Genomic DNA, 72,089 nt, shown 5'->3' on the forward strand with positions numbered 1-72,089 from the left:
TTGGTGCATTTAATTCACTTGAGATATCAGATTTTCATCTACTCGTTCCAATCCAGGTCTCTCTTCAACCGGCTTCTCACCATGACGCAGCCAAATAGTATATCCAAGGAAAAATGGTCGTAACAACAGATGGTCGTATACATCCTCTCTTGTTTGCATAAGTTGAAACCGACATTTAGGAAATAGACACTTTATCATGCCATCGGAGGATGCATTTGCAAACGCAAAGTCTAAAAAATTGTTCAGTCCTTGCCTATATTCCACACTATTCCGTGATTTTGAAATCCAAGTTTTATCAATATCTAGTATAGTATCAAAATATATCGAACTAATTAATAGTGACATAAGAAATATGAGAAAACAAGCTTGAAAAATTTTTTCTCCATCATAATTATCACGATTTAGTTTTAGCTAGCAACTTAGGTTTAGTGAATTACAGTTGATATGAAATTTAGTGAGGTTTGCACAATATAAAAAATATCTTTCCTTCACTTATTGTAATTTGCATAAGAAAAAGTGTGACGAATAATAATTAAATAAAATACAACCACATATAGTTTTATTAGCACTTTCTATAGTTTTGGCATTGTTATTATTAAAAACCTTTGTCAATGTACTTTAAAGTGAAGAATGTGTAATTAATGTCTTTATTAAATATTTTATTACTTCAACTTGTTTTAACTAAATTATTGTTTAGGTGTCATGCAACTTGGTCGAACGTGTTTTCATTTTACGTTAACTAATATTGAAAAAATTAAATATTAAAATTCAATAATGATTCTATTGTTATTTTAAAAAGATTATAAATTCAAATCAATAAATTATATTTTATTGTTCGCTACTTTCGAATTTAGAATAAAAGATCTCCTACGGTTCCAATTTGGATTTCTCAATTATTAGTTGATTATCTGACATTATATAATTTTTTATTATATACCATTTTTAAATATACTTCAACAATTTAAGCAATTTTGGTATTTAGTTTTTTTATTTTGGTAAGATCTTTTGCATGGGTAAATTATATGGTTGGTAAAATTTTCAAATTTCTTTTTTCACATGTTTATTTAAGCACTTCTCATGTATACGTAATTACGACTGCTTGTACTGGACTTGAGTGTCATACTTTATCAATTTAAATAAGCCTGTAATGGTTGTGGCATTGCTTCAAATTATCAGTCTTATGTTTGTTAGTTGGTCTTGGTTAATGACAATATCAACTAATTGCAGCGGGTCTTTCACTATGAGGATGATGCTGGATGATGCTGGAAGAAAAATAAAGCGCGCAATTATGAAGAGGATAGGAAAGAACTAGAAGGATACAAGGCACAACTTGTATCATAAGTGTTACAAAGAAATAAGGACTTATGAGAAAAATCTTGAGCATCACCCAAAAGGAATAGAAGAAAATGAATGGATAAAGTTCCTTGACTATTGCCAGTCGGAAGAGACAAAGGTAAGCCTTGGTATTTTTTATTATTTCTACGAAAACATACATGTGTATACACATATTACACCCTTTATATTTTATATTCAACATCTCTTTCTCATTTACTATTGTTCTATTATTTGTTCATAGAAAAAGTATAAATAGAACACTTTAAATTGGAGCAAGCAACTTTACACACATACTGGGGGCTCCAAAACATTGGCAAAAAAAAAAGACAAAGTGGTAATAAGTAATTATTTGCATTAAGATTTTTATTAATATTCCTGAATATGTTGTTGTTGTTTACATAATTGTGTCGATATCAATGATATAGGAAAAAGAGCAAGGAAGGCCCGTTGGTAGAAGAGAGTTGTTTATCATGACTCATAAGAAAAAAAATGGCTCGTATATCCATCCCGATGCGTGTGTTGTTAGTGTAAGTCATGTCTAAAAAATTCAAGCAACTTAGATTACTGTATATATCGTGCTACTTTTTACTCATGCCTTTCCAATATGTTGTATATTTGTAGGAAGCAATTGCGAATGTTGAGAGGCAGGATGAATCCTCTAAATACCTTTCACAAAATGATTTGCTAGCACAAGTTCTCAGAAAGGAGCACCCAGGACGAGTTCGTGCCCTAGGTGCTGGACCATGTCCCACCCAAGTCTTTGGTAATGCTGCTGGACAACCGTCGGGTTCTGTAGAGCCCAATGAAGAGTACAAGAGGAGGATTGCAGAATTGATGGCTAAGCTAGAAGAAGATCAGGCGAAGAGACAGTCAATACATAAGGTCTAGGGATATCTAGTCCAACAGCAAGGAGGCAATTTGCCAGCTGAGGTTGCTGCAGAGCTGACTTTTTTAGACAGTACACCGGACTCGTCACGCGTAGGACCATCTTTATTTGGCAATCACGACCTGCAACAAAAATTTTGAATTTCAATCAATATTCTTAGATACTTTTGCATTTAAGTTAGTTTAGTACTTTACGGTTATTTTCTTCAAGTTAGGCATTCTTACTTTATTTTGGATGTTGTTATGACAATCTTATTATATATGTTATGTTTGCATATATTTAGTTTGGTTTGTTAGGTTATTTAACTATTTTACTTGGTTGCAATCTTTTAAAATTAATTGAAAAAAAATTAAAATTTAATAAACAGACATTTTCAAAAGAGGCAAAATAATAAAAAACCTAAAATTTTAATGAAAATTTTAAATTTGGCGGCGGTTAAAAACCGCCGCAAAATAGTCATATTGTCCATTTTTGGTATTTAGCGGCGGTTATCACCCGCCATATAACGGCTTCGTTTTATATCACTGAAATTTGGCGGCGGTTCCAAATCGCCGCAAAATTGGAAATATCATTTTTCACCCTCATACTGTGGTAGGTAATAACCGCCGTGAAACCAATTCACATTTTGCAGCGGTTATTCCAGCGGTTGAAAAAAATCACCGCTAACCGTTTGCCCGCGCTCCATCTTTCGGCGTTTAATTTACCGTCGCGAAATATTTTGCAGCGGTTCAAAACCGCCGCTATATGCCAGGTTTGTTGTAGTGAATGGAGTTATCAAATTAAAAAAGAGGGATCAATATTAGAATTTAGAGTTTAGGTTCAACTGAAAAAATAATGCAAAACATATTTGTTATGTTATACAAAAATAGTATACATTATCTCATCCATTTTAAGAATTTTAATTTAGATTAGGCCCTAATTATTTTATATTTGTTATTAGTATAAAAAATTATTTAAAATCTAAAATATACATTAAAATAAATTAAACTACATACATATTGAATCAACTTTCATCAGCTCAACATAATAAAAATACATGAGAATCAATTTCAAATTCAACACTTAGAATAAACATTTTTTCTGTTAATTTTGTTTTACCATATTTTTTCTCTTTTGTTCTAGAATGTGGTAACTCATCTTATCTTTTCTGTTAGGATAAAATTCTTCTTTTATATTTATTAGTTGTTATAATAATTTCATGGGCAGTGTAATTTTCTTTCTATGTATTTTCAATCTTTCTAATCATTGATCAATAATAAGAATACATTATACATTTAAAGTTACTCTTATACTTCTTCATTGGTATAATACCTTCTCCTCTTTTTGATGATCTGTTCTTCTTAGCATGGGAATGCTGCAATAACTTAATACTTTTTTGGCTCTTTTATTCTCTTTTACCGTCCACTACTTACAGTGTGATATACCTCGATATTGTTGCCTCTATTTCGGTTGATCTTCGTGAGAGATTTTCTCAGTCAGACCTCTTAGAAATTTATAGTCTAAAATAGGGTACTCTTGTCATCACTTACTTCTACACTTCTCTAAAGACCCTCTGGGAGGAATTTGAAAATTCTATGCCGCTTCCCAACTACATCTATCTAGCCAAAAATAATCGAACTCAGGACCTCATCATTAGGTTTTTGAAAGGCTTGAATGAAAGGTTCTTTGTAGTTGGTTCTCAGCTACTTCTAATAAGCCATTTGTGTCTCTTGTGAATAAGGAAAATCAGGCCCAAATTCAACACTCAAAATAAGCATTTTTCTTTTCTATTAATTTCATTTTACTCATGCTTTTCCTCTTTTATTCTAGAATGTGATGACTTATTTTTTTGTTAGAATAAGATTTTTTCTTAGATTTGTTAGTTGTTATACATATTTGATGAGTTGTGTGATTTTCTTTCTGTATATATTCAACCTTTGTAATCATTGATCAATAATAAAAATATAATATACATTTTCATTTACTCTTACACTTTTCTATCCAATTCTTGTTATTACACATGTAAAAATACATAAATATATAATAATTAATTTAGTGACTAATTTTTTTATGTATACATAACATTTTTGATATATTAACACCTCAAAATTAACTCGTCTCTAAATATTTTGACTTTATAATAAATGATAAAAAAATTATTTTCATTGACTTTAATCCAATCTTTGATGAGGTTTTCATTATTGATTTTACTTCTAATCTTTGTTGTAAATTATTTAATTTTGGACCAATTTTATGATATTTATTATTTAGTATTTAATTTTTTATTAATTTATTTTTTATACTAAATCTTAAATATTTAAAAATTATTTATTTTTATATTTTTAAATTAAATATTAATTTTTTATTTTTTTAACAAATTAAACATCATTAGAATCAGCTTAATTTTGAGCTTGCAATTAAATATGAGATCATGTTATACCCTTATTAATATTTCCTTTGGGTTGAAGGTGCGAATCTAAATGTAGAATTGGAAGACCTTGTGGGGCAATAAAGTCATGTTAAGTGGATCCTCTGAGTTTGTATTAATGTTAGCCTAAAGGGTGAAAAGATAGAAAATCAAGATGCTTTTACAGTTTGGCAAGTATAATAAGATTGATTATTCATGTATCTATTTGCATATTTTGATTCCATTATCGTTGTTTCTAGTAATTTGTTGTCACTTTAGCTTAATCCAGTTGAAGTTTAGGTTGTTGATATATATATATATATATATATATATATATATATATATATATTAAAAAAAAAGTGGCGATAGATTTTTGCCACGTTTTTTGAACTATCAACATGTTTTTAAAAGGGTCACATCCGCAAATATGCCGATTGCTCTATTACCATGTTTTTGTCTATCTATTGGCACGCTTTATATTTTGCCACGTTTTTATTGATTGCCATGCTTAAAACCGTGGTCATATATAACTATATAGCCACGCTTTTAAACTGTGCCAAAAAATGGATATACAACTACGCTTTTAAAATGTGCCTGTTGAGTTGGTTTTGGCTACGCTTCAAAAGTGTGTCAATAGGAAAAGATATGGCTACGCTTTCTTAAACATACCTAGATGTGAACCTATTGCCACGCTTTTAAAGCGTGGTTATATCTTTATTAAATTTAAAAAAATTCCTAGTATGTACTTTTACATGTACTCTAATGCACTCCAAAAACAATAAAAAATATTGATAAAAATATGTGAATATCATTTAAAGAAATTAATCAATAAAAATTAGTATTACATTAGTATATTCAAACCAAATTGGCCATATCAATCTCTTATAGCCAAAGTAGTTATAAGCTTGTAAAATTAATAAATTCCTCAAACATGTCTCGCTTATAAAGTGGTAAAAAAAAAGTTGAGTTATACATATTTTCCTTAACCATAATCCATAAATCTCTTCATTTCCTCATCCACTTCAAATCTCACAAATGTCACGTGAGGAACTACCATTGTTGTCTTTCAAGTCTGTGTCTACATTATGCTTCACTAAATACTCAGCTATTACTTCCTGCTCACAGTCAACAGCATAACACAGTGGTGTTTGTCCATTATTATCCTTATAAAAGTACAAAACACACGACAATATAAACAAAATTTCAAATTCAGCATTCAAAAAATATTTAAAAATGCATAGAACGGTCTTCTACTACACATGCTGAACTGAGAGTTAGAGTTAGGCAACTATTGTAATAAGGAATAACAACTTAATTTAACATTCAAGCTAACTTCCATCATGTTTTCATTCCAAAAAAACAGTGGCAATACCTTTAAAATTCTAAAGCATACATATTAGCTCAAATATCTTAAGTACTTAAATTGGAATGTTTTGAATTGCAATATATATGAAATATCTTGGCATTAATATTAGCATTCCTGCTAATAAGCAACTCTGTGACATTAAGGTGGCCATGATCCACGACCCAATGTAATGGTGTCCGACTTTCACTGTCTGCAACCACTTTCATTAATCAAATATTGAGAAAGGAGAAGCATAATAGAAAACTAAATATTTGATATAGTGTTATAGCATAGAAAAAAGATCCAAAAGATCTTTTATGATTGTAGGAAATTGATGGTTAAATCATTGTGGACTTAGCTTCAAGAGTGGAACGGGAAGTTTGTCTTCACCAGGTTGAGGATGCCACTCAAGAAGCACTTGCTTCTCGTTAACTGCATCATGAATATACATATACATATTCATTGTAGTTATTGAATGGAAATCTCTGCGGAATTCAAAGGCTTCCAACATGCTCTTACAGTTAGCAAGATGTGCAAGATTCTTAAGTTCCAACTAAAAAAAGAAAGAAAGAGAGACCTACATTAGCTGAATGAATTTTCTTCTTGTTTGTTGAATTATAATGAGAACGTAAACTACTAACCTGACCGTAATCAGCAACTATGAGAGAATTCCAAGGAGCAGCTATAAATGCTTGACAAATTTTGTAACAGTCCTTTTCCAGAGTTGGTTGATTCTGATTACGAATTATATGTGAGTTGGATTAAACATAAATTCAAATAAGCTCATTAAAATATTGCTGCAGCACAAATGCAGCAAGCAATAAAATTTTTGCTGCACTAATCAGATTCATAATCTTCTTCATCTATTAGTTAGGGAGTTGGATCAAGTTTTACAACAACAAAAAATACAATAAGAAATTTAAATACTGCAAAAGGAAGAAAAAATAAAACAAATAGAAGATTAATAAAAAAATTAAACACAGCAAAACTAATTTAATAACAGAATCAGAACAAATAAAAGATTAACAGAGAGAAGAGAAATCTAGAATATTTAAAAAATAGAGTAGTTAAAAGGAGAATATCACAAACCCAAGAATAAGGAAGAACGACAGCGGCGTTCACGGGACAGGGAGGACAGCAACAATCACAGGACGGGAGAGTAGGACGTAGGCATTCACGGGACAGAGACGACATGACGAGGAGGACGCGCCTTGGACCGAGACCGCGAGACGTGCGAGTTTGGAATGGTGCGTGCGAAGGTGATTTTGTGCGACAGCGTGCGAGCCCGTGAGCGACGGCGTTCTGGCGTTTGTGAAGGAGAGAAGAGAGTGACAGAAGAAAAAACTAAAAGGGAGATAAGAGAGCGAGAGAGAAGACTTAGGGAGTTAGGGTTCCACTGAGGGGAGAGGATGATTTTAGGTTAAGAGTTTCTCACTATGTGCGGCGCTGTAGGATGAGAAATAAAGGTTTTGTTAAAAGTAGTAGAAAATTTAAATTTTTTAGTGAAAACTTTGTGACCACGTTTTTTTGGGGTGCTGAAAGAGTTAGAGAAAACTGGTATGCTTTAAAAACGTAACGATAACAAAAATATTTCGTCATGCTTTAAAGCGTGCCTATTTTTCTCTATGACGACGCTTTTGAAACGTGGCAAAAAACGTAGCCAAATCACTAATCACTTGCCACCCTCATAAAAGCGTGCCTCTCTTTATTGCTACACTTTTGAAGTGTGACAAAAAACGTGGCCAAATCACTAAACAGTCGTCACCGTCATAAAAGTGTGGCCATTGACCACTTTTGGCCACACTTCTAAAGCATGGCAAGAAAAAAATGTGCCAATAGGCCTTTTTTCTTGTAGATATATATATATATATATATATATATATATATATATATATATATATATATATATATATATATATATGACATGAAAAATAAGAATGTTAATACAAGTATCTAATGTAAATAATTTTCTGAATCGATAAAACTGTGACTTAGATATTTATGTTAGAGTCATAGGATTGTTACATTTTACACTATTTGAATTTATTTTGTGGTATTATTATTGCAGATCCATTTGTTATCATAGACGATGAGTTCGCCATCATAATGAAATTTAATTCTAAAGGATTATAAGTACGACAATCAAAGATTATATTATTTATAGATGTATTGATTATTAGGTGTATGAGTCTAAACTAATGATATTTTATGCTAAATATATAAATATATAACAATATGTTGTGATTGGCTTATCAAGATTAACATGATCTAAAAAAAGTATTATTGGAAGATAAGATGATACAATTTACATCTGCACCAAAACAATTTCTTAGGATCATTCTAAACTAGATTCAGACACGATTGCAAAAGGAATTAAGTAGTTTGTAGAAGCTGACTCATCTATGAAGGGACGTTATGTGATTGTAGACGTTTACTCAAAGTTTAATTATATGATAAGTTACCGCAAAGTATGTATGACTAAATAGAAGTCGGTTGATAAATTTTTCGATAGTTGAAAAGCCTCTTATGAAGCGTTGCCGATATAAATTGAAACAACGTACAAAAAAGAGCTATCAACAACTGTGATATTTGAAATGATATCTACCTACCATGGAATGAGTTGGCTCTAGATATCTAGATATTATATCGAGTTTTTTTGGAGTTTTTACCATTACGTTATAGCATTCAGATACAACAAATTGATTGTACCGATAAATGACAATGAAAAATATATTAGAACTCTATTGGTTGTAGTTTTACACGATAACAACTACAATATTATGTCTATTGCCTTTGCCATTGTCGAGGGTAAGACTTCTGATACATGATACTTTTTTTTGTCATTTGCATATACATTTGGTGACGAGGGATGACATGGGTCTTATATCTTATCGACATGACTCTATTAGGTCTATCATAACTCGTAGTAACGGGGCATGAGAACCTCCGAGAACTATCTATATATTTTGCATCAGACATATAACATTCAACTTCTTGATGAGGTTGAAGACACCGTTCTTGCAATAGTTTGTGATCAACATAGGTAAATAATATGAGTAATGTAAAATTGTAAGCACTATGTGATGATAGTGAACAACTCTATATAATATATAATTGCGTTCTACTTTTTTTTTTGCAAAGTTATTCCACGACAATGCGTAAATACAACATTAATTACCAACGATTATGTGATCGAGGGCGAGGTTTATACTCAGTTGCTGGATGAGATCCCCTACTCACAACATGCTTTTGCCATACAATGGTGGATATCTATCGGGCCATATAATCACAAACTTAGTTAAGTGCATCTTTTCGGCGTTGAAAGGAGCACATAATCTCCTATGATAATACTTGTTAAAGAAATTTTTTATAGATTAAATGATTTATTCACCAAGAACAAGTTTGATATTAGGCTCGAATTAGTACATGATATGTATTTTCTGGATCAATGACCCAAAGATCTTAAGCAAATCAGCACATTGCAGAAATGTCATTGTCACTTATTTTGATAAGTAAAATGACATATTTAAGATGCGTGAGATGTCTAATGTTGTGGAATATATTAAGGATTTATCCTTAATCAATGAGTTGCTGCATGTACAAAACAAAATTTAAACACTCGACACTTGCTTAAACGGACAAGTCAACTGATCACTCGATCAATCCAATTTGCTTAAATATTGAGTAAACTATCATTTTTACCCATGAAAATTCAAAACGCTGACAAATCTACCCACGAATAAACAAAATTATCATTTATATTCATAAAAGATGGACTTTTGCTAACAAAATTATTCGAACCCTAAAAAATTATTTAAAATTTCCAAAATACCATCTAATATAACCTATCTCTAACTTCTCTTTTTACTCCACACCACCACTCTTCCAATACCAAACCTCACTACCACCCAAATCCTGCCTCACCACCACCCAAATCACTTTTTACTCCACACCACCCGTCGTTCGCTTTGCCACCTATGTCGCCTCCTCCCCTGGTGGCCTCCTCTCTACGAGCGCCTCGTTTGCTGCGTCGCCGCCAAAGCCTCCAAGAACCTCGACTGCGCTCTCCCCCTCGTCCGCAAGTGCAAGCGTCGCTCCATCCTCCATCGCGTTGTCACCATCGTTTTTGCCGCAGATTTCCGCAAGGTCCTCTCCTACCTCGAAGCCTCCATTGGTGACATGTGCCGGCTCCTCTCCATCCTTGACGTTGACAGCTCTGCTGCGACTGTTGGTGGTGGTGGCAACATTGTTTTCTCGCTTTCTCTGATCGCTAGCAACAACCCATTCTGTCTTGGGTATGATCTTTCATTGCTAGTGTTCAAATGGGTCAATTGAATGATAGGGTAGAAGCTACTAATGAATTTGCTTCGCTTGCAAATAATAACGATAGGAATAAGAATATTATTTTTGAGGAAGGTTGAGTCCCACTTTTGTTGAAGTTTTTGAAAGAGAGTGGTGGTGATGGAGTTTGAGATTGAGAGAGTGATGTTGTTGAGTAAAAAAGAGAAATTTGAATTATGTTATATATAGTGAATCTAGAAGTGCTTTTACCTCTAAACGTACGTTTATGTGAAGCTTGAAATTTTTGCTTCTGTATTCACATTGGAAAAGGTTGATTACCATTAAAATATATTTTTTTTGTTTGACATTGTAAAATGTATAGTATTTCTTTTAGTATTTTATGTATTAAAATATATTTTGTCAATTTTGATATGTTACTTTAATTTAGTAATTAAATATTAATTTTATTATAAAATAAATTGATAAAATTTATTTAAATATCTAAAATAAAATGATAGGATAATATAAAAAATTATTTAAAAAGATATTAATTTATTTAAATTAATGTCTTTTTTAATAATTTTTTATTTAAAAATAATTTTAAATAATATAATCTAAATAATATTTATTTTATTATAATATATTTTAATATAAAAATTGACAAATATAAAATACATTAATACAAATTTATTTTTTATCAGAATTAAATTTACGAAATTCTTTTTATGCAAACTATATAGTAATTTATTTTTAAATATTTATGGTAGTACTTTGCTAAAGCTAAACAGTGCTTAATTAAGATATTCTAACCAGGCCATTCAGGCCAACACAACTCAACTTTTTGAAACTCTGCAGAAAAGAAAACGCAATGCAGTGGAATGATTGAAACACAGCGCGTGCTCTCACTCACTCACTCTCTCTCTCTCTCTCTCTGTCTGAATCAACACATTCACATTCAAACTCTCTCTTTCTCTTCTTCCTTCCCCATACAACAATAACAACAGCAACAACAACCTTTGTCTTTGTCATTTTCCTCTCCTGCTTCCAAAACTCACATCTCGCTTCTCCCTTCTCTTCTTCTTCTTCTTCCCTCGTCTCCTTTTTCTCTCTCTGAAGAAAGTTCTGCTTTTTACAAGCATTGGATCACTGAATCACCGCCCCATTTTGTTCTAAGGCCTCAAAGGCTCAAACCCAGTTGCATTCTCCATTTTCATGCAGAGATTCCATCTGGGTCTCTCTCAAAATCGAACCTTGATGATGGATTCAAGTGCCCCAAACACACCCTCCTTTCAGAATACCCCAGACTCTAACATCACCACCAACACTCTCTCTCCAAAGCCTTACAAGAAGAGCTTCGTCACCACTCTCATGGAGGCAGCAACACTCCGCACTCCTTCCTTCAAAGAAGACAACTACTTCGTCTCTCTCCTCAGACCCTCAGAGAGAAAGGCACTTCAAGAACTCAAGGAAAAGCTCAAAGCTTCTATTGACAGTAAGAATGGTGAAAATGATGGTGCTGTTATGTGGGGGATTCCACTCCTTGGTGGTGATGATCGTGCTGACGTCATACTCTTGAAGTTCCTTAGAGCAAGGGATTTTAGGGTTGCTGATGCACTCACCATGCTCCTTAAGTGCTTGCAATGGAGGAAGGACTTTGGTGCTGAAACCATTGTTGATGAGGATTTGGGATTCAAGGAGCTTGAAGGTCTTATAAATAAACATTTCAAATTTGTCATCCTTTTTACTCTTAAAAACTTTATTTAAAGATCTAAAAGTAGAAATTCATGCATTGAATTAAGTGTTACTAGAATATTAGGTTTGTTACTTTGGATATTTAAAAAAAATCCCTCATTACCAATTTATTTATAAAATTGTCACACTTATTATTGTATTTGGTGTTTGTGCAAAAAAATAGGTGTGATAGCATATATGCAAGGGTATGACAAAGAAGGGCATCCAGTGTGTTACAATGCATATGGTGTTTTTAGGGATAAGGAAATGTATGAGAGGATCTTTGGTGATGAAGAGAAGCTGAAGAAGTTCCTTAGATGGAGGGTTCAGGTCCTTGAGAGGGGCATCAAGCTCCTACATTTCAAGGCTGGTGGGGTCAATTCCCTTATTCAGGTCACTGACCTTAAGGACATGCCCAAAAGGGAGCTTAGGGTTGCTTCTAACCACATCCTCTCCCTCTTCCAAGACAATTACCCAGAGATGGTGGCTCGCAAGGTACAATCTTTTCCAATAATTATTTCAAAAAAAAAAAGGAATCATTTTGATGGGTCTAGTTAGGGATTTAGATTGTTTGTTTTATTAGGGGGAAAAGAGGGAACTTTTCTTGAGTTGGTTTGTTTTCTAGTTGAGTTCTCTCAATGTACTCATATCTTACATGTGACAAATTTTTTAACCTTTTTTTTTCTTGTGGGGTGATTCAGATTTTCATCAATGTGCCATGGTACTTCAGCATGTTGTATTCAATGTTCAGCCCGTTTCTGACTCAAAGAACCAAGAGCAAGTTTGTGATCTCTAAGGAAGGAAATGCTGCTGAGACGCTCTACAAGTGAGTTCTAATTTGGTTTTATTAATGTGCAGATTCACATATCCATTGTTCTAGAATATTTTTTATTTTTATTTTCCCTTTTTCCTCTCTTTTTTTTTAATTAGAATAATTCAAAAAATCACGGATTCCTAGTCATTGATTTTGGATTTTATTAATTAATTTAATTTCAATATATTGTCACATCACTAAAAAAAATATTTTTTAGTTGCCTTAATTAAACTCTTAATTAACTAATTAATGCCTTCTATTGTTTGAGTTGTCTGCCCTCTATATGGATGTAATGTCCATTTTGACCCTGGAATTTTGTTTTAGTCAATTTGGTCCTTGACTTTTTAAAATGACAAATAAGTTAATTGTTATCCGTAATAGTTAATTGTTGTGAACGCTCTTTAATTATTAATATGTTAATTTTAGATTTTTGTTAGATATATAGGGCATACTGAATATATTAAACAAAAAATATTATAGTTTTAATTTCATATATTTTTTAAAAAATATTTTTAACCTCTTTTCTAATTATATAAACATCTTGTATAATTTTCAGATATTAATAATTAATAGTACATACTATTTTTAAATTTAATTTAAGAATAATGTCACAGACATGCTCATACATGATTGTATTTTAATGAATTTAAGAGACCAAAATGGGTTATTTCATTTTTTTTTACCTCTTTTTTTTTATTTTGTCTTGGCTAGTCCTATAATAGAAATTAAAATTCCCACTTTCCTATCTATATATCCATTTTGGGTTTGGTTTCTGAAAGGAGTTTGTTTTTTATGGTCAGATTCATAAGGCCCGAGGATATTCCTGTTCAGTATGGAGGGCTGAATAGGCCCAGTGATTTGCAGAATGGTCCCCCAAAACCTGCTTCAGACTTCACTGTTAAAGGTGGAGAGAAAGTGAACATACAAATAGAAGGAATTGAGGTGACAATAATAACCCTCTTCTTTTTTTTTTCACTAAAAAACTCTTCCCTATGCATATTGTGATGATGATTGATTGCTACTTTTGTCATGCAAGTGGTTTCTTTTTCCACATAAAATATATGTTTTTTTTCAATTGATTGTTGTCATGTGCTCCAAAATTTTCAAATCAAAAGTTCTCCTAATTCAAAATTTTACACAATGTTCAAGACAATTTTGGTAGATGTAAAGTGAAATTTTGTAGCAAGAATCTTTTTAAACATCACATATAAATGAGGAATCATCAGCCTTTGTTTTCAATTTAAAGCTTGAACCAAGCATTAAGCATAATAATAATAAGCTTTATGTTTTGGGACAATGCTAAAGGTGTAAGATTTATTTTGGCTTCTTATGGTATCCTCTAGTTTAGGAGGCTAAGGACTAATTTGTCAATGGTTGTGTCGTTGACTAATGGGTTGCTGCATACACAACGTATAAGATTCAAATAATGATAGATGCTACTCTCATGATTTAAATCTACATTAATGGATCTTCCTAAAGCATGATACACTAAGTTCAATTCGGTCCGTCACAAAATATATCTAAAGTTTTTTGCTAACACAATTTTATGTGTTGTCTCTCTTGGTTGCATCTTGTCCTGTTTTTTATGTTGTGATAATGATGTTTTCTTTGTTTTTTTTTATATATGTTGCTGGATTTTGAATAGGCTGGTGCAACCATCACATGGGACATAGTGGTTGGAGGTTGGGACTTAGAATATAGTGCTGAGTTCGTACCAAATGCTGAAGGAAGCTACACCATAGCTGTTGAGAAGCCAAGAAAAGTTATGGCCTCAGAGGAAGCAATTCACAACTCATACACATCAAAGGAACCAGGCAAAATGGTACTCTCTGTTGACAACACTTCCTCGAGGAGGAAAAAGGTTGCGGCGTATCGCTACGTCGTCCGGAAATCCAGTAGTACCGTGTAATAATAACAACCTCAATTTAGATTTTAGGACTTTCTATGATGTTTTTCGTCTTTTCTTGGTTTTTTGGATGGTCTAATTTTATGCTTATGAACTCGTTAAAAAAGCCCTATTTAGAAGTATTAATGGTAATGTACTAATGCAATGTAAAAAAGGATGGGGGAAAATGGTTAGTGTATTATTATTGCTTGGTATAGAAGAAAAGCAATTAAGGTTGCTTATATAACATACCATGTTACTGTTTTTGTTTGTCCTTATGTTTGTGACGTTTTGTTTGTGGGATTTACTAATATGTCCTTTTGTGGGGGGAGGAGCACATGGGGGAATTTTGAATTGGAATTGGTTAATGGTGTGAATCCAAGATAGAGAAGAAAAATTAGCAATACTTTTTGTTGCTTTTGGCCATTGTGTATTATGCAATCTAATAGAAGAAATGGTTGGTGAATGAACAATCTATATTTTTATGATTCGAAGTAATGTTTGTGTGTTGGCTTGATTGGTTAAAGGAACATCACTTGAGATGTGTTACCATAAATGAAAAGGAAAAATGGAAAATTAGATGGATATTCATTTTGATTGTACCTAGTTGATGCAAGCTTTTGGTTTTTATTATTTGGCCAACACAAATTAATCACTTTATTGTTGAGACTTGAGATGCCAGCAGCGGTTTACACTCACACACTCCCACATATAAACCGCGGCAGGTAGTAACACACACTCCCACACATAAACCGCGGCAGGTAGCAGCGGTTTATGCACACTTATAAACTCCTACTGCCAGTAGTGGTTTACATAAAATAGTGAAACAATGCATTTGCGTATTGAATTTGGAAATAATGTATTTGCGTAATATTGGGGCTCAAACAATTTAGATGCGTAAATTGCCCAAAAAATACCATAAACACTGTAGTAAAACTAAAATTTCTGAAGCAACTTTGTTTAGCTCATGTTTTTAGTAGAGATATTTACATGATAGTTGATATATATGATATCCTATGTTTAAATTTTATTGTTCACATTTAAAAAAAATAAAAAAAAGAAAATAAGTATGATAAATTTATGTTCATTCAAGAATTCATCATAAGATTAATGTAAAATAATGCATATAAAATGAGTCTTTTATATATCAGTCAAATTTCAAAATAGCCCTTGGCTATGCATACTAAAATAATTCTTAAAATTTCAACTGCACGAATATGATTTCAGATATTAATAAAAATGCATCTCGTTAATTTTTCAATCGTTTTTGTGGAATAATTTGCTGATAGGAGTTAACACAGTACACTTTTATCAATTTTAAGAATATAATTAATATAATTAAGATTTCAAAAACTATTTTAATAGATATAATCAATCTCAAAAAATTGCTTTAAGACTTAACTATCTAGAAATAGAAGATAAAAATTAGTATAAATATATTAGATTTTTTATTTAAATTAAATAAATATATTAATTACAGAAATAGATAAAATGTGAGATATTTACAAAAATACGTATTCTTACACATTTCGGATATTGAGGAGTAAGTTAAAAATTGAACATATCTCGACATATAAGACTCCGTGCTATGACTGGGTGACGTCAAGACATATTTTGAGTACACCTAGGATATGTGTTGTTACGGATATCAGGGACTGAGCACCCAAGATATGTGGCAACTGAAAAAAGGATCTCAATATCCGAGATATGTACAATTTGCCTAATTTAAGTCTCAGCATCCGAGATATGCTTGGACGCATTTATAAGGTCATAGCAGCCAAAATTGTTATGCATTTGAATAGTTTTTAAGAATTTTGTTAATTTATAAACGCTTAAGTTTGATTTCCTTAAGTAAATATGGCCCTCGAGAATATGTCCATGATAGAGACATCAAGAGACTGAATGCTACTTGGCACGTGGCTAGAGCTCTAGATTTTGAGGTTAGTAGTTTTTTTTTTGTTTGTTTTATTTTTAGTAAATAATTAGTTTAGATGTTTAGACTTTAGTAACTTAGTTAATGTGGTATGACTTAGTGATTAGACAAAGTTAGACAATTTATATATATTTAATCAGGTATATTATAGTTTTATATTTTATATAATTGATTGTAACTAACTGTAACCTAAGTTAAATAAATAAAATAGGTAACTATTAATTGGTGAAATTAATAGGTAATTAATTGAAGTCGTGTCCAAATGTGACAGTCAGATTAGAATAATGCAACATGAATCATTTTATTTTTTATATATTTCTTGATAGTCTTGTCTTTAGTAAGTGCTATGAATATTAGCAGTACAAATTATATTCGTACTATATCTGTTGCATTTATTATCGATGTTTGTCTACTTGATTTAGAATTTTTAGTAATGGTTAAACACAATTAATGGTTTAGACGAAATTAATATGCAAGTGTAAATGTTATGGATATTCCAGAGACCATGGTTATTGTTGTCACGCCGTGTGTGACCCTGCGTTTCCCCCGCTGGACATCCTATTGCCTTATATTAGGGAGGCAAAATTTGGGCATGTAGTAGAGTTGAGAGATTTCATTTTTGACAATTTTTTTATCTCTGCATTTGTCGAGTGGTGGAGGCCCGAACCTACACGTTCCACCTTCCATGTAGTGAGGTCAATATTACGCCCCAAGATGTTGCCTACCACATTGGTCTGCGCACTAATGGAGAGCCGATTGGAGGTTGTACCAGAGACTTCTAGCAATGGCATGAACACTCCATGTGGGAGTGGGTTGAGGATTTACTTGGCGCTAGGTCGCCACCACAGTCAGAGGGAGGAAAGCAGGTTTTCGAGGTGAGAATGATGTAACACTCTAACTATCAAAATTTTCCGCTTCCGCCTGCGCTACTCTGATAGCTCGGGTATTACGACAACTTCATGTATTTAATAATAAAATATGAGCTTTTGACTCGAAACCGTGTCGCTATTTTATTTGAAAAACTGGAAAAATACTTTTACAATAAAACAAACAAGCATATACATAAACAAAACTCTTTACCCAAGTAACTTATGCATATTATATACATACAAATCATACAACTCCTATCCATCTTACAAAATTGTAATATTAATAGCGAGAGAAAAATAATAATAACTCAACTAATTCCAATATAAAAAATCATCTTCAAAACTCAATTCAGGACCAACAATTCAAACCAATTTCCAATGTTAAAATCATTTCCAATAAATCAACAAAGTCCATTCCTAATATCCCAAATCGTTTCAAATGCCGATTCATTTTCAATATCCAAGTCACCCCAAACCATGAAAATCATTTTACATAGTATCTAATTAAACCAACTTTCTAACTCAATAATTAGAAACAGTCACAATTCAATCATCATAATAACCTTAAACCAAGTACATAACCCAACTAAGCATCTTCAATCAATCAATAAATCATTCAAACTAGCATTTATATTCATTCCAGACAACTCAGTTCAATTCATAAAACTTGCGAAATCATAAAAATATATTTTTCTTATTAATATCAATTTAAAACAATTCTTAATAGTAAATTAAGTTTAAGAAATTGCCCCTACCTCGTTTGCAACTTAATCACGCGACAAAACCCTCTTTTTTCTTGTGGCCCACAAAAACCACAGCTCCGGACCATTTTCGAGAAAACAATTGCGACTTCAAACACGACATGCAAGCATCGATATTCAACCCTATGACATCCATAACTTAAAATCCTCAACAACTGATTACCAGAACAATAACAACGCGAGATTCGAAGTGAGAGCAACTTACATTCATGAATAAGAATGACGAAATGGACATGCATCTCCGAAGCAACCTCCGGCAACCTTCGACACCGACAACACTGTTACTCGGTAGCCAAAGGCTCGGCAACTGCGTCCCCAACAACAGCGGCGGAGCGCGCAAACAACGGCGACGCATGCAGCGGCAGTGACAAGTTCTTCTATATCTCTTCGCACTCGTCTCTCTCTCTCTCTCTCTCTCTCTCTTTGCAGGTCTGTCTCTTAGCGGCGGCTCAATGGCGGATTGACGGCGATGATGTGCGGCTCGTGATGATGATGGCGATGGCTCCACGGTGCCGGAACAGCGACGGGAATGGGTGACTCGACGGTAGTAAGTAGGCATGGCGGCTAGGTGACAACGCTGCCTCCTATTCTCCCTTGAATCTCTATCTCTCTTTCGGCCTTCCTTTCTCCCGCATGGCTCCTCTGTGAAGGCGACGGTGATGGTGCGACAGCAGTTCCCCTCCTCCTTCCTCTTCTTCTCCCTCGGTTCCCTCTTCTTTCCTTCCCTTTCTTTCTCTCTTTAGCGTCTCTGTGTGTGTGTTTGTCATCTTTGTGTGTGTGTGGGGGTGGTGTTACGCGCACGTGTGTATTTGGGAAAAAGGGGGAATGTGGCAGTGGGTGAGGCAGTGAGTGTGAGTGGCGGTGAGGGGGTTAGGGTTAGTGGGTTCAATTTGAAAATTTTTGGGTAGTTTAGATAATTTTTATAAAATTAGGGGTATTTGAGTAATTGAAAACTAATTTTAATCCAACACTAATATTTTTAAAAATACTAATTATCAAATTACGATTTATTTCCAAAAAATACTCTGATTTAATAATTAGAGATAATCAAATTAATTTCTTTTAAAATCATAAAATAAAGCTCAAAATATGAATATTCTAAATTAAACAAATAAAATATTCATTATTATTCAAACACCAAAGCCTTAAGTCAATAATAAAAATTATCTAATTAATATAAAAATCTTTTAAAAAATATAATCTTGAATAAATAGAATAAATTGTAAAATAACTTACTTATTAAATTTTTGAAAATCTGGGGTCTTACAAATGACCTGGCCGAGGAACAGAGTTTTACACATTCTAGCTGAGATAGCTCCCAATACACTCCGTCAGTATGTTCGATGCTACTTAATGATTCTTATTGGGGGGTTTTTGTTCACGGACAAGTTTGCTACACGTATCCCTTTGAGATGGCTATCGCTACTGGAGGATTTCCATTATTGCAGCTAGTTGTCATAGGGGGTCTGCACTGTTCTATCATACATACAACTCACTACGCACCGCAGCAGGGCGTGATGTGAGCGACATTGTGGGATGCATACCGCTTCTTGTCTCCTGGATCTACGATATATTTTCGTGTTTTAGTCTGATAGGATATAACGTCGTCAGGGTCCACTTGTAGCTATGTATGTACATATTGTAAATGTTGATAGCAGGACTAGGTATGTACATATGCGTAGATTGGCAGGACTAAGACAACAAAGTAGAGATCGTCATGATGGCAGGATCCAAACTCTACATCGTCGCATCGATGGCCTCACATTTGACCAGGTACGATTTTTTTGTTTCTATATTATTTCATGCATTGGTATGTCATTCCTAATTATGGTACTTTAACACTGTGAATAGTTTTGATGTACACCATACGAGAATCTCCAACTACGCTAGATTGCACTTGATTGTCTTATGAGTGACGCGGAGATTTATAGATGGAGGGCCGTTGTCCCTCTCGTCTGCTTTCACTTTGTAGAGTTTCATCAAATTGACAGAGTGAAGAGGCAGCTCGGGAGCATCAGCACAGGCCAGCGGATCTAGTGAACGTCGAAGAATATCTTTTCAAGATGACAAGGGGAGATGAATCCTAGTGGCCTGACGTGCATTGTGAGTGGAACGATTTATTCAGGGGTCGTTACTAGCTAACGCACTTGGTTACGATTGATGGCCATCCTGACCTTCGTCCGACATAGAAGTTCCTCACCTGGTGGCAGTAGGCATGTAGAGTTAAATTTCTATCAGGAGAGGAGGTTCTTGCCAAACCCAGAGCAGCAGCACCACCGGCTGATATCCTTCCTGCGGCTCTTGAGTCAGAGAGATGACTTACAGTTACCACAGGATGTCCTAGATCGGAGACGACGAGTGAGGAGGCATGCTCGAGATGAGCAATTGTTAGACGAGGATGCTGAGTATGCACGGAAGGAGAATATACTAGAGGATCACACGGCCGCTGTACATGCAGAGATTCCCTCCTATATTGTCCCTGTTGACCTTTATCACGGGTAGCTCCAGCATTGGTCACCACCCAGATGATGACACCGCCTAGGACTAGACCCAGTTCGAAATTGGCTCTGATGTTGAAATAAACTTCAATGACACGTTCCATATTGTCACTGCGACTGGAGATGCGATGGATGAGTTCGCAGGTCGCTATCGGCAGCGGAGAGACCATACTAACATACCAGGCTCATCGAGCGGAATAGCTGTTCAGCATGGATCAACACCATCATCTTATTACTAGACTCTACCACCACCCCACCATCAGTATGGATCCGCACCATCATTGTATTATCAGACTCCACCACCACCACCATACCCACCTCTGTCGGGATCGGTCTGGCTACCGCCTCCTCCGCTGCCACCTATACATGGAGCAGTTCCTCCACCACCACTACCATAGCGGACACCCCCCACTGCGAGCCATCTAGGTTTTCGTCTTCGGCCAGCCCATCCTCCAAGGGTGACTCATCCTCGTGGATGTGGGTCTGGACACCATTTGGTCCCTGCAGGCAGACGGCGTTAGTATGTAGTTTAGATAGATGTTCTTATGTTCTATACATTATCTGACTTTTTATATTGTACCATTATATGTTAGGTAATCGGATATTTCGTGTGTGGCTATATATTATGCAGTATTACAACCATGAGTTATGTTTTTAATGTTAATGCTTTAACTTGATATGAAAGCAACATGACTAAAGAAAAACATATACAGTAACAGATGTATGTTCCACCGAACCTATGCACCTCCTTACAAATTACTCGTGGATGTCAACATTCAGTATAACACAAAATTAACGTAATAGACTTTAATTCATCCAAAATAAATTGTAAATATACCAGTAGTTCAAGTTATGGCGTAGTGCCACACGAAGACTTCATGGATAATTGTTGGTGAATTACTTGCAACGTCAATGGTATTTAAGTCTATCTGACTCTAAAATTTTGTACTTTGCATTCCGTCGAATACTGCATTTCTTCACTGCCATTAGAACTGCATCACAGTTCCTGAACCTATGGCCAACTCGAAATTCCACCCTGGTGTATTGTAATCCTCCCCCTTCAAAGTGTGATCATGACTAAGAACTTCTAACAATTGAGTAATGACCAAAGGGGGAGGCAAGAGAAACCGACCCACATCGCCGGTGGAAGTCTCTGGCATATACTCATCAGTAGAAGCAGTATCGCTAGACGACATGGACCCGACAACATGAGTTGAATCGCCCTCACTGTGGTACTCGTCGTTACTATCATGAGGCTAGGAGTAGCGAATTGGTGTGGCCTCCAGCGGGACAACTTTAGGAATTGAAGGAGACGGTCTACCACTAACAACCACATCACGGATCGCAGCATGCAACTCCATCACATGTTATGGCATTAGCCATGCATGTACGTCAAACATTACCCTCACATGCTAATCCCAGTCAATCCAAAATAACCTGTTGGTAAATCCACCATTCGGAAGCGTGTGTAAAAATTTATATGCAACCCGTCCAACCTCTTTGGTACCTATTCCACCCATATTGGTCAGCATGATCGTCTTTAGCGCATGTAGGATATCAACCCGGTTGGAGTGCAACATGGCAATTTTATCAGACTCGAAAATCACTCATTCATTTCTGTGTTTTACTATCCCATTGGAATAAACCACAACAAAAAAGAATTGATTATTCTCCATCAGAACAAAATGAAAAAAAGAGAAAGAAAATATTGATTTCTAAATTGTGAGGAGATGGTTGAGGGGTGAACTCTATAAATTAGAGTTATTTTTCAATATATCTTGGGTACAAAGACACCTAAACCATAATACACATATCCTAGGTGTTGAGACCCAAATTACACCCTTAACTATATCTCGGATGCTGAGACCCCATAAGAAGGATTGTATATATCTCAAGTACTGAGATCCCTATCTCAATTGCCACATATCTCAGGTATTCAGTCTCCGATCTCCATAATAACACATATCCCGGGTGTACCTAGGATATGTTTCAGTGTCGCCCGATCACAGCATGGGGTTTCAGACGCCGAGATATGTTCAATTTTTAACTTACCCCTCAACATCCGAGATGTATAAAAATACGCCTTTTTATAAATACCTCACATTTTATATATTTCCGTAATTTATATATTTATTAATTTAAATAAAAAAATCCTAAATATATCTGGTATCAAAACATGAACCAAGAGGTAGGGGTGGCAACGGGGCAGGTAAGGGCGGGTTTTTTCTCTACCCGACCCCGTCCCGCCGTACAACAACCTGCATAGAATCCGCCCTTTTCTACCCGCGGATAGTAAAACGTTGAACCTTAACCCGCCCTGCTCCTACCCGCCCCTATAATTATTAAAATTCAATAAATAAAATAAAATTTTAAAGTTTATATAACCACCATCATATACATAATATAAATTAAAGTAAAAATTTAAATATGATACAATATTATTAATCATTTACTAATTATTTTATATATATTATATATATAAGAGACGGATAGAGACGAATATTATCTAAACCCGACCCCGTCCCGCTCCGATGTGGAACGGGTAATTATCCGCGAATTCAGATGGTGTTGCCATTCCTACCAAGAGGGTAATAGTGAACTAGTGATTCATGAATGAGAGTTCAAAAGTAAGAAGCGGGAAAAGGGGGTAGCGGATAGTAAAATAATGAAGTAACGTGTTGAAAGAGTTATAATTGGATTGTATAATAGTGGAACCTCTTACAAACCACACCATAGCCTTTTCCTTTATGTTTTGAAAGTGATGTCTATGTTGCTGCTGGGTTTGGTTATTAGGTTAATCTGAACCCACTTATTAGGTAGGGGCCTTTACCCTTTTTCTTTATGCAATTTTGAATTCTGATTCTCTTCCCTTCTCATCTCTTCCTCCTTTCAGCTTTCTTTTCTATGCTTTGATCCGTTAGTTTCATACATACAAACATCTTACATTTGTTAATGTATTATAATATCATTTAATAGATAATATAATATATTTATTGACAAGTCACATACATAAAATAATTTCTTTCTAATATTACACAAATCTCCTAAATCTGATCTAAAAAATGTGTAATATTAGAAAATTATTTTTTCATTTATGTGATTTATTCTAATAATTATATATATTCAATGTGGGAAGTATATTAGCTTTTTAATAATAATAATAATAATAATAATAATAATAATAATAATAATAATAATAATAATAATAATAACTTTTGCTAAGAGAGATCTATGGATCACCTATGCATGGAATTTTAGTCTAATTTATTTATACTCCCACACTCTTAACTTTTTTTTTAATGATTTAACATAAGTAATTTTTAAGATTAACGAAGCTAGAAATTTTTAACAAAAAAAACCTTCTTCGCTTAGAATGTAACCAAGTGTTAAAGTAGCCAGTTCTTAAAAACCCAAAATTGGGTCTTGTCATGTATTAATGAATTAATTAATTAATAATTGTATATGTGATTCTGCAAAGGTTCTGTATAAGTTGTCTTCTCATCATGGACTGCATTGATTATAGTAGTTTACTAGTACAACAATGTATCACGTATGGCATCTTTTTCAAACCAGCAGCATTGAATTTTGAAAATGTTGATAAATGAATTTGTTTAGTTTTAAAGAAAATTAATAAAAACATTTGAATTTTCAGAAAAAAAAAGGATCTTTTACTCACTCCATCCCTTTCAAAACATTTGTGATTTTAAAATTTATAATTCAAATTATATATTACTTAGGTTCTTAATAATATTTCTTTATATAAATTTGTCAAAAATTATTTTAAATATAGAATAAAGATAATATTTTAGTTGAATATTGATATTTGAAGTGTATTATAGTATTGTAAATATATAGAAAATATGTCTAACACACACATATCCTGCGTTAGGACTGGAAATGAGTCAAGCCAACTCATCAGCCAACTTAAACTCGACTCATTAATAGTTCGATAAGCTAAATTCGTGAGCTGGTGAGACAAACTTGAACCTAAAATTGAGCTTATAAATTAAATGAATCGAAGTTGAACTTGGATAAGTTCAGCTCATTAGTTTGTGAGCTGGCTTGATTAATATAAATTTTAAATAATTAAGATCATTAATATATATATATATATTAATGATCTTAATTATTTAAAATTTATATTTATTTTTATATATAATTTTGATGTAGAACATAAATAAAAAATTTATAATTTATTGATTGATAATAAAATTGATCTTTTTAAATATTTTTAAAATATATATGTTATAATTTATTGATATAAAATTATAGATTATGTTCCTATTATTTGAGTCAGTTCGTGAGCTTTCGATGAACCGAGTTTGAACTTAAAAAATAGGCTTGATTGTTAATGAGTCGATCTTAAACTTGTCTAACTCGACTCACTTCCAACCCTATCCTGCGTGTTGACAAAATGATGACACGTGTCCAATACGCACATTGTGTGTTGCTATAAAATGATAACATGTGTTCAATACACACCCTAAGTATTGACTCTCTATGTATACAATTCACTCACATGTAATTACATCAAATAATCTCATTTTCAACCAAAACACTAAAATTTCTTCTATATAAAAAAAGAAAAAGTCTAGAGGGTCAGTAATTTTATTGAATTTTGGCCAGCATATAACCAGCAGAAAAAGGTGAACTTTTGAATAAAATCTCACACTAATCTCACACCATTAAATCATCATTGATGACTATTTGATGGCTACTAATCACAAAAGTTGCTGGTCCTAGCATTGCTCATAAAAAAAAATTAGCCTAAATTTGTAAATTCCAAATAATTAAATTATCACCATATCAAAGTATAGTATAGCAATTAGCACATATATCAAGCATTGAAGATTAATGTAATGCATAGTGTTGTACGATTTTCACCATGTGAAGGAAGAAACACATGAACATTGGGTTGTCCTTTCAGGTTTCATCCATTGTATTGCTTGTGACTTATAAGCTGCAGAATAGTAATAATAATATTTTTTTCTCTAGGGTTATTCTATGAATTTGTCTTGTTGATTTTTGCGTCTTACATAAGTAAAAAAAGGGTGTCCAAGTACTGTCCCTTCTTTAATGGAACATGTACTTTATGTTATACATTAGGGAAGCATTGCCAGAATTTACAGTCTATGCATTCGAGTGTGGGGTGAGTTAGCACTGTGTATGCAGCATCATTTGTTTATTGCTTTAAATAAATTTTTATTTCTTTTTATTATAAAAAAACTGCAACATTTTGTCCTTGTAATTTGTAAATTTTTATTTTTGTTTAATTTTTAATTTGATACATGTTAACGTGATAAATTGAATTACAACGTACACCATGTTAGTTAGCTTTTAACATGATACAGTAGTATGTAACAAACAAATTAATGATATGGGAACAAAATCAAATATTTCAAATTTGAGCTAATCGAAACAAAAACTATGAATTTTACGTGGATTTTCTCATTGTTTCCTTCTGTTATTTTTTGGGGGTTAACATCCCTTGTTTCCTTCTCTTTTTGGCAGGCATATCCCTTGTTTCTTTTACTGGGCTCTCTTTTTCCGGTTTTTGTCAGAAAGGTTCAGTTTATTATGGAAGAATAATACAAAATGAAGAAACACGCTAAGGCCCAGTAGTAGGCCCATGTACAAACTTGACAAATCTGACCTAAACTGGAAAAAATAATTTTCCGACACGCTAACACAATTAAAAAAAAAAAAAAAGGTAAAGATTCACTGGTATTTAATTTTGATATGGAACTATGAAATGTGTTGAACCGGAATATGGGAAGGGAGGGTATTGAACATGGATGTGGTGTCAGGAAGGGAAGGAAATCGGACCGTGCGAGACACCACCATCAACTCGAAGGGTACGAGTTGTGTGTGACAAAGCGGAGGGTCCGAGTTGCTGCATGTTGGACACGCGGCACTCAGACGTTGCTCCCTAGACGGTGCCCCACATACAAGGTTGGTGGATGCGAATTAAACTCTCACCATCCGAGTTTCACCTTTGACCCCTCACTTTCCATTCCCAAAACTCCATTGCTCTTCTTCATCCATCTGTTGTTGGTGTTTTGCATGCTGGGGAGAAAGGAAAGATATCCAAAAAAAATAAAATGAAAGATGTTGATCGTCCTGAGTTGCATATTATACACTATCTCAGTGTGTCTGATTATGTAAGTTTGTTATCATTTTTTTTAATTTTTATAATTATAATTATTATTGTTAAAATTTTAGTAGTTATTATTATTGTTAGGATCTGAACTTAAAAATATATATAGAATAGTTAGGAATAATTTTAATTTTTTTTAATTTTTTCACTATTTCTGTATGAAATTTATTATTGTTAGTGTTTTTGCTATATATATAAATTCTTGTTGTTATTGTTGCGGTGACTAAAATAAAAACGCAGAATTTTTTTTTATTTGTTTAAATTTTTTTGTATAATTTTCAGGATTTTGTTTTTATAATTTTTAGAATTTCGGAAGAAGTGAAATATTATTAAGATAGTTAGAAAATAAATTTTAAAAATAAACAAAGAGTGCCGAATTGTTAATAATTTTTGGATATAGTATGTTTTTTTTTTTAATAAATTTATAAATTCTTAATTATTTATAATTGTTACTGTATTAGTAAATATTATTGTGGCTACAATAAAATAATAAAGAGGTGTAGAAAATGATAAATAAGAACTGCATAATTTTCAAAAGCGTGTTACTTTAATTAATTGTAATTATCATTATAAGAGATGTTAATTATTATTGTTAACAGAAAACGAATTTAAAAAGATATTTACGATAATTGTTAATGTTTTTTAAAATTTTGAAATATATGTTTAAATTTATTTAAGTAATAGGTAACCTGTTAATATTTAAGCAATTGTGTGTGAGTTGACTAATTACTTGTTTTGTTTTTTTTAGAAATTAAGAATGTTGACCTGTGACCATCCACTTCTCCCGGATCGGTACAACGATCGGGTGGAAGACCATTTACGAGTTACTGGCTTCTATCATGCATCTCAAATTGGTGTCGTACAAAATCAGAAAGCACTCGTGAATACTCTAATAGAACGGTGGCACCCTGAAACACATACGTTTCACCTTCCAATTGGTGAGTGTGCCGTAAGTCTTGAAGACGTGGCTCTAATTCTTGGTCTCCCGACAGATGGTCTTTCAGTTACTGGGATGACAATAAGTAGCTTCTCCGCGTTGGAGGCAGAATGTTTGCATCAATTTGGAGTGGCACCGAGTAAGTTAGAGTGTAAAGGATGTTGTATAAAACTGACTTGGCTGCGGGACCTAAAAGAAAACATTCAGTTGACTGATGAATTAAGTATACAGAGGTACGTGAAGTGCCATATTATGCTGCTGATTGGGACGATCTTGTTTGAGGATAAATCTGGGGCAGGTGTGCACTGGAAGTTTCTACCCTTGCTTCGTGACTTTGCCAGTATTGGACATTATAGTTGGGGTTCGGCATGCCTTGCACACCTCTACAGGGGGTTATGCAGGGCATCTCGTTATAATTGTAAGGAAATAGATGGTCCAATAACACTTTTGCTTGCTTGGGCTTGGATCCGACTGCCATATCTATCGCCGATCCCGAGAGAGCCCCACAGCTTTCCATTAGCCAACAGGTAATGTCACGTTACAATCTACTCGTAGCTTTACATTTTAAATTTAGTTTATCTAATTGAATATGTGATATTAGGTGGCGTAATTGGAAGCGTGGTGATCGACGATATAGGTATTTGAATCTAGCTCACTTTAGGAAGGCCTTTGATGAACTCCAGGAAGGCCAGGTGTGGTTTACTTAAATATTTATGATTTTGGGTCATTTTAATTAGGCATTTTTATTGTTATTGATGTTCTGGGTTGTATTCATGAGTATCTTTTATTTTTCCCAGTTTGTGTGGGTTGCGTATGCTGTGGATCGCGTGGATCCGAACTTAATTCCTCCTGAGATCTATATGCAATCGGTTGTGTGGTCTGCTACTGTTCCGTTGGTGTCATTTGAATGTATCGAGTGGCATGCTACCGACAGGTACAGGCGACAGTTCGGTTTCGTTCAGGAAGTACCTCAGCAGGAGCAGAGTCTTGACAAGGCGCATGGAGAAGTACTGACTGGTCCTAAGAATCTTAACTGGGCCACAACACCGACTCATTCAAGTTGGGTTATGCATTGGACAAACAAGTATCACTACGTTCTTTCTGAGCTTCCCATGCCTTCACAGCATCCATTGGAAACTTATATGTACTGGTACCGGTCAAAATATGGTGACCACTTGAACTTGTCGAATCTTGTGGGTCAAGAAAGTGATGACGATAATCAGGATATGGATGAGGGTAATCAGGATATGGATGATGGTGGTGAGGGTATGGATGAGGATAGTCAGGATGGGGATAATGACAATGAGGAGTTGGAGCCACAGCTGGTGCCGCCTCCTAGTTCGAATCCAGTTCCACTAGAACAACCTCAGTTTTCAGGCCAGTATGTACCTCAGACACAGTTCTCCCCGTCCGTTCCAATGCCGCAACAATATTGGGGTATGTCACAGTTTGAAGCAGTAGAAGGAGGTTCTTTTAGTCAGTTGCTTGAGTTCATGGGTGCAGATGCTGGACAAACACAATATACCAATCAGCCTGATTTCTTGGCAGGTAGGTATTCATTGGATGCGAGGCTCCCGTGCCATACCTCATCGGTCGCTTCCGGAGGGTTCGTATCTGTCGATTCTAGTAGAAGTGTAGGTGGACGCGGAGTTCTTAATAGTCAAAATCCTAATCGTGTTGACATGGGACCACTTTAAGAAGATGATAACCCACTCGAGCAAGAGACTAATGCATATCTAGTAGATAACCCGGATGACGAGGATGAAATAGAGGAGTTCGATGAGGATGAGGAATCCCGCAATGATGGTATTATGCTTCGTATTTTCCTTTACATATTTGATTTTATGTTCATTTTGTGTTCATACGTGGTATCCATGTTGGTTTGAGTACCTAATGTTATAATATTTAATTGTTATTATTAATTTGTGTTCATAAGTGGTATCCATGTTGGTTTGAGTACCTTATGTTATAATATTTAATTGTTATTATTAATTTTATTTTTCTGTTATACAGGCGGGGCACAAACTCCAGATGACAAAGGCAAATGTTACAATCTGATGATTGATCCACCACGTCGTAGCGCTAATCGCTACACGCCGTCTGTGTTAAAAAAGGCTGCCAAAAAATGCAAGAACTTCGTGAAAGATGTAAAGTGGTCAATGAGAAAGTAGTTGTGGTGTAATACTCTTATTTATGCCTTAAAAAATGTCTACAATGTCTATAGTTATTCGCATGTGTTGGGCATTATGTATGCATGACTTGTAGCATTTAGGGTTTAGGGTAATTATGTATTAATACTGATCTGGAGTATGGTTTGTTTAGAGTAACTATGTATTAATAAATTTGACTATGGACTATGTTTTAGTAGATTGTTTGTTTAGAGTTTTTATGTACTTATGAACTTATTGAAGGGATTAAATATGTCGACTATTTTTTTTATGTCAGATTATAAAATGCTATAGATGGAGAGTAAGGCTGGGTTGCCGTAGTTTATAACACAACACAGAATAAGAATCTACTAATGCTCTCTGTTGGCATTTGCACCACCTTGCTGACGGCATCTGCCACGGCTGTGCCCCTCAGCCCCACAAAGCGTACATCGCCTAGGCCGACGTAACATCCGTGTGTCCATCTCGTTCAAGAATCGCGTCATTTTTGGACGACCTTTCCCGAGGCGTCTCAAGAACGGATTCGGGATGAACCGAGGTCCGTTGTAAGCAGGCCATGTAGTAGGGTTACCTAGTGGCCTAAACCTTGCTCGGTACACCCGCCGAACTTGGTCCATCTTATACACATCATGAACATACACTTGCCAATCCAGTCGCTGGTTGGCACAACATGCAAACACATGTCGACAGGGGATCCGGTCCACCTGGAACTCACCACAGTCACATCGAAGCCCACGTAGGTCCACTGCAAACTCCATTCCACTTGGCATCTCACGCACCTCAAAGACCTCATTCTGCCGGTCAAAGCAACTAACCTGAATGTTTCCTGACGCAAGTTGGTTTGCATGCAACTTGGAGGTAACGACATCGGAAAACACATGGCCAGCATTAATCCGGGCTTCCGCTTCCGCTCTTTTTCGGGTAAACAACTCGTTCAGCCTGTAGAATGTTGCCTTCACAAGGGCAGTCACGGGGAGATTGCGTGCACCATTCAATACTGAGTTGATGCATTCCACTAGATTTGTCGTCATATGACCCCATCTATATCCACCATCAAAAGCCAACGCGTACTGTTCCCGGGGGGATTCGGTTTAACCAGTCAGTGTATGCCTCGCCCTGTTCTCGTAAACGTTGGTAACGCACCTCGTACTCACGCACCATCCTCGAATATCCTGCAGGATAGAAAGAAATAATTGAGACAATATTGGTCAACACACGAATTGAATCGAACTCTGATATTAAATTAATTAGCTACTCTGATAGTTACCTATGTTGACGACCAGTTTCTGCAAGTACGGCGCCTTGAATTTCCTCAAAAAATTCGACTCTATATGCCTGATGCAAAACATATGAAAGGCTCTCGGAGGTGACCAAGCCCCGTTACTCCTTTTCACAGCTGCATTTATGGATTCGTGATGGTCGGATATCAGCCCCACACCATCCCGAGTGACAACGTGCTGACGAAGGTTACTCAGAAAAAAGTGCCACGCATCTGAAGTCTCTCCCTCCACAATTGCAAACGCAATTGGGACGATATTGTTGTTGCCATTCTGTGACACTGCCACTAGTAGACAACCCTTGTACTTTTCGTACAAGTGAGTCCCATCGACCTGGACAACTGGCTTACAATGTCTGAAAGCTCTAATGCAGGGGTAATAACTCCAAAAGACACGATGCAATACCCAAATATCAGTCACTAAGTCATCACCTTGATATGCAGGCATAGTCTCAAAATGAACAACAGCTGACGGCTCCTTGTGACACATGGCCTCAAACCATATAGGCAACGCTTCGTACGATGCCTCCCAGCCTCCAAATATTTTTTCCACTGCCTTTTGCTTAGCCAACCATGCTTTCCGATAGCTAACAGTGTAGTTGAACTTCGATTGCACCTCTGCTATAACCGATTTTACCTTTAAGGCGGGGTCAGCCTCAACCAACGGCTTAATTGCTTCTGCAGTCGTTGTTGAGTCCAGCTTAGAATGATCCTGAGAAATTGTTGCTCTGGTACATGTGTGACTGCTATTATACCTCCTTACAACCCAACAGTACTTCCGGCTGATCATGCTAACCCGGATAAGCCAATCACATCCTGACCCATACTGTATACACTTCGCATAAAATGTCAACGGCTCAGACTCATACACCCGATAATCTACGCTTCTTCGTATAGTATACTCTTTTATCGCCTTAATAACAGCGTCCCTCGAACTGAATTCCATCCCAACGGCAAATTCACCATCTGCGACAACAGAAATTTCTGCGGACAGCCATACAACAAATTTTAGAAACATAAATATTTAAACATTCGAAAATAAAGGTAAAACAAATGATGACTACATCAATTATAATAAAACCCTCCAAGCTAATTATTTTTAACTAATTTACTAACAAATATTTATATTCAACTAATCAACTAACAGATCCTAATTTTAATTAAACTAATTTAGTAGTTATATTTACTTAATTAACTAATCAATTCCTATTTATATTCAGTTAAATTTAATTTAAAGAACTTTAACAGATTTAACAAATTTTAATTTACCTAACTTACCTATATTGACTTAATAACTTCGAATTTAACCAATTTTAATTAATCTAATTTACTACTTATACTTACTTAATTTACTAATCAATTCCTATTTATACTAACTTACATTTAATTTAACTAAATTTAACCCGGTTAACAAATTTTAATTTAACTAACTTACTTATATTTACTTAATAACTTCCAATTTTACCAATTTTAATTAAACTAATTTTCTAGTTATATTTACTTAATTTACTAATAAATTCCTATTTATATGGACTTAATTTTAATTTAACTAAATCTAACCAATTTAAAAAATTTTAATTTAACTAATTTACTTATATTTACTTAATAAATTCTAATTTAACCAATTTTAATTAAACTAATTCACTAATAAATTTCAATTTATAATTACTTAATTTATTAAATTAACTCATAATTATGGAGAATCACGTACCAGTATTGATATAATCCGGAAACTCCGGAACATGCATGGCTTCCAAATCCAAAACTCGCATGAATGATGGCTCCTCAAACGGCACATCGTTTGCCAGAGCAGTTGCGACATCAGACACATCCGGAGCCATAGCTCCGTTACCTGGAACCTCATCTCCATCTGGACCAACAACTTCGTAGTTGCTTTCGAACTCTTCCTCACTGTCACTATTGTAATCCTCCCGTAGAATATTACGGTCGGCCTCACATTGCTCAAACTCCACATACAACTCGATGAACGATAGTTGTCTCTGATTTTCAATATACATGGAAAACATATCTTGCATGCTCACTTCGTCCGTTACATATTTCGTTTGAAACTGGACGAATCCACCAAACACTTGAATAGGATTTCTGTATAGAATACATGATATCCTTCTTGCCCTCTCAGAATCAATCTTTTCACATATCACACCCTTTAGCTCTTCAAATGAGATTGTAAAAGGAATCACCAGATCTAACGGATTCTCACAAACAAATGTTACTCCTTCAGATGTTTGTAACAAAATCTGACCAAAATAATACACCTTCAATAACACTCTGTCACTCATTTCTCTCAATCACATTAACAACCTCATAAACTTGAGTTTCAGATTTTTGACTCCTTTAATAAACAAGAAACGAAAGAGATGAGCTAAAAACCAGAGGACCGTTGAAGAAGGAGAAGAAGACGATGCGAGAGTGATTGCTCTGATATGCATTTTCACCAACTTTTATTAAAGTCCCAACCAAATCGGACCATGCGATTCCCTAACTGAATTCAAAAAACTAATATAATAAAACATGTCGGACCCTCCGATTTCACAACGCAAAAAAAAATCATCAACTCGCATGGTACGATTTCCATCATCCAGAAATTCATCATCTCTCCTTCCGCAAATCGGACCTAACGATTTGTATCAAAACAGGAAACTCAAACAACTCGTACCATCCGAGTTGTGGCACCTGACATTAAGGACAAAAGCTGCCCCACAATTGTGTATTGCGCTCCCATGCATCCATATCCATGTAACACACACACAAGGCCTCCATATCAATAAAAATGAGCCAAGATTCACCATGGTAGATTCATAATTATCAAAACTGAACAGATAATCAATCCGACTAAGTTATTGAATTACTGGATTAATGGTCTAATTGGTAGATAATTGGTTGAACTGTTTAATAATAATTAAATAAATATATATAATCATAATAAAATTAAATTTAAATAATAAAAATATGAATTTAATTTTAATATATTTTATTCAATTATATAATATTATATCAACAAAAATAATTATTTTTTATATTAATTATATAAATAATTATTTAAAAAATAAATATAATTAAATAATTATATAAAATATTTTATATTATTAGTATATTAAAATTAAATTATAAAAATAAATAAATATAATATTATTATTGAAAAATAAAAATAATATTTTATACTATTTAAATTTTATTGGTTCAATTTAAATATAATTATTTTAATATAATATATATAATTATTAGTCTTTAATATGATAAGTAGTAACAGAAAGGCGTTTTTTTATAATATATATTAATTTGTGAATTGTGATTGGTGAGATTGAGTTTTGGGTATTATAGTAATTGCTTTTATAATATATATTAATTTGTGAATTGTGATTTGTGAGATTGAGTTTTGGGTATTATAGTAATTGGCAAACAGCAAGAGAATGCTAAATCATTTTTATATTTGTTAAGTCAGTGCCTATGATGCACGGATACTGATACGGATATGGGACACGTCAACACGCGAATTTTAAAATTTTACATGATATGGGAATATGTATACATATAAATATAAAGTATTTTTTGATAAATCGTAATGATATTTTGATATTTTATTGATATTAAAATATAAATTAATTTTTTTAATTATTTTTTAATGGCTTATTTTAATTATATCAAGTATTTAAAATATTTTTTGTTTTAATAAATAATGATATATGCTATATCTAAATTTATTTTAAAAATATATGTTAAGAATAAGACTAGACACGCTGACACGTGATGATATTTAGGTGTGTCCAAGCGTGTTCGGAGAAAAATTTTTTATTTTTTATTAAGACACGGTTGGACACAGCAGATACACGTATCGGACGAGTGTCGGTGAGTGTCATGTCCAAAATGTGTCCGGCACGCAGACACGGCAACTTAGCGAAATGTCCGTGCTTCATAGGTCAGTGCTAAAAGGAGTCCGGAGTTGTTATAGTGTTCAAAACTTAATTTTAAAGACTACTACAGTGCACGGAAAAGCTCTATATCCATGTAAAAATTACATGGATGTTATCCAAGTACCTTCTATTTCATGCATTTTCTCCCACCCACACTCATTTGTTTTACACGCGCCTCATATAACGTGTATAACGTAATCCTTCTTTTGCGTGATCAACCTTTTTCAATGTAAAGCTTGTTCTCTTCTCATGTTTTCTTTCTTTCTTTCTTTCTTTCTTTCTTTCTTTCTTCTTCTTCTTCTTCTTCAACCTAATTAAATTTGTTATTCTCCTATGTTCGCATTTTTCTTCTCTGCAATATGGATTTGGATTGACTTCAACATAATTAGCTTCGTCGTTCTTCTTTTTCTTCATTTTCTTCTTCGATCTACACTTCTGAATTGAAACAATGAATGAATCAACTTTAAATCAGTTGAATGAGTGCGATTTAGATAATTCTTTCGAAACGTATCAATTTGATGAGGTTTGGATGATTGAATTTTGAATTGAATTCAATGGAATGCAATTGCTAATTTTATTTGAATTGAATTGAATGGACTGAGGTGATCTGTATCTGAATTGAATTGAATTGAATTGATAATATGTAAATTGTAGACAGAGTTGTTTTGAATTTGGTTTTGTATAATGGTTTCGTTCCTGTGAGTAACTGTTCGTTCGATAAGTACTATAGAGTTGTTTCACCATGTCCATGTGTTCGGTTCGGTATGCAGAAAGGAGTCTAAAAAAATTAGACGAATATATTCTATTTTGTTCCCTAAGCACTATATAATTGTTTTACCGTAATTAAGATTTCGGTTCACCGTGATTAAGATTTCGGATCATCGTGAGACCAGCTGTGTTCTGGATGAAAAATTTGTCCCAAAGGTGGGAATGATTTTCAAGACACTAGAAGAAGTTGGAAAGTTCTACAAACATTATTCCAAACTTGCAGGTTTTTCTACGAAATTATGGAACATGACTCGGGACGGAGACAAGATTAAGAATCAACTAATTTTATGCACCAAAGAGAGGAGGTGAAAATCCAAGATATCTCCAACTTTGAAGACAAACCCTTCAGCTGGGTTAAATTGTCCGGCCAGAATTTACGTACACATAATGAAGGATGTTGGTCTTTGGACAATTTCCAAAGTTATTTTGAATCACTCACATCCTTGTTGTCCAGACCAGGCTGAGATGCTCAAACAACACAGGGAACTTAGCATGTTCGTGCATCGTACGATCGAAACCCACGAGGAAGCCGAAATCAGACCAAGCAAAACTTACCAATCATTTGTGACAGCAGCTGGCAGCCATCGTAAACTAGGTCTTATAGAAAAAGACGTCAGAAATTACATCACAAGGGATGTACGTAATATTTCTGAAGAAGATGATGCCAAAGAATTTGGGAAGTACCTAGTAAGAATGAAAGAGAAGAACCAAAATTTCTTCGTTGAGCTCAACTTGAAGGCGATCACTGCATTAAACATGCATTCTGGGCCGATGCAAGAGCAGGGCTGAATTTGAGTATTTCGGAGACATGGTTTCATTTGAGACCACCTATAACACAAACAGGTATTCGGTTCATTCAAATATATTTTGATGTTCAGTGCACGTATATATTTCAGTTCACCATGGTTTGCTTGTTATTTATGCAGGTACAATTTGGTTTTAGGTTCTTTTGTGGGTGTGAATCACCATGGCCAGTCGACACTTCTTGGATGCTCGCTGATGAAAAATGAGGACATCCAATCATTAAAATGGCTATTTGAGTGTTGGCTAAGTTGCATGGGAGAGAAGGCACCAAAAGGTATTTTTACCGATCAATGTGCATCGATTCAAAGGGCAATTGAGCTATGCATGCCAACAATAATTCACTTCTGGTGCATCTAGCACATTATGAAGAAGATCCCAAGCAAATTAAACGGCTACAATGGACACAATGAAATTGAACAAGAGATGAGTCATGTTTTTTGGAACTCGTACACAAAAAAAGAATTTGACAGAAACTAGATCGATTTCCTCAGAAAGTACGGCCTCGGAGGCAACAAGTGGCTTTCAGGTAATTGAGATTTCAATTTGAATTATTTTCATGCTCATATTTTTTCCCCAAAGCATGCACTATTTTCGGTTCACCATACCTTATAGGTTCGGTTTGTTTTGTAGAGCTGTACGAGGATCAGCATATATGGATTCCAGTTTACTTAGATCATCACTTCTGCGCCGGGATGAGAAGCACATAAAGGAGCGAGAGCATGCATTCATTTTTCAACAAGTTCATCACACAGAATAGCTCCTTGAGACAATTTGTGAAGCAATACGACAATTGCCTAGCAAGCAGAGAGAGAATTCGATGCTGCAGATTTTCACATGGTGATACCGTACGCAACAAAATCAGCAATAGAGGCACAATTTCAGCATCTATATACCCATGAGAAGTTCAGGGAAGTTCAAGCTCAATTTAGAGGTAAAGTGAACTGTATCACAAGATCAATGTATTCCACCCTAGGTTCCACAACATATGAAGTCATAGAGCATGTTTCCAACTCCACATTCAACAAGTTTGTCGTCACCTACGACGCGGAATCACGAGATGTAAAGTTTCATTGCTTGCTATTTGATTCTAGGGGCATATTGTGTCGTCATTCCCTAAGCGTCCTAAGCTTTGAGCGAGTGGATAACGTGGCACCGAAATACATATTGGAACGCTGGAGAAAGAACATAAAGAGGAGGCATACATACATCAAGAGCAACCAAGATGAACCTCTACTGGAGCCGAGAAGTAAGAGATTTGACGATTGGTGTTTCAGTCGCACAATATATGTGAATTCGCATCCGAGTTTAAAGAGTTGACCGAAATTCTGCACCGAGCATTTGACAAGGTCATGGCGGAGATGGAAGAATATCAAGAGAGAAGCAACAAAAAAAGTTTGTTAACCCACGAAGAAGCGACATTAAGCAATGTGAATGACCTTCAAAGCCCACAACGTGTCAAAACAAGAGATTGGCCCAACAACAGACTTGGATCAAACCTGAAAAAAAAAAGATCTCAAATACCATGAAGAAAAAGAAAAAGACAGCTCCAAGCGAGGTAAAATTGACTTGCTTTTGATTAGTTAAAATTCAATTGCTCATTTTGCTAATATACAATTAATTATGTCTTTTGTAGTTAAACCTTTTAGACTCCGGATCATCGATTCAGTCAAGCTCCAATCTTTACAATGCACCAGATATGAATTATCCAAGAGAGGATTGTACAAGGTTTAGTTTTTATTAATGTAAATTTTTGTTCACCCATGAGCAAATTTCGGTTTACCATGGTTATAGCAGGGTTAATTTCTGACTGTTGTTAGTCTTTAATGAATAGTCACTTTTTTTGTGAAATTCTATATTGATATATGCAGTTTTTCGATTCGTCTAGTGTATTAATTTCTAAGTTGAATAATTAGAATTTGTTTTGAGAAACGGAAATCAGGTGTAGTGCTAGTTACATTTTCTATGTGATTAATTAAACAAAAATTATTAAAAAATCTAAAAGAGTAACATAAATATTTTTAACTTACATTAGTGGAGTTTTAAAACTCTTTCTTGGATGGATTTTCAGGGTTTAGGGTTTTGGGTTTAGGGTTTTAGGAGTTTTGGGTTTATGGGTTCAGGGTTCAGGGTTCAGTGTTCAGGGTTCAGAGTTTAGAGTTATGGTTTAGGATTTAGGGCTTAGGGTTTAGGGGTTCATGGTTCATGGTTCAGGTTTTAGGGTCTAGGGTCTAGGGTTTAGGGTCTAGGATTTAGGGTTTAGGGTTTATGGTTTAGTATTTATGGTTTAGGGTTTTGGGTTAGGGGTTTATGGTTTTAGGCTTTTAGGCTTTTAGGGGTTTAGGGTTTAGGGTTTAGGGCTTAGGGTTCAGGGTTTAGAGTTTAGGGTTTATGGGTTCAAGGTTCAGGGTTCAGGGTTTAGTGTTTAGAGTTTAGGATTTAGGGTTTAGGGGTTTAGGGTTCAGGGTTTAGAGTTTAGGATTTAGAGTTTAGGGTTTAGGGGTTCAGGGTTTAGCTCTTCGAATTTTCTACACTGTGTTTGCAATTTTCGATTCGCCCAGTGTATTAATTTTGGTTCATTGTGTTCTTTTGGTGTTCATAATGTATTGGTAAATACAGTGATTGCAATCACTGAGAACCTAGAACAAAGCAGTAGACAGTTCCAACAGATATATAAATTAACATCTCAGATGAGTAATCCATCTTGAATCAAATATAAATATTAACATTAACATTTACATTAATATTGACATATATACATTTGAAGTAAGCATTTTTTGCTTTTTTTAAACAAGTTAAACAAAATATTGTTAATTACAATAAGTCAATCATAGTATATGCTATTTACTATCTAAATTCCCAGATGTGAATTTACAATAAAGGTTGGAGAGGGCAGCAGATGGCTTCGGGAATCTTATTGCTTCAGATTCCCAAATCACTTGGTCTCTGATTTTGTTCATTTCATGCAACAGAATGTGCGGACCATATTGGTACCTGAAGCTATCAATCTCTTCCTACATTTCAATTGAAAGGAATTAGTTATATAAGAAATGAACCCAACTGAAATAACAAAAGAAAGAAGTTTATAAATTTAGAAAGTACTAACTTGTGTCCAAACTCTATATTTATATCTCTTCCTGCTTTTGATCTTTTGTGGATCAATTGTTTTGAGCCATTTCATGACGTATATTCCACAATCATAGCTAAGCAAGAATTGAGTATAATACGATTAATAGTATACAAAATAAAACATATTAAAAATAGCATTATAGAAGAGAAAGATTCTTACTCTGTACGTTGACCATTTAGTTGGATATACTCTGCTTCTACTCTCAGTCCATCCTCTATTAAGGGTTCTGCCCCAGCATAAACCCTCATCTGAAAAATTATTAATCCCAAAAAAGTATGCAAAAATTGAAAAAAATAAATCAACAACAGTCAACCGAACTCATTTCATGTACTGAATAATTTGAATAATTTACAAGAAAATAACTTACAACAAATTTGTTCAGTTTCACTCTCAATTCAGGTATATCTTTTGGCAGCTTATTAATAGGGTCAAGCACATAGAATTTCTTTTTGTTGACATCGGCAATCCATAACCACCAATGCGCTCCATTGAAAATTAGCACAAATAGCTGAAGTTTGGGAAAATAATAAAATATTTCAGTCGAAACAATAGCAAACAAGAGAATTATTAAAGAATTTTTAGAAATTACAACTTACAAATGGATGCGATGCAGGTTTTCTTTTGTCAAGAAACTAGTGGTGGTGGGTATACTGTTCAATATCGAACCGGTAGGCCTTGTTGGTCCTTTTATCAATGTAGGACTCGCCATGTGTTCCCAACATAAAATTCTGTAAAGCGAATATCAGTTAAATCACATTTGCACTGAACCAAACACAATTCATGTACTGAACCGAATACAATTCATGTGCTGAATAATACTTGAAAAATATTCAATCATCAAGAGAAAAGTTTTCTTCATGCAAAAGAACTCAACAAAATACATAACAATCAGGTAAATCAATATTAACATTCCCACTGAACTGAACAACAATCAGCAGTGGATAAGAAATTTAGCTTACCACAATATCCAGCGGAACAATGTATATTTGTTTCTGATACTGGCGAACTTTTATTTGGTTGAGAATCATGTTGTGTATACTAACCACCTACAAGATGAATATTTATGAGATATACTATATAAGAGTATTTAGAAAAATCATTAACTTTATTGCAACTGGCAAAGAATTTACCGTGATATGCACATGTTCTTTGGGCATTAGAGACATAAAATATTGTCTTAACCCCTCGTAAAGTGCCTCATGTTTCAAGACGAATATTGCATCATATTCATTGCTACTATCTCTTGTCTGTTTCACATGTGTCATCCAATGATAACACTTTTTAATCAACTCGTTCGTGATTTTTATCTTTTTCTACGGGTTTTGAAAACTTCAGCAGCTGGTAAGGTTAGCTCTGAAGTTGTTGCTTAAGCAAACTTTAATGCTACCGTCACTCTAGCATCTACCACCGCCTCTTCCAGGATTTCAAGCTGTGAAACACTCGGTTGAGAGGGCTGAGTTAGTTGAGATGCTGGTGGACTTATCCCAAGGCTAAAAGGAAGGCTTTTCATCTTCCCTTTGGCTAGGTTGAGCAGCACTGCAAGATGATAGATATTTGACAATGATATTAAATAAAAATGATATTAATCATTATAGTGAACCGAAATCCAAAGTAATAGTGAACCTAAATCCAAACTTATAGTGAACCGAAATTATATTAAACAAAAATGATATTAAATAATTTTATCCTTACACATTAACAGGTGCTTCTTGTTCTGATTACCGTGCCACCGGAGGTTCTTGGGATTGTTGCTGTTGTTCTTCGGCAAGCTATTACATTAAACAGAAAATAGTTCAATAACAACCCAAAATTATTATCCTATACCATTAAAATTAATAAATAAATTTTTATGTGAAACTTACTCTTCATCAGAAACTTCATAGACATAGTCATTTTTGATTAACTCTTCAATTACAGAACTTGTAAGAGACACCGTAATACCCTACTTTTCGGATTCTGGAGGGCAGCTGTAAGAAACAGAAGAGAGTCCAAAGACAAGAACACATTGAATTCATTTTTGGTTTCAACTGAACCATAGTTAAACCATGTAGTTAACCGAAATTATCGGTATTTGTATAAACAGTAAAACTTACACATCAACAGGTACTTCTTGTTCGGATTGCTGTGCTGTTGGTTCTTCGCAGGGCTGTTGTTGCTGTTCCAGAAGTCTGCTGTATTAAACAGTAAATATTTCTATAATTATCCCAAACTATTATCATATTCCATTAAAAATAGTAAAAAGTATTTTATAAGTCCACCGAACCGAATTCCATTGATGCACTGAATAAAAGAATATAAATAATGAAACAGCTAGAAAAGCATTGAACAAGATTCATGTGGTGAATAAATATTTATTAACTTACTCATTATCAGAAGTTTGTTGTGTTTCATTTTTTGGAGGGACATAGATGAAGTCATCTTTGTCAACTCTTTCTGAACAGAACTTGGAAGAGACAATGCAAGAGGAGGTCTAAGGAATGTAAACAAGGATAAAGTTAATGTTGAATAATTAGAATTTGTTTTGAAAAATAGGAATTTGCACATTGAAAAAATCACATTTCCAAAGGTTGAGAACGAGTTTCTTGTCGAAACTCAACGATTTGTAGCTCAAAATCAGGTGTAGCACTAGTGACATTTAAACATATTTTCCTTGTGATTAATTAAACAAAAATATTACCTAAATCTAAAAAAAATAACATAAATATTTTTAACTTACACTGGTGGAGTTTTAAAACTATTTCTTGGGTAGATTTTCTTTTTTCTAAAATATTTTACCAGGCTTTTCGGGATATTTTTCTTAAAAAAAAGATAACAAATTAAAATTAGAAACCAAGATTAAAGTAGAGGTCTAGAAACACATTAAATTCATTTTTGGGCAACCACTGAACCGAAAGTACAATATGCAATGAACCAATTTACCTGGTATTGCTCGCGGCATTTACAGAAGGTGTAGAGCTTCCTTGAGTTTGTAAAAATTGCTCGCTATCCAGATTTACAGTCGCACTCTGAGCAAGATAAATAAATATTAGTAATTGAATATAGAGGAATTAGAAAAGGTTGTAGCAAAAGTAAGCAATGAAAGAAAAAGAACTCGAGAATAATAAACTGAATCTTATGTCTCAGAGAATTTATTTTGTGCCTCTGGTGAGTCAAACTGATCCGGAGCAATGTTTGCTGACTGAGCTCCATTATTTCTTTTCTTTGATCTCTTTTCTCTTATCGTCTCCAATGCTCGTTTTCTTCATTCCGCAGTGTTGTCTTTTGCTTGTACAGTTCTAAAAGTTCATAAAATAAGTATCAAGGAACCTAAAATGTAAGTATCAACAAAAGAAAATATGATTCAAGAAACTTACTCCTTGTCAGATTGGGCTTATGTTTTTACCACCCTTTGCTGTTGTTTTCTTTTTATTACGGGTGTTCTCTCGATTTCATTTTTTCTGGAAGACAGACAAACACATCGAATTTATACCAAAGAAAAATATAAGCAAGAACAAGACACTAACAATTAAGTCAACCAAACTGACAGACACCACCGAACCGAAATATTTAAAGTGCTAAAACAAAAATTAGAAGCTCACCAAACCGAAATTAATTCATTTGCTGAACAAAACGTGATACATATGCAATCAACAAAATGTCTCACGAAAATTACGCAATACTTATTGGCTTTCAGATTCGCTTGTGTTCTCTAAATCTATCGGCATAAGCTTTGTTTTTTTGGTTTGTTTTTTAACCACCTTCGGTGGTTGTTTTCTTTTCTTTGTTCCGGCTTTATCGATTTCTTCTTCTTTGCAATACATAAGAACAAGGGCATAAGAACAAATTTAAGTAAATACAAGTTAAATGAAATCAATATGAAAATTAAACTTACTGGTTTTCAGAATCACTTTTACTTTTTAAATCCGTGGGAATGCTTTTTTCGGATTCAGATTCGGAAAATCTTTCCTCTTTCGAATAAGAATCCAGCTCGACAATTTTCTTTTTTATTTTCTTTCCTTTTTCTTTCTAGTCCAACTTACTTGATTTTGTTTTTTCTTTCTTTTTTTTCCTTTCTATACAGAAATTCCTAAAACAGAAACAAGAACTCAATTATTTAATCATCACGAAAAATATTTTTGAATAAACAAGGATTCAAAGGAAAACACATTAACAATCCAGTGAACCAAATGAAGCAATTCCACCGAACCGAAAAATATTCATATGGTGAATAGTACATAAAAAATATTTAATCATCGAGAAAAATGTTTCTTAATGCAGAAACATTCAAATGAATAAACTAACAATTGCAAGTAGGACAAATAAATTAATTATAACCTAAAACATAAGTTTATTTAGTTAGTAGAGTATTTTAAAAGCATTTGAAACTAAATTTTAGGGGAAATTTTAGTAGAGTATTTACCAATGGTTCTGTTGCTTCGGTAGAAATCTGTTCAAGCATCATTTGCTTTGTCCAATGGGCCACCCACGGTGCTGGGGGAGCATCAGGTGCGAACAGGCGGGGGAACTTGGTTTTGTGGAAGTATATCAACATCAACACAAAAACACAACCATCAACTGACTGTTTCCTCCCATTTCTCTTGTTTTCAACTCCTTTCATCAAAAAGTTGAGCACATGTTTTGTCCAATCCCATTCCTAAATGTTGTTCACATGAAATATCGGTGGCGTACGGATTGGGGAGGCCACACTTACCGTTGTGGGGAGCAAGAAGCACTTTTGTATGAAGACAACAAAAGTCCTCTTGAATTTTTTCCGATTTTCCTCCCCTTTTACGCTCATATCCAGAACATTCATTGTCTTTTGGATTCAGGTTGTTGTAATCAATCTTATTAGGAAAACGATTCCCTACAATATTTTAATAGCAAAAATCAATCAAAAAGGCTCAGTTTAATTTTTTGGATACCAATGAACCAAAAATAAACAGTAAGTGAAAAGTGTATTACCTCCATTGGTTATGCCCAGGGCAGCTGCTACTTTCCGAGGAGTTATGTATATTTTTCTCTGGAGAGTTTTCAAGCATCCTTTCTCTTCATCAAAGCGATCAAGCAATTCTTTCAACAGGGTATAAGAGACATTCATTTTTGGGACATTTGTCAAGACACCAAATCCCATTTCTTCCACTATATCTTTCTTTTCTTGACTCATATCCCTGTACACTGTTGCTATTGCCTTTGTTTGGCATCTACAATAATGAGTTTTCTGCAAGTTTTGAAACAGAATGTGAGGATATATTTATAATACAAAATAGATATTATTCGAATGAAAGCGGATAAATATATTTAATCTGCTTACGTTATAGTGTGGCTTCTCCTTCATTGTTGCCATTGTCTTGTTCTGTTTTGCTGTAATGAAAAATTTTGGTCAATACTTCACTTAATACATCAACAAGTACAAGCATGTATATCTTAATCAAGTTAATTAAAATGTCACAGGCCACCTTAACGAAACTCATTCATGCACAAAATCAAACATTATAAATAATGAAACATCTAGGAAATGATTTGCTGCATTTTATCACAAAAAGAACCCATCGAATCGAATAACATTCACTTGGTGTATCAAAATTACAAAAGCCACCGAACCGAACAAATCTCAAAGCCCTAGTTACACTATCCACTGAACTGAATGAAAACAACAACAAATTTCATTCAAAGGCCTAGTTATACTGTAAAAATGCATTTACAATAGTTCGATCTACTAAATGAAGCAAATCAATCCAGTAAACCTAAAATGCAACTAGGAGAAATGCGACATTGCAAGATTTCAAATAAATATTAATTTTCTCATACTTTTGGTGGTCTCTGTTCCTGTTTTCGTTCGTTTCTGGTTGTTGCTTGCGAAATCTTCTCCTGATTTCTTTTCAGTAGTAGTTTTCGCAGAGAACGTGATTAAAATTTGAGTGATGTTGAGAGAGATTTGAAAAGAATGAGTCATTTCATGTTAAAGAAAATGTAATATTTTTTCGTAATGAAACGCGAATGAAAAAAAAAGGTTTTGTTCGTTTCTGGCGCATGTTTTCACTCGCCATTTAATAGGCCTGATACTGTTTGGACTTGGGCTAACTTGGTTACATGGATGTTAGCCCTATATATATATATATATATATATATATATATAGATATAGAGGTTCGACGCTCGATCTAGTTCGTGCCTGCTATTATCTATTTTTCAGTCTTCAATCTGAGTTTCGAAAGCACAAGAGAGAGAATGGACGCCATTGATTCAGTGTTCGATCCCCTCAGAGAGTTCGCCAAGGACAGCGTAAGGCTCGTCAAGCGTTGCCATAAACCCGATCGCAAAGGTACTTTTTCTTTTTATTATAATTTGAATCTCTCTGCTGTGGATCTGAATTTTTCCTTTTCTTTTGTAGAATTCTCCAAGGTTGCTGTTCGTACTGCAATCGGATTCGTGGTTATGGGATTCGTTGGCTTCTTCGTCAAGCTCATCTTCATTCCCATTAACAACATCATCGTCGGATCTGGTTAGGTATACTTCGAATTCTTTATTTTTCAAAGATGTGTGAAATTCGCACAATTGTTTTGTGTTAATTAGCTTAGCTGCATGTGTTGTTTAAAATGGGAAATTGTAATGTTGTTTTATTGCGCGCAGGATGTGGTTGATTTTGTACTTGCTTACTGTTATTTGAAATTAGGGTTTGAAATTATGCAAACTTGGATAAAGTTCTTTGTTTGAGATATGTCCTTATGGTTTTCAAGTATCATCACCATATATGAAGCATTTTATATTGTGATCACTTGAATAGTATGTATAACCAGGTGAAATTGCAACTATTGCTGCATATCGTAAAGGGTTATTAGTTGAGTTTTATGATCTACATTTATTTAAATTCCAAGAGTTTAAGTGAAGTCTTGAATTTGATTACTTAACCAGAGTTTCATCTGTTACTTTCATCATCATTCACACATAAAGCCATGAGAAGTTCCAAATTTAAGATATAATGGAAAGGGTACTGATATTTCACCTGCAATTTGGTTGGTAAATACAGAAATATCATGTTAACTTTCTTTAATAATATTACTTTACACATTGATATTTCTGTGCTATTCAACTCTAACCAAGAAGTTAGGTAATATAGAAGTTCTATAATGATGAATGTTATTCTTTAGATATCATTGAAGCTTAAAGAGAGATATAAGAGGTTCATATATATCTCGCTTAGCATTTTCTCCCATAACATAATCTGCATGCGCATAATCATTTCTATATTGTACTACAAGCTTATCTCCATCATGATCTTCAAGAGTTTGTAACAGCCGTTGCACGTCTTTGACATTGGAAAGAGCGTCAGTGCCGCCATAACTTAGGTAGATAGGAAGGCTTTTCAGAATTCTGGTCATGTCATACACCAGAGGAGTCGGCTGTCCATAACATCTTGTATTTTTATCTATGTTCATGTAATCAAACGTTGCTATTGTTCCTTGTCTGATCACTGTGATAACAATAGGATTAAAACTTAGTTTCAATTCATATGAAGCAAATTTTAGTTATAAACAGCTCTTTCTAGCTGAATTTTCAGAATCTAAAATTCCTTTTCGTCATGAGCTGTGCCGGCCATGGATTTCGTAACTTAAAAGTTCAAAAGGCAGCAACCTTAGCATTGCGCCGAGGCCAACCTTCTTTATAATATATACTTCCCCTTTATCATGATTCAAGAACTACTAAAATATTGTTGTTATGTATGGTATTTAATCATGAAAACATGACTACTTACTCTGAGATAGATGAATCATGTTCACTTTTATTTGTTGACATGGGCTTAGTTAGCTCTACTGAAATGAATCACGTTCCTTGTTGCTGTTGACTGAGGCTCATGATCCAAAAATATATTGACAATTGATGGGCTTAGGCAGCAGTTAGGGCCTAAAAACATTTGAAGGTCAACATATTTTGGATTTTAGAACTGTCAAATATAGAGATTTGCAAGGGAAAAGGGAACCTGTGAAAGTGGTCAACAAGTTAATGCAATCAATGCCTGGTTTTTTTGCACATGTCCTTAAGAAACTGTATTACAGCATCCCTGTTTCAAACATGCCAAAAATATGAAGTGGAACCAACCAAGTTCTCATGTATATATAAATTGCCATTACAACTGATTCATATGCCTTCTTATTCTGAGAAAACGGAAGCAGAAAAGCATTAGAATTGATGGCAAGTATTTGAATCAGTCTTGATGGTTCTGATCTAATTCCAACCACTAAGATAAAGCAAGAACAATAAAAAAGAGATAATAGGAGGCACTTACCCTCTCAGACTGAATTCAAAGATCCCAAGTTTGTACAAATACTGTTTGGTGGAAAAAAATCACCGATTTTCATAATCAGTAACCACGTTATGCCATCCTGCACCCACAGCAGCATTACATTAATTTCGAAAACATCAAACACAGCCGTATTGGGAATTCTCTTAGAAAAAATATACAGAGCCATCGGAAAACACAAACCTGTTGTAGCAGAACCGGTGGCCTATTGCCCCATGGCCCCTGTGACCGCCCCACCGGAGAACATAACCATCCACAGTTGTCACCTAAAAACCATTTCACACATTAGTAAGTAGCTGCTCAAAATCCTGCTACTGATTAGTGATAAAAATTGCAACAAAAACCATTTCACACATTAGTAAGTAGCTGCTCAAAATCCTGCTACTGATTAGTGATAAAAATTGCAACAGATTCAAGAAAAATACCAAGTACCAGTGATGAGAAAATACCTTAAGGGGAGAATGATGGCAATGCAGTAATATCACTACTTTGAGTTCTGAGTGGATACAATATAGTTCCAGCTGCAATTGCTATATAAAAGTATCTTATCATTAACAAATATGCTACACATACAAGTCTTTTTGGCTTACAAGTCTTACAAGTTGGCACAAGCCCAACAAAATACACGCGCATTACACTCCTGCATTCAAGAGTAAATTCACGCACGTTACTCAACCACTTCCTGTTTCCAAAGCATGCTACTCACCATTATGAACAACTATTCTTCTTCTTTCTCGATGAAAACCACAACTATCATTTTTCTTCGCATTTCTCCTTCTCCTCCTCTTCTTCCTTCTTCTCCTCCTTCTTTGTGTTTCTCCTCCTTTTTCTTCGCGTGTTTCATCTTCATCGTCGTGTTTCTCCTCCTTCTTCTTTTGATTTTGCAACATTATGTATTTTTTTCTTTTTTGTTTGATTTTTTCCTCCCAAAAGGAATGATAAGAATATGAAATAAGAAGATGAAGAAGAAAAAGCAACAGAAGATGAGGAAGAAGAAGAGGAAGAGTTCTAAATTATGCAGAACTCATCAGAATAAAAATACATCCAAATATTTCGTATTACACTCAAATATCTTTGTTTTTACACCCAAATTTGCTGCAGATACAGAAACGAGTTATATTACGTGTACACTAAAATCAGCCACTAAAGTCAGCAAGGGTTGCAAAATACAACCAAAATACACCATATTAAAACAAGCATAAACTATAGAATGCAAATACAACTATAAAACCATCATAGAAAATAACAAAAACCAGATTCATAAATCATAACTAAACAGAAACTAAAACAATTCAACTAAAAGAATAAGACAATTCACCATCCGTCAGATGAAAAGTCATAAACTGTAAATATACCTAAACTTTTATAAAAATACACCCAAATATTCCTTATTTACACCCGAACGTCTGATATAAAATAGACAAGATTATATTAATTTTAATCAGAATTAGTACATTAGATTCAATTCAAACAAGGAAGAATTAACAACAAATTTCACAGGCAAGGTTCACGTACTGGTTCATCTGACAATCTGAAGTTGAATTATCCATTATCTTCAAAAACGATTTCAGAGCTTGATGTCAAAAAACAATAGAAATCGAGAATAACAAAGAAAGAGAACAGAGAGAGAAAAGTACGTAAATAAAGAAGGAGAAAGAGAAGGCAAGAAATTCAAAAAATGAAACGGAATCCTTTTAAAAATTAAAAATCTGTTAGAGGCGCGCGAAACATATGTGCATAACAAACGCGTTTGAGCGTAATACCAATTAGAAGGCTTGTAAGACTTGTATAGCAAAATCACTTGTATGTAGAGATTAATCCTATCACTAATTAAAAAGTGATAATTATTATAAGTAAAAATGGTAATTATCTTATACTTTACTAATAGGTTTTGTTTATTACTATTACATTTTTGCTAAGATTAGGTAGACATTTAATTAGGTGAATAATGGGGTAAAATATAATTTCTATCCCTAATGTTTACGATTTTTTTTTAAAATACCTCTAACGTTTAATATTATTCAATTTTGTCTTTAATATTTTTAATTCATTCAATTTTATCCCTAAAATTAGATAATTTTAACATAAATCGAACAATAAAGACAAAAATAAATAAAACTAAACGTAAGGGTATAAAAAATCGCAAATATTAGACACAAAAAATATGCTTTATTCTAAATAATTTTTTACTTAAAAGATGTACCAACTTATAATGTATATATTTTTTTATGAATACTCATCCCGACCTCTGATAATATTTTCGAAGGACTATGAGCCTTCAATAAAAAAATTATTTCATCCCCTGATAATTAAATTTGTGAGACTGATTAGCTCATTTGTCAATGATCTCTCTCAAGAACATGCTTATGTGACTCGTTAATCACTAATATATTCTCCATTTAATTTTTATAAATAAAAATAATTTAAAATCACTAATATTTCTTAGTTTTATACGGTAAATTTTGTCAATGTATTTGAAAAAGATAAACAAAAAAATAAAAAATAACAATTATCCTTAAAAGGCAATAAAACTCCTAGCAAAATTTTTTTTTGTCAATTTTAGTTGATTCTTAACAGATAAATCAACAGTTTAACATACTACGTAAGCTTATTCCATGAATATAAAGAAAAAATATTGATAGAAGGTTTAATCAGTCTTAAAAAAATAAAATTTAGGAATCCAAAAATATATTTTTTTATTAAAGATCTCGTTATCTTTTCAAAATAATTGTGAGAGCCGTTTAAAATTTTGTTTTCTATATATTTTAACACAAATAGATATGAATATATGATGAGTAAAATAAAATAATATCAATAAATTATTTTATTTTATTTATGAGTTTTTTTATACCACTTTTTTTCCAACTAAAAGAGCAGCTTCAACGATGAGTGTCTTAACAATTTTTTCCGACACAAAATGAATTCCTCCCATTGGAGCAAAATGAAATAGGTCCTTGCATAAGGTCCAATGAAACAAAGTCCCTTTGAGTAGGGACTGGAAGTAGCAAATAATAACTTGCCATTTTGCAAGTTATTATTTAAATAATAATTATATAAAATTTTAATTAATTAAATTAAATAATTATATTAAAATAAATAATTTAGTAATAATTATAATAATTAATTATATTAAATAATTATATTTTTATTTAATTAATAATTTATATTAATTATTTAAATAATAATTAAATCATAGTTAATTTATTAATAATTATAATAATTAATTAGATTAAATAATTAAATTTCTATTTAATTAATAATTTTTTTGTATTAGGCAATTTCATAATTTTTTTGTCAACTATAGAGTTTAATTATGTTTTTCTTTATTTATGTAATTTTATAAATTAGTGTAGCTTCGAATTATATATTGTGTATTATTGTTATATATGAATTTATTTAATATTAATATCTTTTAATAGTTTAAATTTAAATATTTAAATTACATTAATTTCAAGTATTATAATTAGGCCAGGTCTATGGTGGCACAAATAATAGTGTCTAGTGGTGGCTAGTTGTTGACTCACCAATAGATGTGTGACAACTGGCCAGAAGTTTATGAAAGGAAACTTGTTTAATTAGTAATAAATGATAAACATGCGGTAACTTATCAAGTGTTACTATGAGGGTAAAATAAAAATTTGAGCACCAAAAATTAAACTTTATGATGTGGGTTGTATGCTAGGCCAACAAAACTTGGGTTGTTTTCGATTTTTTTTTTAACTAAACTAGTAGATGACCAATGTATAATACATGACTAAAAAATAAAAATCCAATTTACAAGCAAGAGAGGAAAAATAAAAAAGAAAGAACAGAGAAAAACAACCTCTATGACCACTTCTTTGCCCGAAACTGTTTTTTCTCTTTACTGGTTTCTGATTTTTGTTTTTTTATAAAACTATTATTTATGTTAGTATTCATAAACAGTGACATATTTTACAAATTATGGACGTTTAATTTAAATTTTGTAATATTAATTTAAAATTATATGAAAATTTTTATATTTTAAAGTTGTAAATTTTAATTACGTAATATATTTTTTAATATTTTTTTAAAAACATATTTTAAATTTTTAATATTGAACATTTAAATCTCTTAAATTTCCAAACACACAAAACAATCTATAATATTTATTCTTTTGTGACACAATACAATCTCCTTTCAACTTGATTCTTGTAATCGAAATGATTGGTTTGAAATTTTTAAATAATTTTAAAATCTGTTTTGATAATTGTAAATTCTTAGAAAGAATTTTATCTTTATAGCAATACAAATGGAAAGCTCATATATTGACGTGGCGCTCATACGTCGAGTCTGAGAGTTTATTTGCTTAGGTGTCATCACTAGAAATTTTTAGATTTATATTTTTAAATTATAAATTATTATTTACTTAGGTTGTTATACAAATAGGGGAGCTCATATGCTGACGTGGCGCTTATACGTTGAGTCTGAGAGTTTATTTCTTAGGTGTCGTCACTAGAAATTTTTAGATTTATATTTATAAATTATAAATTATTATTTACTTAGGTTGTTATTTTCAAATTTTAAATTATTTATTTGGATTGTTATATTTAAGTTGTTATTTTCTAAAATTTAAATTATTTTATTTAAGTTATTATTTTTTAAATCTTAGATTGAGTGTACTTAGGTTGTTATTTTTTAAATTTTAAATTGTTTTACTTAAATTGTTATTTTTTAAATTTTAACACTATTTTTTAAAAAATTTGTTGATTCTTTTTAGCACTATTTTTTAAATTTTGTAGATTTTTTTTTCAAAAATTGCAGCTACATACGTAAATTTAAATATATTTCCGTTAATTTAGAATTTAAAAAATGTTAGCTATGAGTCAACACCAATTTTCCACTTTTCCTCTTCTCCGGGTGGATTACAGACAACGCGATGTGAATAGCCAATAATTGCTATAATGATCGGTGTTCCCAAACCTATGAAACCCTAACTCATGTAATAACTCTGGATCCATGGATGATGTGCGTGCTAACATCTATTTTTTCCCTAACTTTTTAGCATTTTAAATTTATTTTCCCTAATTATTGTTTAAAATATTTACCTTAACTGTTAATCTTTTTACCATGTTTAATACATAGTAACTCAAAGTCAAAATTTATATATTCAAACTAGGTGTCTACACTCTATTGGCCAATTTCTTGTAGTCACTATAGTCATGGTACCACAATAGGTACTATAAAACGCATCTTATAATTAATTAATTAAGTGAGACTATAACAGAAACTAAAATTATGCTGAGTTCCTATTTACTATTTATGATGCAAAAGATGATGTGAAATTATTTTTTATAACATAGAAATTAGAATGAGTTCTCTACTAGAGATGGTCTAAAGTATGTATAAGCCTGAAAACACACATCAACAACAGTTTCTGACTACTTTCTGCCATTGAGAAAGAAGCCTTAGCCGCACGTGTTTCATGCCACATATATGCATGTTTCTGAATATTGATCGCGATCGGTCAGATTAACTGAGAATTGGTGCTGGTGATAAAAAAATCGTCAAAATCGGTAAAAAAAAAAAAAGAAATTTGCACTTAGTAATCCAAAATAATTGTTCATTAAGAACGGAAAATCGTATTGATTAATCAGAAATTAATTATTGAACCGATTCGATTCAAGATAAAAATTAATCAGCAATAAATTAGTCAAAAAAATAAAAAAATCAATCTAGCAATTGATTGATTAATTACTTAGTAGAATCAATTTAGTTTTGAGCAATTAACCAATTTTAAACCAAAAATATAAAAAAAATATATATTATTATATCCGGTTGAAATTAACCTTGATCCGTAACCTCTACTGGTTCGATGAAGCTTGTCCAAAACCCACTCAGCCTGACCCATACATGAGAGATGACTAGATGAGAGACTAGCCGTCTAGCTCTAGCAGCCTCCACCTTCTCCATCGCCGTCGGCCAGAGGGTGCTCAAGATGGAAGCTTTGACCTCTCTCAAGGTACCCTTTCAGGCCTTTTCATCCTCTTCCAGACCCAGAAGCTGGATTACCCCAATCCAAATGAATGTTTCTACAAGAAACCCCTTTTTCTCTTTCTCTGTCCGTGCTCAGGTAAATTCATTTTACCACCGTAAATTTTATATCTTTTGTGGGGTTTTGTTGTGCATTGATATGGGAATCTCTTAATTTTTTATGGGTATGTTGATTTTTCATTTTGAAGTTGTGTTCAATCGGTGTATGAATTGCAGAGTCTTGGAACCCCAGTTGATTTTATCATTGGTGTTGTGAATGTTTTGAATTGTTGTTTCCTCCCCCTCTTAAGTTGGATTTCATGTGGTTCACTTGATTTGAGTTAGATTAGAACCATTTGAATTAGTCAATTGCAACTAGCTGAATTTGACTAAGCCAAAATTTCAAATGATGAAATTGATTCTAATAATTAGCCTTAATAAGCTGTGAATGTTAATATATGTTATAGAAGTAGAATTTGGGTTCAATTGGAATGTAGAATGGAGAACACTGCCTTTTAATTTTGGATGAACCCTGATAAGTTTTTTAAATCATATGGTTCTGTGGATGGTTTGGTTAGGTGGAGTCTACTGAGGGTTCGGCTACAATTGCTGCAACCTCTGCTGAATCTGTGGTAGAGGCACTGAAAGTGAAGGAGTGGGAAGTGGGAATGTTTCAAGATGAAGTTGCTGCTAGCCAGGGTATAAGGATAAGGAGGAGACCACCAACAGGACCCCCTTTGCATTATGTAGGACCCTTCGAATTCCGATTGCAGAATGAGGGTAATACACCCCGTAACATTTTGGAAGAGATTGTGTGGAACAAGGATGTAGAAGTTTCACAGGTATGATGGTTGATTTGCTTTATTCTCAATTTTTTTTTTTCTGTATATATATATATTTTGAAAGAAACTGCTTTAATGCTGAATTATATCTGATTTCCAGCTTAAAGAAAGAAAACCCCTCATTTCTCTGAAGAAGGACCTTCAAAATGCTCCTCCTAGGCGTGATTTTATTGGTGCTTTGAGGGCGGCAAATGAACGAACTGGACTTCCGGGGTTGATAGCCGAAGTGAAGAAGGCTTCGCCAAGTAGAGGTGTCTTGAGAGAGAACTTTGATCCAGTAAGTCCATTTTGGTTTTATGCCTAGAATTGTTATATTTCTTGTTTCTTTGTAACACCTTTCAAGTTGTTACATTATGAGTGCTTGATTTGAGTTATGTTTGCAATGATAGGTCTTGAATTATTTCATGCTGTATCAATTTCTTCATTGGAGCATCTTAAGCCTTTTGCTTCCCTCTTATCTCTTACCCTCTGAATTATTTTTATCCTTTTGTCATGACCACTAAAATGAGTTGTTTCTTTCCTCATGATATTGCTCTTGTTTGCTTATCTTATAGGTTGAAATTGCTCAAGCTTACGAGCGAGGTGGAGCGGCATGTCTAAGTGTTCTGACGGATAAAAAATACTTTAAGGTAAACAACTAACTTGAAAATTGTTAAAACTCATTACAATACTTGGTCAAGTGTGAAGTTGGTCTTATTCAACCACTAAATAATAACTGACTCTTGATCCTGGCTTATTGATTCAGGGAAGCTTTGAAAACCTCGAGCTAATAAGAAAGGCTGGAGTAAAGGTTTGTTTTCTGAATTTGGTTTCATGCTTTATGTAGGCCATTTTATTGACTCTTAAAAAAATATGCAGTGTCCTTTGTTGTGCAAAGAGTTCATCATAGATGCATGGCAACTCTATTATGCTCGAATCAAAGGTGCAGATGCGGTCCTTCTAATTGCCGCTGTTTTGCCTGATCTTGACATAAAATACATGATTAAGATATGCAAAATACTTGGACTGGCAGCACTTGTTGAGGTATGGGTAGTGTTTCTTTATTCCATCCCCTTAATTTCATGTAACATCCAACATTAAATAACCCTTGTGATCTTACTGATATATGATGTTACTTATGAATTTAACCATGTTATATAGTGTAAACTTGTCCTTTGTGTGGACCTGATTTGAGTTTTGAGGTGTGAATAGTGCATATGTACAAATTTAATTCGTTAACGTAATGATTTTCTTTTCTTGAAGGCAAGAGGTTGATTGTTGTGTGGTATAGATTGACTAAATTGGAGTTAGGCTGAAACCATGTTACCTTTAATCAAAACCATGAATTGCTATAGAAGGTTTCATGAATGTGATACTCAATCTGTTTGGCATGTTCTTGTTTGTTATTACCTCATAGTCCTACGTCAACTGGGTACTGAATGTCTTATTTCGTGATGGCTCTGAGGAAAGAAACCCTTTTCTTATTTTGAAAATCTCATGATTTTTTTCATCTAGGTGCATGACGAGAAGGAATTCGATCGTGTTCTTGGCATAGAGGGGATTGAGCTTATTGGAATCAACAATCGGAATCTTGGTATGCCTTACCATTTGTCTTTCATCCTTTTTGGTCAATTTTTGATTATATATAAACTTTTGAGTTTAGGATCATCAATGATTTTGCTTTACCTTTTATCGGCTTGCAGAAACATTCGAGGTGGATATCGCCAATACGAAGAAACTTCTTGAAGGAGAGCGAGGCAAAATTGTCCGTGAGAGAAACATAATTGTAAGTAGCCTTCTTTGTTAATTACAGTTGTATGAAAGAGTATGTTATCTGATTTTGAAAACCATTCTAATGGTTTTATGGCTTCTTCAGATGGTAGGAGAATCTGGTCTGTTCACACCAAATGATATTGCATATGTACAAGAAGCAGGTGTTAAAGCTGTAAGTATTGCAAGTTTAATATGTCCATATAAAGTGATTTTTTTTCACTTAATTTTTTTATCCAATGTGTTTGCAAGCAATTGTGTCATATAATGTTAATGTGCAAGAATTTTACTTTTATGCAGGTTTTGGTTGGAGAGTCTATTGTAAAACAAAATGATCCGGGGAAGGGAATCACCAGCTTGTTTGGCAAGGATATATCTCTAAGTTGATTTCACCAAACATTTCTTCACATATTATTTATTATCCTCCTTTCAAAATTCTCTCTCCTGTTTCACCAACTGTTTTACAACGATGACGACAATGACGACGTTGAAGAAAAATTGTACAGAAGAAAAAAGATGACGATGATGAAAAAAGATGAGAAGGAGAAGGCGGAGGAAGAGGAGGTGATGATGATAATCATGATCATGATAAGGAAAAGTATAGGGTACCAACATATTACCTGCCAACTTCTGCCAATTCTTATTTATAATTGTGTTTCATGGAAGTGTGTTCGTGGATGTGTCTAATAATTAATATATTTTAAATACATATATAAAGAGACACATCCAGAAAATATATCTATAAAGACACTTCTATTAAACACAGCTATAAAAAAGACATTTTTATTAGACACATCCACGAACACACTTCCATAAAACACAATTATAAATAAAAGTTGGCAGATATGCTGTTGGTAACGTAGCGGAACCGTCATGATAATGAAAGAGGAGGAGAAGGAAAAAGAGGAAGAGGAGGAGGAAGAAGAAAAAGATTGTACGATGAAAAAATTAAGTGTATGTAAATTTGAATTGGTTGGACTTGATTAAAAAAGGTTTAGTTATTAAGTATTTCTGTTAAATTAAAACTTACACCATGTCAGCTTTTATTAACATGTTATTATATTAGTATTAACAAAATGATATTGGAACAAAATCAAATATTTTAAATTTGAATTAATCGAACAAAAACTACACATTGTATGTGGATAACAACTTAATTATTATTATTATTATTATTATTATTATTATTATTATTATTATTAACTCCGCCTATGTTACACTTGCGGTACATAGCCGGTCCCAAACCCGGATAAAGGAGGAGGGTTGTGTTAGGTCTTCGGCAACCAACGTAAAAATATAGCCGAATCCCCCATGACATGAATCAAAGACATTATTGCGCTAAAGCTAGGTCGTTACCCGGAAGTAACGCGCCGTATGGCTCGAGTACGGTGTCAAAGCAAGAGCCGCTGCATCGGTGCCCGGATGTAGTGTTAAATGAGCAAGGGTTCTCGTGTTTTCGTGAACGGACGAGGGTAAATAAGCTAGTTCACAAAGGAAAAGGTAAAGGTCGAAGCGACAAAATGTTGAGATTTGGGACATGGAACATAGGCACTCTAACAGGAAAGTCCATGGAGGTGGTGGACACCATGACAAGGAGGAAGATTAACATTATGTGCCTACAAGAAACGAAATGGGTTGGTGCAAAGGCTAGGGAGTTGGATTCTTCTGGTTTCAAACTTTGGTATACAGGAAAGGTGAAGAATAGGAATGGAGTTGGAATAATTGTGGATAAGCAGTGGAAGAAGGATGTAGTTGATGTCAAGAGGGTGGGAGATCGGATCATCTCTATCAAACTTGTGGTGGAGGGAGGTGCTTTCCATGTGATTAGCGCCTATGCACCACAAGTGGGTTCGGACGAACAACACAAGATAAGGTTTTGGGAGGATCTAGAGAGTTTGGTTCAAGGCATACCTTTGGGAGATAAGATTTTCTTAGGAGGAGATTTAAATGGCCATGTTGGGAGAGAAGTGACTGGATATGGGAGTATTCACGGAGGCCATGGTTTCGGGGTGATCAATGCCGAGGGTAAAACTATTTTGGACTTTTCCTCAACTTTTGATCTTCTCATCGCAAATACATGTTTTAAAAAGAGAGACGAACATCTTATAACCTATAAGAGTGGCATGACAAGCTCTCAAATCGACTTCTTCTTGTTGAGGAGAGTCGACCGAAAATTTTGCATTAACTGTAAAATTATCCCGGGAGAGAGTTTGACAACACAACATAGGGTGCTCGTCATGGATTTTCGCGTTGAGCAAAAGTTGAGAAAAAGACATCATACGAAGAACCCAAGGACGAGGTGGTGGCGGATGAAAGGTGAGGAACAAAGAAGCTTCCTAAGACGGGTAGGAGAAGAGGCAAAGTGGGATGGGAATGGAAGCGCGGAAGAGATGTGGAGGGAGATGGCAGAAGTTATTAGAAGAACAACAAAAGAAAGTTTTGGTGAATCTAAAGGAATAGGACCAAGAGACAAGGAGTCCTGGTGGTGGAATGCGAGTATACAAGAAAAGATAAAGATAAAAAGAGAATGCTTTAAAGAGTGGTCTTTATGCCGCAATGCAGATAACTGGGAAAAATATAAGGCGGCTAAGAAAGAGACAAAAGTGGCTGTAAGTGAAGCAAGAACAAGAGCATATGAGGGTCTCTACCAGTCTTTGGGCACGAAAGAAGGAGAAAAAGGTATATATAGAATTGCAAAGAGCCGGGAAAGAAGAACGAGAGATTTGGATCAGGTTAAGTGCATAAAGGATAAGGATGGAGAGGTGTTGGCTCAAAAGGAGAAGATTAATGAAAGGTGGAAGAGCTACTTCTACGAGTTATTTAATGAGGGACAGAAGACTCTTCCGAGCCTTGGTCGATTATGCACAAGGGAAGAAGATCAAAACTTTGACTACTATCGAAGGATTCGAGACTTCGAGGTAAAAGAGGCTCTAAAGCAGATGAAAAATGGCAGGGCAGTAGGACCTGATAATATCCCGATTGAGGTTTGGAAGGGTCTTGGAGGAAAAGGCATCAACTGGTTAACCAAGCTTTTTAATGAGATTTTAAGGTCAAAGAAGATGCCTGATGAGTGGAGAAAGAGCACCTTGGTACCTATCTACAAGAATAAGGGGGATATACAAAGTTGCGGAAATTATAGAGGGATTAAGCTTATGAGTCATACTATGAAGTTATGGGAAAGGGTGATAGAACGGAGGTTGAGAAAAGAGACACAAGTAACAGAGAACCAATTTGGATTTATGCCAGGCAGATCTACCACTGAAGCGATATACCTATTAAGAAGGATGATGGAGAGGTATCGTAGTAATAAAAGGGATCTACACATGGTGTTTATTGATTTGGAAAAAGCGTATGATAGGGTACCAAGGGAGGTCTTATGGAAGGTTTTAGAAAAGAGGAGAGTAAGGATCGCATATATTCGGGCAATTAAAGACATGTATGATGGGGCCACAACTAGTATGAAGACTCAAGGTGGTGTGACAGAGGAATTCCCTATTGGTATAGGATTACACCAGGGATCATCCTTAAGTCCATACCTTTTCACATTAGTCTTAGAAGTACTCACAGAGCACATCCAAGAGCCTGTGCCATGGTGCATGCTTTTTGCCGATGATATCGTCCTTATGGGAGAGTCAAGGGAAGACCTAAATAAGAAGTTGGAGTTATGGAGAGAAGCTCTAGAAGTGTATGGTCTGCGCATAAGCCGTAGCAAGACGGAATATATGGAATGTAAGTTCAGTCTAAGAAGGGAAAACTTCAATATAGAGGTGAAAATTGGAGAGAACACCCTACGAAAAGTTAAAAGTTTTAAGTATCTTGGGTGCATCATACAGGACAATGGAGAGATTGAACATGATGTAAATCATAGGATCCAAGCAGGTTGGTCAAAATGGCGGAGTGCATCTGGTTTTATATGCGACAAAAAAGTGCCTTTAAAACTTAAAGGTAAATTCTATCGCACCGCTATAAGACCGGCTATGCTGTATGGTACGGAGTGTTGGGCGGCTAAAGGGGAGCACGAACATAAGCTGAGTGTGGCAGAGATGAAGATGTTGAGATGGATGAGTGGTCATACGCGATTGGATAAAATAAGGAATGAAGATATAAGGGAGAGAGTTGGAGTAGCACCTATTGTGGAAAAGATGGTTGAATCGCGTCTCAGGTGGTTTGGACATGTGAGAAGAAGACCGATAGAACATCCAGTCAGGAGGGTGGATGAGATGGAAGATGGACAAAGGGCGAAAGGCAGAGGAAGACCTAAGAAGACCATCCATGAGGTGGTCAAACGAGATCTACATGTAAACGGTCTCTCTGTAGACATGATACATGACAGAGCACAATGGCGTCGTTTGACTCATGTAGCCGACCCCACTTAATGGGACAAGGCTTTGTTGTTGTTGTATTATTATTATTATTATTCGGATTGATTTTGTCCTTGCTTCCTTTATCCCTTGTTTCTTTTACTAGACTTTCTTTTTTGTTTTTGTCTGAAAAAATTCATTTTTTCTTTTATGTTATTCTTTAATCTGACAAATTGAGAATTAATTTATTATAGATTTGAGTTTTATGTAAAAGTTTGCTGTTAGCTAATAAATTGTTGTATGTATAAAACAGAATTTTAACATTTAACATTTACTTAAACAGACTAATAAATTAATCATTAGATTAGTCTAAATTTGAAAATTTTATTCTTCTCTGCTGAAGAATAATACAACATGAAGGGAAATGCTAAGGCCTAGTAGCAGGCCCATATGAAACTTGTCCAACCTGACCCAAAACGAAAAAAAAAATGTCCTACATGTTAACATAGCAAAAATATAAATAGACATCAGCATATGTTACCGAAAAAAAAAACATAGACATCAGCATATCCTCTATCTTTGAATTATATTCTGGAATTTCATAACTGTAGCAAATTGAAGATTATCCATATTTGTTATATAATATGTGTGGAACAGAATTGATTTGACCTAATTCCTTTAAATTATCACTTTTGTTCCTTGTGAGTTGGAATTTGGGGTCCATTCTATCATTCTTTTAAATTTCATTATAGTTAATTATTCAGGAACAAACATATAGCTGTACAATCATCAACTGCAGCATTAGGACACTTGACTTTCCAGGCTTGAAGGGCATGCTTTACTAATGTTTTTGCTGCTTCTGACCTCTTTCTTGCTGAACTAATTATGTTAATTACTTCTTCATTTGTTAGCACATCCCATATCTGTGAATATCATGAAAATAATTAAGTATATATAAAAAATTAATTTTGAATTAACTGACATTAACTATTTTTTTATTATAATTCTTTTTTAAATGCTCATTTTCCAAAAGATTTAGAGTTTAAATTTAAAAATTTATGATAAAATGTAAGTTTAAAAAATGTTTAATTACTCCATTAGTCCCTATAGTTTTATCAAATTTTCAATTAAGTCCCTATACTTTTTTCTTTTTAATTGGATTCTTATATCATATCAGATTTTGTAATTAAGTCCCTGCCGTCACAAAAATATTGTAATCAACTAAATATTATGTTAAACAAAATAGAATATTCATTCAAGTATTAGACATATTCATCTTGTTTAACAAAATATTCTGTTAATTTCAATATCTTTGTCACGGCAAAAATTTAATTATAAAATTTGATATGATATAGAGACCTAATTGAAAAGAAAAAAAATATAAGGACCAAATTAAAAATTTAGTAAAATTATAAGGACCAATAAAATAAATAAACTTTTAAAAAATTTACTGATATTTGTTAAAAAAAGTTAATTCCCTAATTAAAATCATATAATAATAGTATAGTCATTTAATATGCCAGTCTCTTTATTTTAGCTAAAATAAAAATGAGTAATGCTACATTTACACTAAAATCAGCGACCAGTATAAAATACATGTTAGAATACAAATACACATTAAAAATAAATTAAACCACACATATATTTATACACAAATACATTAGTGGTTGGTTTTAGTGACTGATTTTAGTATACAAATAGTATTTTTGAATAAAAAATTATTATTTCAATAATATATATACTTACTCCATCAGAGGCCAAAACCACAAATTCATCTTGTTTGTTAATTCTTCTATAGATTACATCAGGAACTGAGATGAGACCATAATCTTTTAGGCAGAAATCTCCAAATGATCTTGTCATAGCCAAGCCAGGACAATCTTCTTCAGCCATCCATATTCTATTTATACCACTTGGATCATCTTTTGATGGAAATATTCTGCCTCCACACTTAGTTATTCTTGAAGCTTCACCTGATTATATGAGTGACAATCATAAGAAAGGTATTTATTAACCATAATAGACTTCATTTTGATTTTGATAGGCATGAAAGAATGACTGAGGCCAATTCTAGGGTTTGATTGTATAAATTATAAATATATAGCTTATTACGTGAAAAGAAGTAACTTAATTATGACTATATGTGTTAGAGACTTATAAGTATGTTTGGGTCATTTTGATCAACATGATTATAATTTAATTGGCCATACATTAAGCTCTGGTTACTTCAAAATAATTTGAAGCTAACTACTAATCAGAATTATTTTTACTGTGATCACTTTGCAGAGATACTCTCATCATTGTTATAATTTAAATAAATTCTATCAAATTTTAAATAATATAAATAATCGTTCTATATTTTTTAGTTATTTTATCAAATAAAAGTATTTTTTTATACAATCCAAAAAAAAAAAATAATTATATTGAAGCTATTTTTAATTAAAAATATCCAAACATATAAGCTAATACTCACATCAATTATATCAAAATTATTATACAAATAACAGCTCGTTAAAAATAATGTTAATGTTATTAGAAACTGCTGCTAAATGTTTTATGGCACCCAATATTGGAGTACTTGGCAAAACCGCCACTAAATTTGTCACTATTTGGTTTCAAAACCGCCTGAAAATCCTGTAGTATATTATTTTCAAACATACATCTAAATATTTGTATATGTGAAATAATAAATATATATAATTTTTTCAAAGTGTGTTTTTCCAAAAGTTTCATGTTTTAACTCCTCAAGAACAAATAAATAAGCCAAATGGAATAAAAAGCTAAACAAGTGATTTTTTCTAGATTTATAAATAAACTTTAATACTTACTTGGAATATTTGGTTTTAGGTCAACGGTAAGTTGAATAGGAATTCGAAAATTGTCATCTGTTTTTGTGCAAAGAATTGCACGAGAATCTCCTAAATTACCAATTATCAACTGATTTTCCTAAAATTTTTGAAAAAATAATATAATAATCAATATAATATGATTTTATGAATTAAGAAATTATATCATCAGATTAGAAGTTACAATAAAAAAAACTGCAAATATTAATAGTTAGTAATAATGCAATTGTGATATTTTCAATCATACCTGTTTAACTATAGTGACAGCAGTGCTACCGCCACTAAAGCTACCAATGTAAACGTTCTGAGCAAGATCTCTATCCATTTCACTAAAAGACTTCAAAAAGCTTCCCTCCCATGAAACACAAGGCATGTTTTGGTTTTCATCACCGTTGATATCCAATCCAAGTTGGCTCTTACTAATTTGCTGTGACATTTTGATTGATGTGGAGAGTTTTGAAGGAAGATTATTGCATATGGTTTGTGCATATTTGTGCCCTTGAGGACCATGACCATCGAACACACCACAAAATATCATGTCTTTTTCTCCAGTGAAATTCTGAGTATACATCATATATATATTGAAGATAACAATTTACTTACCCTAGCTAATTCATCATTTGATCATATAAATTTGTGTGTGCAAATGATTGAGATTGATTATTAAAAAAAAGGAAAAATTTTAATAAAATGATAAAGGCAGAAAAATGAGACACATAAAGAATCGGCCACGCTTTTAAAACGCTACTATAACAAAATTCTTTTGGCATGCTTTAAAAGTGCGCTTGTTTCTCTCTATAACGACGCAAAAAACGTGACTAAATCTCGAATCAATTGCCACCCTCATAAAAACGTAGCCATAAACCCCTTTCGCCACGCTTTTTAAGCATAACAAGAAAAAACATTGTCAAATCTGTAATCAATCGCCACCCTTATAAAAGTGTGGCCATTAACCACTTTTGGCGACACTTTTAAAGCGTGACAAGAAAAAAGCGTAGACATAGGCTTTTTTTTCGTAGTGATATAATTAAACAAGTATGTGAATTATTTCAAAGATACTGATATTTTAATAATTTTAATCATAATTTTAGTTTTATATATAATTAATCTGAGATTATTGTTTAAAACTATTAGAAGATGGATATTTAAAATACCTAAAAGATTAATCCTATTAATTATACCTCCCAAACTGTCATTGCATCTTGATTCACTTCTTTTTCACCCTTTTGGGAATACATTGATACAAATTTAGAGGATCCACTTAACATAACCTTGGCTCCACAATGTCCATATCTATATGGTAAATAATCATTTGAATTATTTGAATCAGAGTCATCAGCATCATACACTTTTCGTCCAATAGAAACTTGACACATACAAGCATTTCCCATATATCACCTTATTGCAAGCTCACCAATAGATTTCTGGATAAAAGAACCAATAATGTATAGGAAAAAATGAGTTATTTTTTTTTTCTTTGGGGGTGGGGGAGGAAAATTATGATTGGGAGTTTGGATAAAAGTTAAAGGTCAAGAAGGATTTTTTTTTTTCCTTTTGTCATTTAATTTATAATAAGGTTAGGATTAGATACACATTATAGTTTGAGTTGGCTCACGCCTAATTCGGTTCAAGAATTTCGTAATGGATATACTATTTTAATCAATAAAAATCTGTATATTCTTTGAAAATTTAACTGCTAACAGCTCCATTTGTTGTGGCAACGACTAATGTTGTTAGAAGAGAGAGTTTTCACGCACTGAAATAAAAAGAAAATATTAGGATGCTAACATTTCTTTTTTTTTTTTTAATTAGAAGTTGGTTAGAATTATATTGACTCAAATACATGATAAATATAAAAGAAAAATATTAATCATTTAAAATTTTTCACTAGAGAAAACATCAAGAAAATAAGAAAAAAGAAAACATAAAAGCAAGCAGAACATAAAACAAAATTTTACTTATTATTGTAAAAACAATGTACAAATATATATAAATTTTTGTGCTTAAATAATTCAATCAACTCAAACTTAAGTATTAACATATTTCTATAATGAATTGTATGATTGCATGAGGCAAATAACATTGGTCTTTGAAAAAATACTGTCGTATATTCTTTTGATTAAAATAATATATATTAAAATTTAATTTTACTATATTAATAGTGTAAAATGTTTACATGTCCGATCACATGCTCAAATTAACGCATGCCCAAATTCAGTCTTATATCTCAAAGCCAATTAAACTAAAAAAAATCTACCGACTCAAATGCATAGATATAAAAAAAATTAATAAAAGATGTACAACCCTGTTTACAACTTTTTAAAAACATTTTTTTACTCTTGACCACGAGACATAGTCGTCTCCCATTACTCAAAATTCTGTCTCAATGAATTTTGGCTCTCTTTTCCTGGACTTCGATAAACGTTTGTCGGAAGAAGATTTGGTCTTCAGAAGTACAAAAACAATAAAAATAAATGAAAGTAATATAGAAAAACAGGTAATGAATGACATGATAAAAGGAGGAGGCACCCCAAAACAAAAAAAGAGGAGCTTGAAGACAAAAATCAAATCGACAACACAGAGAGATTCATGAAGCCTAAGATATCCTACCATGATATGGTAGTGGAGAATGGCTTTGGAAAACTGAATTTACAAGAAATTGTAGAAATAATTTCAAAAGACTATAACTCAGAAGACTTAGTCATGGACTCTTTTATAAATGATGAAGCTTCCTTCGATCCTAAGCCTAACATTGATGTCTTTTTGGAAGAGTATGACGAGTGGTGTAGACTTTGGAAACTATCGCTGATTGTTAAGCTGCTTGAAAAAACCTTTAACTTTCAAGCTCTTGATAGATGGATACAGAGGAGATGGTTGAAAAAAAGAGCGATACGAGTCATGGATTTAGCTGGTAACTTTTTTTTGGTCAAGTTCACGGATAAAGATGATTATGCACATGCATTCTTTGAAGGTCCTTGGATGATAGCTGGTCTCTTGGTGCAAAGGTGGAGACCACTTTTCTTGCCACAGGAGACGGATATTCAGAAAGTAGCAGTATGGGTTAGGATCCCTAACCTACCTGTGGAATTATACAATAAATTTTTTTTTCTGAAAAGTTGGGAAAGCTCTAAAAACAATGCTCAAAGTGGATGAACTCACCTCCATACACTCTCGAAGAAAATTTGCAAGGATATGCGTGGAAATTGATCTGCGAAAGAAGATGGTTCCGACTATCACAGCCCTTGACAAAGAGTTCGATATTGTCTATGAAGGATTACACCAAATCTGTTTCAACTGCGGTAAGTATGGGCACAGAATGGAGTATTGTAACGAGAGGACAATCGGAACAACCACTGAAGCTACCGCCGGGATGATGGAGGGCACCCGGTCTAGCCATCGAAAATCCCCTAACGGACAAAAGACAAATCAGGACACGCAGAATCAACAATCGAATCTAGAAAAGAAAGAAAATCTCGCAGCAATTATTATGAATGATCCACCAATCACACCTAAGGCTAGGCACCAAAACAAGCAAGTTTTCCAAAATATGGCCATCAATCAAGAAAGCATTTATGAGGAGCAAAATTGTAACCCTTTTGGGCTATGGGTGATTGTGAAGAAATATCAAAGAAGGAATAAAAACAAAGCTGATTCTTCGGAGAAAGAAAGAAAGGAAAATTTCTAAAATTCAAGGTTCCACATCCTTCTAGAGGCAAATCAAGAAGATAATCATTCCAATGAAGAGCTACCCTCAAATGGGACCCAAGCTATTAATTCAGAAGATGACAAGGACGTATATCCAGCAGAACCTAGCAAAAAAAGCAGCAAATCAGAATCTCAGAAGCGAAAATACTTACCATATACAAAAAAATCAACAGAGACAAAAAAGTTCCATTCCTATCATTAAAGGAAAGTATACAGCAATAAGTAAGAAAATAACACCGTCACTAAGTAAATCAAGCAGTTCTGTCAAAAGACCATGATCATCCAAAGCATCTCTAGAAATCAAGAGAAAAATAAAATTATAAAAGTACACCAAAACAGCCATGAAACTTTCCTAAAGAATTAGAAAGGCAAGGAAAAAATTCATGATGAATATTGGAGGAAATTTTCTTAACTAAACAAGGAGATTGCTAAAGTTGAGTATGTGCAACCAACTCTCCTAGGGGACTTTTTAGATCATACAACTAAAGTGCTCATCACTAGTATCATGGGAGGTGGGTATAATAATGAGATCAGTAAGGAAGAAGGAAACAAACCTCCAGACCTAAGCGAATTCAGCTCCAAACTAAAGAAGGATAAAAACATGAAAAAACTTGATCTCCAAAAGGGAGAAGTCACTTACCAGAATGTAGAGATGGATGTTCAAGCCATTAACAGCAAGACAAATGAGGCTCAGTGAATCTTTTTCTTTAAGGAAGTTTTTTTGAAATTGTTTCCATCATAATTTTTCTCATGAATATTTTAATTTGAAATTGTAGAGGGGTGTCTGCTAAAAGATTCTCCATTATTATTAAATATTTAACCTATTGGTATAATCTAAATTTGTGTGTCCTCCTTGAAACTTATGTTTCAGGATCTAAAGCTGATGTGATTATCCACAAGCTAGGTTTTGAATCTTGGTGTAGAAGCGAAGCTAAAGATTTTGCAGGAGGCATTTGGTGCCTTTGGAATAAGAAAGAGTAGAATGTCGAACATCTAGAAATCCATAAGCAATTTATCCATCTTAATATCAAAGACAACGAAAATCAAAACTGATACTGCACTTGTATCTACGACAGCCCACAACCTGGGACCTGGAGTAGCCTCTGGAAGGAGTTAGAAAACTTTGCAGTGACTATCCAAGGACCTTGGTGCGTTGGTGGGGATTTTAATTCTATCATTTTCCTTGAAGAAATAGGGGGCAGTTTCAATCTTTCTCAAGACTCAAGAAGATTCCAAGAGTGTATTCAGAATTGTGGCCTAAAGGACCTAAGTTTTTCAGTGCCCCCCTTCACCTGGCAGAGGAATAGAGTCAAAATAAAGACTGGACTGGTTTCTTTGCAATTTGGGTTTCAATGATCTCTTTCCATCAGTCGACGTTAAACATCTTCCTAAGTTAAAGTCTGACCATATCCCCATCTAATAACTTAGAGACCAGAAGAAGAGATAAACCTTTCAGGCTTCTTGTGCCTTGTCTCCTTCGTGAAGGCTACCAAAGATTAGTCAAAAACAGTTGGATCAAGCAGAGAGATCTTGCCTCTAATATTAATAATTTTATGATTCAAGTTAAGATTTGGAATAAAGAGGTTTTCGGTCACATCCTTAGAAAGAAGCAAAGAATCCTCCTCAAACTTGATGGAATTAATCAAAGTCTCTCTTTTAACAATAACCTATTTCTAGAGAAACTCCATAATGACCTTTGGAGAGAATACGAAAGGATTGTTGTTCAAAAAGAGAGCTATTAGATGCAGATGTCTAGGTGTAATATCATCAATTTTGGGGACAAAAATTCTGAATACTTCCATCAAAAAGCAAATGGGAGAAGAAGAAGGAACTATGTCACTTCGCTCAAGAACAATGAAGGAGAATGGATTGATGATGTGGAATAACTCAAACACCTGGGTGTATCCTTTTTTAAATCTTTATATGCCCTTGATAATTACTCTTTGGTGTTTCCTAACTTTCCTATTGCAGGTAAATTTCCTAGAGTGGCAGAAGATAACCTTGTCCACCTAAACAAGAACATCACTTTCGAGGAAGTCAAGCACGCAGTTTTTAATATGGGTAGTTAGAAGGATCCCATAAGTGATGGACTCTCAGCAAAGTTCTTTCAACGTTCCTGGGATACTGTGGCACATTCTTTAGTAAGTTGGGTTCAAATGATTTTTAGGAACCCAGAAAACATTGATAGAGTGAACCAGACTATTATCTCTATCATTCTTAAAGTCCCTTCTCCAAAGAACTTTGCCCAGTCAGACCGATCAGCCTATGTAACATTTGCTATAAGATCGTTACCAAGGTGACAGTTGAAAGGATTAAGCCAACCCTAGGATCTATCGTGTCTAATACTGAAGCAAGCTTCGTCCCAAGAAGGATCAATGCAGACAATATCTTAGTCGTACAAGAGGTAATACATACGATGAGGACCAAAAATGGAGGAAAAGGTCTTATGGCGATTAAGATAGACCTGGAGAAGGTGTATGATCGACTCAACTGGGGATTCATCATTGACACTCTTAAAGACATTGGCATCCCGGATAAATTTGTAAACGTTATTTATCAATGCATCTCCTCTCCAACTATGAATTTGCTTTGGAATGGGTCTCATTTAGAAACTTTCATCCCGACCAGAGGCATAAGACAGGGAGATCCCTTATCCCCTTACCGTTTTGTCTTGTGTATTGAAAGGCTTTTCCATTTAATTAACTCCTTGGTTGAAAAGAAAAGTTGAAAACCTATTACTTTATCTAGAAATGGGCCTCAATTATCTCATCTCTGTTTTGCATATGATCTCGTTCTCTTTTCTCAAGCAAATAAAGCTCAAGTCCAAATCATCAAGGAGGCTTTGAGTATTTTTTGTGAAGCTTCCGATCAAAAAGTCAGTCTCAGCAAGTCTTGCGTGTTCTTCTCTGATGAGTTTGAAAAACTCTAATTTAAATTTGATGATGAACAAACATTATTAAAATAATTAATTACAAAATTATTAATTTGATTTTAAATCATACTTGCTTAATTAATGCTTTTGTGTGTGCAAATTTTTGTGTTGGGCCGAAAAAGAAAAAAAAGTTGCAAGCCCAATGTGTTTGTAAACATTTAGCCATGGTTAAAATAATTAAGTAACTTGGCTGAAATAATAATTTGATATTGGGCCAGATTTTCTTAACATTACTATTAGCCCAATTTAAATCTTAGTGGCAAACCCACTAGCTTGATCCGAATTGAAGAAAAAAAGGGAAAGCAAATGTATTGCTTCATGCTTCCAACGGAATCCATTTCAATCATGTGGTGGAATTCAAATTTCATTAAAGTGAAGTTAATACATGCATGGGAACCATGAGAGAGAAATTGATTTGATTGCTTTAATGACACTACACGCTACTCAACAAAGGGAAGTGGGAAACTTGAATTCACTTTTATTCTCTCTCTTTGTTCATTGATTATTGTTCAAATCCATTGAATATTTTCTCTCTTCTCTCTTTACTTGCTTCTCACTTTCGGTCACTTCTATCACAGCAACCATGGAAACTTTTGCAAGCTATCAAGATGAAGCTAAAAGCAAGCTAAAGACCATCACAATGATGGCAAGAAAAAGAAAACAAAAAGTATGTTGTGGCTAAGATCTTCAACCAAGAAAGGAAGGATTTGGTGAAGAGATCTCAGCTTCTCCATACCAAAAATGGATGATGAAGATTTCGGTCAGTAGAGGAAGATTTCTTGGAGGTATGGCTCGTCTCTGCTTTTGGGTTCACTCATCACAGAAGGTAGCTAGGGTGGCTACGTGAAGGAGGAAGCAAAAGTGGAGCAGGAGAAGATGTCATCATCAAGCATGCATCAAGGGCCAAGAATCCTTCTTGGAGTGCAAGGCAAGATGGAAGGCTTGGATTGATGAAGATTGGTGACCAAGGAAGATCCAGAGGTAATTGCATTTTGGTTTTAACATTCGGTTATCTCTCCTCTCTCTCTGGCCGAACCGGTTTGCATGAAAAAGAAGAAGATTATCTTGGTTCTTTTGGTTTCAACCGTGGAGGCTTCTCCCTCTATAAATAGGGTGAATAGCCAGGGCTTGAAGCAAGGAGAAAGGGTGAGAGTGCAAGGCACAGAGTTCTCAGAGCTACCTGAGCTAACAGAAATTCTTCTCCTTCAATGTATTCTATTTTGTATTTTTCTGTTTAATTTTGCCATGTCTTGAGTCTCATGAAAAAAGGCAAACAGTGAGGTTTGTATGAAAAATTCATAGAGCAGAAAAAGGCAGAGAGTGAAAAATTAAAAGAAAAAGCCATATATGTCCTTAGAGTTCCTTTGTACATCTGTGTTGTGTTTCATGATTCTTTGGGAATCCCCTTGTAAGTTGGGTTAGCACTTTACAGTTGAAGCTTGGCAGTGACCAAGTCAAGTTCAGTTTTGGGTTTAGATTCTGGACTTGTCCCGGATAGGAAGGGTAGTTCCTAGGGAGAATTGGTGTCTGTAATCAAGAAGATTATAGTGAAAT

At 33.8% G+C, this 72,089-nt stretch overlaps 6 protein-coding genes and 1 long non-coding RNA gene across 8 annotated transcripts; 3 read left to right on the forward strand and 4 right to left on the reverse strand.

Moving 5' to 3' along the window:
- The first annotated feature begins 11,063 nt into the window (after positions 1-11,063).
- LOC112751171 (patellin-6) lies at positions 11,064-14,912 on the forward strand. Its single transcript, XM_025800226.3, has 5 exons — positions 11,064-11,938; positions 12,149-12,459; positions 12,666-12,790; positions 13,579-13,720; positions 14,424-14,912. Exons 1-5 carry the CDS (start codon positions 11,446-11,448, stop codon positions 14,685-14,687), a joined length of 1,335 nt encoding a protein of 444 aa, XP_025656011.1. The 5' UTR covers positions 11,064-11,445; the 3' UTR covers positions 14,688-14,912.
- A 15,424-nt stretch (positions 14,913-30,336) lies between these two features.
- Positions 30,337-31,017, reverse strand: LOC114924799 (uncharacterized). The gene has a single exon (XM_029290385.1). It carries the CDS (start codon positions 31,015-31,017, stop codon positions 30,337-30,339), a length of 681 nt encoding a protein of 226 aa, XP_029146218.1.
- A 22-nt stretch (positions 31,018-31,039) lies between these two features.
- LOC112728215 (uncharacterized) lies at positions 31,040-33,562 on the reverse strand. The gene is made up of 4 exons (XM_025778263.1): positions 33,115-33,562; positions 31,900-32,246; positions 31,254-31,818; positions 31,040-31,158 (listed from the first exon to the last, which is right to left on the reverse strand). Exons 1-4 carry the CDS (start codon positions 33,560-33,562, stop codon positions 31,040-31,042), a joined length of 1,479 nt encoding a protein of 492 aa, XP_025634048.1.
- Positions 33,563-46,021: 12,459 nt separating this feature from the next.
- Positions 46,022-47,450, forward strand: LOC112751178 (protein transport protein Sec61 subunit gamma). Of its 2 annotated transcripts, none has more exons than XM_025800245.2 (3): positions 46,022-46,192; positions 46,262-46,377; positions 47,154-47,450. In XM_025800245.2, the coding sequence occupies exons 1-2, from the start codon at positions 46,099-46,101 to the stop codon at positions 46,375-46,377; spliced, it is 210 nt and encodes a 69-aa protein (XP_025656030.1). In that variant the 5' UTR covers positions 46,022-46,098; the 3' UTR covers positions 47,154-47,450. The 2 variants fall into 2 exon arrangements, with proteins under 2 accessions (XP_025656030.1, XP_025656022.1); XM_025800237.3 differs by having other exon boundaries at positions 47,166-47,450.
- Positions 46,029-48,057, reverse strand: LOC112751199 (uncharacterized). The gene is made up of 2 exons (XR_003176300.3): positions 47,849-48,057; positions 46,029-47,772 (listed from the first exon to the last, which is right to left on the reverse strand). It is a non-coding gene; the product is annotated as an uncharacterized lncRNA (long non-coding RNA).
- Positions 48,058-53,782: 5,725 nt separating this feature from the next.
- Positions 53,783-57,776, forward strand: LOC112751205 (indole-3-glycerol phosphate synthase, chloroplastic). The gene is made up of 10 exons (XM_025800267.3): positions 53,783-54,260; positions 54,739-55,002; positions 55,103-55,279; positions 55,557-55,631; positions 55,748-55,792; positions 55,861-56,025; positions 56,497-56,575; positions 56,685-56,767; positions 56,858-56,926; positions 57,052-57,776. Exons 1-10 carry the CDS (start codon positions 54,126-54,128, stop codon positions 57,136-57,138), a joined length of 1,179 nt encoding a protein of 392 aa, XP_025656052.1. The 5' UTR covers positions 53,783-54,125; the 3' UTR covers positions 57,139-57,776.
- Positions 57,777-61,804: 4,028 nt separating this feature from the next.
- LOC112728222 (probable protein phosphatase 2C 65) lies at positions 61,805-65,289 on the reverse strand. The gene is made up of 5 exons (XM_025778273.1): positions 65,080-65,289; positions 64,146-64,457; positions 63,881-63,998; positions 62,799-63,025; positions 61,805-61,975 (listed from the first exon to the last, which is right to left on the reverse strand). Exons 1-5 carry the CDS (start codon positions 65,287-65,289, stop codon positions 61,805-61,807), a joined length of 1,038 nt encoding a protein of 345 aa, XP_025634058.1.
- Between the last annotated feature and the right edge of the window lie 6,800 nt (positions 65,290-72,089).

This window comes from Arachis hypogaea, chromosome 2, assembly GCF_003086295.3.
Source record: "Arachis hypogaea cultivar Tifrunner chromosome 2, arahy.Tifrunner.gnm2.J5K5, whole genome shotgun sequence".
NCBI classification, from domain to species: Eukaryota; Viridiplantae; Streptophyta; class Magnoliopsida; order Fabales; family Fabaceae; genus Arachis; species Arachis hypogaea.

Bases quoted from the DNA above. Each gene is read 5' to 3' on its own strand.
- LOC112751178 (XM_025800245.2), top strand. From the start codon at position 46,099: ATGGACGCCATTGATTCAGTGTTCGATCCCCTCAGAGAGTTCGCCAAG. The intron at 46,193-46,261 runs GTACTTTTTCTT...TTTCTTTTGTAG, and splicing joins CCATAAACCCGATCGCAAAG to AATTCTCCAAGGTTGCTGTT.
- LOC112728215 (XM_025778263.1), bottom strand. From the start codon at position 33,562: ATGAGTGACAGAGTGTTATTGAAGGTGTATTATTTTGGTCAGATTTTG. The intron at 31,819-31,899 runs GTAAAATCGGTT...GCTAAGCAAAAG, and splicing joins AGGCTGACCCCGCCTTAAAG to GCAGTGGAAAAAATATTTGG. The intron at 31,159-31,253 runs GTAACTATCAGA...TCTATCCTGCAG, and splicing joins GAAACTGGTCGTCAACATAG to GATATTCGAGGATGGTGCGT.
- LOC112751171 (XM_025800226.3), top strand. From the start codon at position 11,446: ATGCAGAGATTCCATCTGGGTCTCTCTCAAAATCGAACCTTGATGATG. The intron at 11,939-12,148 runs GTCTTATAAATA...GCAAAAAAATAG, and splicing joins GGGATTCAAGGAGCTTGAAG to GTGTGATAGCATATATGCAA. The intron at 12,791-13,578 runs GTGAGTTCTAAT...TTTTATGGTCAG, and splicing joins GCTGCTGAGACGCTCTACAA to ATTCATAAGGCCCGAGGATA.
- LOC112751205 (XM_025800267.3), top strand. From the start codon at position 54,126: ATGGAAGCTTTGACCTCTCTCAAGGTACCCTTTCAGGCCTTTTCATCC. The intron at 55,003-55,102 runs GTATGATGGTTG...TCTGATTTCCAG, and splicing joins AGGATGTAGAAGTTTCACAG to CTTAAAGAAAGAAAACCCCT. The intron at 56,576-56,684 runs GTATGCCTTACC...ATCGGCTTGCAG, and splicing joins AATCAACAATCGGAATCTTG to AAACATTCGAGGTGGATATC.
- LOC112728222 (XM_025778273.1), bottom strand. From the start codon at position 65,289: ATGGGAAATGCTTGTATGTGTCAAGTTTCTATTGGACGAAAAGTGTAT. The intron at 64,458-65,079 runs GTATAATTAATA...ATGTATACTCAG, and splicing joins ATGCAATGACAGTTTGGGAG to AATTTCACTGGAGAAAAAGA. The intron at 63,026-63,880 runs GTAAGTATTAAA...TCATATAATCAG, and splicing joins CCTAAAACCAAATATTCCAA to GTGAAGCTTCAAGAATAACT.
- LOC114924799 (XM_029290385.1), bottom strand. From the start codon at position 31,017: ATGACGACAAATCTAGTGGAATGCATCAACTCAGTATTGAATGGTGCA.